The sequence below is a fragment of the Branchiostoma belcheri genome, unplaced genomic scaffold, assembly GCF_001625305.1.
Source record: "Branchiostoma belcheri isolate BF01 breed outbred unplaced genomic scaffold, Haploidv18h27 scaffold51, whole genome shotgun sequence".
In the NCBI taxonomy this organism is placed as follows: Eukaryota; Metazoa; Chordata; class Leptocardii; order Amphioxiformes; family Branchiostomatidae; genus Branchiostoma; species Branchiostoma belcheri.
In genome coordinates, this window is record NW_017804143.1 from 604,999 (window position 1) to 667,589 (window position 62,591).

Genomic DNA, 62,591 nt, shown 5'->3' on the forward strand with positions numbered 1-62,591 from the left:
CATGGGGTTCTCGAAGCCGATGTCCACCCCTACCAGATGGTAACACAGCGTGTTGGACTTGTGTGCCTCCAGGGGTGAGGAGATGGTGAGACGGGCTGCTGCATCTCTGTTCAGGATGTACACCAGCTTCTGCTTCTCTACAGCTCCTGTTACAGTAATAGGGACAAACCCATGGAAATTAGATTATGGGTACCACCAATGAGATGCATGTAGTCTGATGTATTTTCAACGGACATAGGGCAGCAACCAGTACAGGTTAGGTGCAGATAGACATCAGAAATACCTGCACAATTTTACCTGCACTAACCTGCATATACCCAGTACTAGTACTAGTTCATGTTAGGTACAGGTAGACATCAGGAATACCTGCACAGCCCCAATATGCACGTACTGTATATGCCCAGTACGTACACATTCAAACCAATAACAACCCACCAGAAAACAATAGTTCCATAACCTGAAGTAACAAAACATCACGGAGGGATGACTTACCGATCATAAGTGCTCTGCCCTTGGGGTCCACAGCTAGGTACTGTCCAGGTACAATTCTCCTGCAACCACTTTTCCCAAATGTCTCCTGGTGAACCTGTAAATATAAGCCCACAAGCAAAACTGTTACGCAACAAGTAAAGACTCTACCCTTGTTTATGTTTCAGTGTCTATCAGAAACAAGCGAACACTAAAAATACAAGTAAAGCTACAACAGATATCAGGGACACATTATACCTCCTTATAAACCGAACGTCGCTGGTATGTTTTTAAACACCCACCTCGTTTTATATAAGGGTCACATTATGGATTGTTAGGCTGAGTCAGAATCTGGTAAAGCAAGAAGTTTCTTCAAGTTTTACATCAGAAAATTGGTAAGACTTTTGATCATCATTCTCAGAATCCAAGTATGACCCGGTACATTCAAGATTCAAGATTCAAAGTCTAGTAAAATGGGGCTTTCTGAAAATCAAACCTTATCATTTTAGACCTGTCCAAACAGACAACTTTACCTCGCCCCAACCCTGTAGCCTTCTTGGGCAAGTTTGACTGTAACATGTTTAGCCACCTGCTGTATGTTCCAAATGTAGGCCTTGCTATCCAGCTTACTATTTATCTAAACTCTTAGTTAATACATCACCTTGTCAAACTTATTCTTGGCTGGCAGGTATTCCAGGATGACAATTCTTCCTGAGTCTGTGCCACACACAATGTAGTCTGGAAAACAACAAGGAAAAGTTACATCCAAAATATTCCACATCAATATCTGAAGTTATTGCAGAAAAATTGAGGTGCAAATCTGATATGGTCCTTACATGGTGGTAACTTGATAAGTACAGGGGTTTTTCTAGAAAAATTTAGCATGAGGGAGCAGATCTCAAGCATGTCAAGGAACAAAGCGACCTAGGGGGGATTTTTTCAAAAGTAGCCACTTAGGCTTCAACCTGAAAATTGGTATGAGGGGGCTGGCTGGTTATATGAGGGAGCAGCTCCCTTATTGTTATTCCCCTGTTTAGAAAAAACCCTGATTATCACATACACAATGTAAGCTGAGTCAGAATCTGGTAAAGCATGAAGAATTTCTTCAAGTTTTACATCAGAAAATTGGTAAGACTCATGATCATCATCCTCAGCATTTCACTGTGACCAGTGACCACGTGTTTTATCCCAATTCTAAGTTAGTAACAGTTCAAAGCAGGTGAGATGCCATTTTCTGTGAACTGTTAGGCCAGGTTGATTTAATAATCTGGATAAGGTAGGAACCCCAAAACTGATGCGAGTAAAAAAAGAGTTGCCATCAATATGAAATTGATGTGGTCGTATTAAGTAAGTGAACAAATAACTGAACACACGAAGTATGGTATAAGGAATAATACACTCTTCATTTTCATTTCTTCTTCACATTTCCTAAATGGAAACTAGACCCACCTTTGGTTCCTCCCGTTAGTCTGAACGACATCAGCGATCGTATGACGCCAAAAACCACGTTTTATCTTTTATTCTGAATCTAACTAATTCAATTCGGTAACAGTTTCAAACTCTATGACTTCTCTCTCCTTAATCAACTAGACTCACCTTTGGTCCCACCCGTTAGTCTGAACGACATCAGGGATCGTATGACGCCGAAAATCTCCACCGAGAGCAGCGTGTGGATCTTGCCGGTGTTGGGGTCTGGTCGCATCAGCTCCAGGATTTTACCCCGCGACGTCACGATCTCCTGCTGCCGCGTGCCGGAGAAGTTCCCGTGGATGGCGTGGGTCACGCCCGTGGCGCGCTGTAACGTCAGCGCGTACAGAAACATGGCGGTACTCTGGTGGACCTGGTGGAGACAGAACAATTCTGTAACTCAAAACAGTAATGTTATATGTACTACTGCCAGTTACAGCAATACTGGTCCATTTTAACAAACCGCATCACCATCTTGGATATAGGCAGGAATGTTCTGTACCGTCGTGACGGTCGTGGGGAAATATACACCTGATTCAAGAGTCGTCGTAGCTAGTAAGTCATATACGTCAAGGTAATGTTTACCCTAATATTATAAATAAATAAATCAGAGGTAAAGTCTACCTAAATTTAATTTTTTCTGATATCAATTTGAGGCCACCTGTGGCATTAAAAAACCTGACAGATCCAGACATAAACTATTGGACGCTTAAAATAAGATATAGTGTATCTCCCTAGATTGAAAATGTTTCATCACTTTATGTTTGCTGACCTCGAATTGACCTATAATTTAGCAGTTTCGCCTGTTTGAGCTCGGTCTGTATCCGATCTCAAAACTGCCCCCCTCCCCCTTTCGAAAAAAATATAATAATTTGAGCTCACACACTTGTAGTTTTATTCTACCGTACTCGATCGATTGTAAAATACAATATATAAACGTATAAACAATATATACCAAAGTATGTTGCAGTAAAGGCAAAGAAACTATCTGGTTGCAAACAAGAGCTGCTTTGGCTCCTTCGGTGACGTTCATACGACGTTCGCGTTACCCATAATCATTCAGATCGCACACGAGCATTTAAGTCTCAATTTTCGATGGATGCACTGAGTTTTCTTGACAAATAATACGATATGCATGTTCTATGCTTAGTTTGCTTCAACATAAAACATTGTTTTGTGATTAGAGATGAAGAAATAAGGACGATGGACACGGATTACAAACTAACCTTTCAGCGACGATATATCCCAAACAATAGCTCCCCTCCCCACGCGCGACACACAGACAGCGTAGGGGCGTGTATGGGGTAGAAGAGGCGCATCGTAAAAAAACATTTGGCCTTGAACTATCAAAAAGGACGGTAATAAGAGAATAAGATATGGCAAACATAGATATGCTCATAACCTTATCTTTCTTTGATAGTAAGATGGCATATTTTTCCCTCACAAGGGAAAATGGTTCACTTATTTTGGGGTAAAATAAAGATCTCTGTTAAACCACTGTTGATCCTCAAAACAACCCACAATTCCCCCGAGGTCCAAGATGGCGGCGGCCACGTCTACTGGATCGTTCACTCGCGAAGAAATCGAAAACCTGACGGAAATGGAGGACATTCAGAGGGCCTACGACCAACTATGCAACGACGAGGTACGCCGGTTTCTTTTTGGTGCATTTATTAAGGTTGTATCTGTGAAAGGAGGCGTACGTTTAGCTCGAAAGCTAGTGGGGAGGGGGGCGTTCCTAGACACAACATCAACATGAGTACCTGCAACTTATTTTGATGCCTCGATACTTCAAGGTACTAGTATTAAGGTATATTATCAGCTCTGAAAAGAAAAAGAAAAGAACTATAATAGAGTGGAACTCGCTTAGAGACTTAGATGCCTGCAGTTAGATGTGCAAAGGTTAGGTGTGTACCAGGTCATTAGTGTACTGTGATTGAAGCTGGTGTGTTCTGCCGTTTGGTGGTTATACTGGCTATACCAATACAGATAAAGATGTTATATAAATGCTTCGCATGTTACAAATTCTGATGCAACTGTATTTTGCTATTGCCTGTTCCACAGAAAGAGGTTACAGAACAACTGGATAGTTTACTGGACCAGCAGCCTACTCTGGAGGGGAAAATGTCAACCTTACATCGTATGGGGTAAGTTCTTGTATTGGGAACTCAGTCTTAAATTGAAAAAAAGAGTGGTCATGTTCTAGCCACATGTTTCTTGACATCACTCCTTATTCAGTATGTATGATAATATAAAACATCTGTCTTTCTTCTTGTAATAAAACAACTTCTATTAAAACAAAAACTGTCCCTTACAGGCCCAACCTTCAGCTGTTACAGCAGGACTCGGAGCAGCTGGCCAGCATGATCTCCTTCACCTGTCAGCTGGCCGAGAACGTCAGCAGCAAGGTCAGACAGCTGGACCTGGCCAAGGTCAGTGGGTCACTCCAAACTACCGTCTTCAACTCTTCATCTCCACGCAGATGTTAGATTATGGAAGAGTTTTCCTTTACACAATCAAGATTGTCTCACCTGAGTGCTTATGTTTTGGTGTCTATCAGACACCTTCCTCAGAGCTTCTGACTGGAGTTCTGCTTCTCGCCGTTATATGTAGCTGATGTAGGTGGCACTTTTGCGGTGAGAACACTTGAATCTCTTGATTACTTAGTGATAAGGGAGAATGCTTTGTCGTTACAGAGTCGTGTCCAAGCTGCTATTCAAAGGGCTGATGACATCCTGGATCTGAAGGTGAGGGATTTAACTACGTGTACATGCTGAAACTTGTCTATTGTTAATTTCCTTTTACATATAAGAAACAAGATTTTTTTAAACATAAAGATGATTTTGTATTACATCCAGTTACTAACTTTTAGTCTCCAGTTTTGTACAGATGGGGTCCAGACAGCTTTGCAGACTGGAAATTATGAACAGGTACATGAAAGTTTTTACATACCGGTACTTGAGTTCTTGAATTCTTGAAAAGAAGGTTGGCATACAAAATTGTGATGTTTCAAGGATACTACCTAGAACTTATTTTCATTCAGTATGTTAACTTTGGGCATTAAAAAACTCTATTCTTGTACATACGTATTGTAATTCTTATTTTCATTTATTATTATTCTGATATTTTGTCCAAGTTTATTATTTAAGGGTTAATGACCCGCCCCGAGGTGAATATGGTGTGATAAAGCCTTGTCAGTTGCTATAACCACCGAATAAAGCCACCAAGTGAGCGCAGCGAACGAGGTGGCTTTATGAGGTGGTTATAGCAACTGACAAGGCTTTATCACACCATATTCACCGAGAAAGGGCGGGCCATTAACGCTATTATCATATAGCTTACACGATAGCCTATCCAAACTGATGCAGTGAAGAGTGACACAATGTACAATTTACCCCTTGCACATGCTGAATAGAACATAGAATATTTGTTCCATCTGGAGTCACCTGAGGTCACTGGGGGGTTCACGTTCTATCTGGGTCACAGGCAGGGAACAGGTGTTCTTATGGGAGTCACCTGAGGTCATCGGAACACAACTCAAGTTATTTTTGGATTTTTTAGAAGTAGAGCCGTGTTCTATTGGGTCACCTGAGGTCATATGCGGGTGATTATTCATTTTGTTTAATGTATGGATTGGGATGAATAAGTACCCGATCTTGACTCTATTTGTGACATTACGGCGACATAAAGAATGTGGAATGGAGCCTTCTGATTGGTCAACGTCACCCGGCTATATGATAATTGCTGTTAATGGTGACATATAAATCAATACCTTGTATTCCAGGCTGCAGCACACATCCATCGGTACCTCAGTCTAGATGAGAAAGTACTCAAGCAGAGCATTCCAGATGCAAAGGAAGGTAAGTCTACTACTGTCTTCTACTCTTGGAAGCAGTGATAAGAGAGCTGCATTTTTCAAACGCCAAAATGTTTGTGTTATTGTATAAAATTTGCATTCATAAAATAGGAGCAGACTGCTGGTGCTAGACGGTCTGATATACATGGTATTCGTAAAGTCACATGTGAATAAGGTCATGTGTCTGTAACTGTAACTCTCGCGACTTCATGTCCAGAGGTAATTGGTCATTGATTATCCTGATGAAGGCAACAGTGGTCACTGAAAATTTTATCTCTCTGTCCTCATTGTGTTGGAATAAAGGTCAACATTGCACTTTGAATGATTGCTACCAACACAGATGAACTTTCATGATAATGTATGTGACTTATTTATATGTCTTGAAGATCTCATCAATTTTCTCTCTTCACCCAGGCAGTGGAATAGAACACTCCCTGGAGCTCTTACACAAGGCGGAGCAGGAACTCAAGGTCATTATCAACAAGGAGTTTGACGAGGCCGTGGACAACAAGGATGCGACCGCCGTCGACAGGTTCTTCAAGATCTTCCCTCTGATTGGTCTGAGAGACGAGGGACTGAAGAAATTCACCGCTTACCTCTGTACTCAAGTAAGTAGGGGGGAAGTAATGGTTCCATAGTCTATTTGAGGCCCAGATTTTTCAACCAAGGATTGAGGTGTTCAAAAATTAGATTGAACTATTGTAGAGTGGAACTCGCTGCCACCAAGTACAGTAGTGGCATTATTGTTAGATAGCTTTAAATGATGTTAAGATTTAGATGTATTGATAATAGTATGCCTGAATAATGTCTGTGTCTATGCCTATGTCTGACAAATATTTCATAATTTAAATAACTGTTATATTACAATTTATATACAATTGTAGTCTGATGATTAAGTTTCGAAATAATCTTTTCTCTTAATGTTTGTCTTCCTCAGATAGCGAACACTTCTGAGCAAAATCTCCAAATAGCAATAGGAACAACTTCTACAGGTATGTGTACTTTTCTCTGCATCTCCAAGCATCATAAGAAATTACTGTGTAATTGACTGGGACGGAACCAATGTGATAGACAGGACAGTAGATGCATATGATAGGTAAAGGAAGCTGTATGGATCAGGAAATCTACTCCTGTTATGACTTACAAACGTCGCAGACACATTTGGTACTGCATTCTTAAGAAAGTAGATTAATTGTTACTTTGTTTTTCACTTGACAACAATCTTTCTGACAGAGCGAAGAGCCAATGTGGTTTATGCAGATACCCTGACGCACCTTTTTGAAGGGATAGCCAGACTAGTGGAGACCCATCAACCCCTAGTGGAGACTTACTATGGTATGGCTTTAGTCAAGTTTGTTTTATATTCACCTCCATGAAGAATGGAGGACATTGTTTTTGGTATATCTGTGAGTGTGTGAGTGTCTCTCTGTGTGTGTGCCTGTGTTTCCATGTGGCAGTTAAGTCCGATTGTAATGGATATGGTTGGGTTCAGTCAGTCTCAGATGTCATGTCGGCATCTGGTAGCGCTAGCTGTTTACACGTGTGTTTTTTCATCACATGACCTCCTTGACAGCTGACAATTGGTTTCCCTTGCATGATAAAGACTTGTAGACACCATGGTGAATGAAAAGAGGACACAATCGCCATCACGCAAGACCTAGAAATATTTCCTGGAGGTCTGAGATCTCTGTATTCTTGTTTATTTTCCCTCCTTGCAGGTCCAGGTCGGATGTTGACCCTGATGACAGAGTTACAGAAGGAATGTGACAGACAGGCCAGGAGAGTGGTGGACGCTTTCATCAAGAACAGGGCTTACCAGAAAAAGGTGAGAAATATTAGCCTGGGTGCCAGCCCTGTGTGGTTTTAGTATGCTGTCTTTGTCACTTTTCCTCCCAGGGAGTCAGGGACCCATCTAATGTTAATGTCATCTACTCCATATTAGGCACAGCAAGTCCAGCAGTGCATGATGGGAAGGACAGCCACAGAGAAGTAAGTATAACATTTACAAGCATGTTGGCAGAACGTAACGCGCCTGCGCAAAACTGGGATTTCTCACGGGTTTCGTTGGATTGCACCAGAATTTTTCACATTGCGGATGATATCTTTTCTGACATGACATTTGAAAACTACAGATGGGGTGTACATAATACTTGGGTGTCCAAAAAAGAAAATCACCACAACAAAGCAAGCTGGTGTGTTACGCCAAAGGGCGTTATACCAGCTATATTGATACAAAAAAGGGAATCTGTGATTTTGTTTTGTTAAGTTGGCATAAAGCATTATCTGTGTGTCCTTCCAGACCTGATCCAAAAGAGCTGGACACCTTGTTAGCAGAAGTTACTCTGATCAATTCAAGAGCAGAACTTTACCTTAGATTTTTCAGGAGAAGAGTCACTGTAAGTATAGGTCTTCTACAATTCCATGCATCAAAATATCAAAATACCATTTTTTGTTTCATAACATAATTTTTGCATTCTTAGAGTACTCTTTAACAATTCTCTAACTTTTTTTTCATCTTCAATTTTACAGGCTGACTTTGAAGTCCAATATCAAGAAGAAGAACAAAGAAAAGGTAATCTTTGCCTTTAATGTTTGAAGTAAGACAAACCAACCTGCAGTACTTCATCATGGTGCTAGGTGTCTCTTGTGACTGTGTGCTAAGTTTGCCCATGTTCCCTCCCATGCAGACAAGCTGACAGAGTTGGACAGACTGGTGCGGACCTGTGGCCTGAGTCTGTGTGTACAGGAGCTGACTGGAGATTACATCCTTATGGAAGAATACTTCCTCAGGGAAATGATTATGAAGGTCAGCTCTAAATTTAGGAGAAGGGCAGGGCTCTAGGCTGCTCAAATTTGTTTTTTCCATCAGCATCAGTGTATTTTTACATGCAAATCTTGAAAACCACACTTCAGATTGCAAGTTGCATTGAGTATTTTAAACTCAGTAAAAGGGCTAACTACACAGTATCCTGTTACTGAGGTATGATGCAGTTTCTGTTGTCTGGGCAGTTTCTGTCTCTGTGCTGTAAGTGTAATGATTGTGTTTTGCGTGGTTTCTGTGCTAGGCTGTGAGTATGGACATCATGGAAGATGCCTCCTTGACATCAAGTATGGTGGATGATGTCTTCTTCATCCTCAAGAAATGTATCAAGTAAGTCAAATTATTTCCAAAATAGTTTCATCAGGTTGGTTAAGTATAGGATACAGGAGTTTTCTTTTACACAACCAAGATTTCTCACCTAAGTGCTTAGGTTTCAGTCAGAAGCTCTGAGGAGGGTGTCTGATAGACACTGAAACCTAAGCACTTAGGCACTTAGGTGAGAAATTTTGGTTGTGTAAAAGAAAACTCCTGTATCCGAGTCACGTGACTGCCCTTGTCAGTAGCTGAAGAAAGATATGGTGGATGCCATCTGCAGAGCTTCTACGCTTTACAGAACTTAAGTCGTGCGTAACAGTTTAATCCTTCCTTAGTTTGTACTCTGAAATCTCTGCTTTCTTTGTTTAACCGGGAGAGCGATGTCTAGTTCTAACGTTGACTTGTGGCTTGAGTCTGTGTGTACAGGAGCTGCAGTACTTTATCATGATGCTAGGTGTCTCTTGTGACTCTATGAATGTTGCTTGCTTGTTTTGCCAGGAGAGCGATGTCCAGTTCTAACGTAGACCTGGTGTGTGCGATGTTGAACCATGCCACGACCATCCTGGAGCAGGACTTCTGTGAGGTCCTGTACGGCCGGCTGAGGCAGGGCTTCCCCTCCGGATTCCTGGACTTCACCCAGGCCGTCAACCTCATGCAGTCCACCATCCAGCAGAGGAAGATCGCCTCTGAGAGCACAGAGGACACCAAAACAGCTTTCCTGGTAAGGCCAGCAGTTCATCATCATTTACAATTTCTGAATACTACTGGAAATCACTTTATGTTCGCAGTAGCATGGCCTGAGAAAAATGGACATGTTTGCGGAACTATATGTTTGTAGTGGCGGCAGGTGCAGCAACAAGAAAGTTGGCGAGTGCAAAAAAAATGTTTGGCCAATAAAAGTTGCCTTCATTATGAAAGCTAGATTTTGTATGTGGTCACGAAAGTTGCACAAATGGCTAAACACACAGAAATGGACAAAAGTCCATGCGTGCACGGATGTCATCCATATATTCAAATCAACATGGCCTTAGCTTCAACATCTGCCTTTCTTCATTGCTTATTTTTCAGACAACATTGAACAATGCAGAAGCCTGCAGTGAGAATATCTTGCTGTTAAAAGCAAGCTTAGAGGTAAGCAAGAAATCTTCATTGTAATCAATACTGTAACAGTTATATTTACTATATTGATATAGCATGATTACTAAAATCAATGTGTTATTGCCAAGATCTTCCCATGAAATGGACCAATGGGTCTGTCAGAAACAATGAAGCACTAGTAAAGTACAATGCCCTTCTCCATGCTTTCCCAACTCTTGGCTGAAAGTTTATGTTTGAATTTTGACCGAATTGTACATATTTTTGTTTTCTAACAGGACGAATGTGCCAGACATTTTCCACTAGCTGGAGAGCAGGGAAAGGCCAAGCTCGATGTATGTTACATAATTATCAATAATTCAAAGTTTTTGTATAAATACATTTGTACCTGTCATCACAGATCTCTTTTGTCTCTGACAAAAAGTAGTGGATGCTACTTGAAATATCTGACCGTTTATAAAAAATACTAGTATCTAGTTGCCTTAATTAACTGTTAGTAATACTCACTACCTGGATGTCATGTTTTGATTGCACAAAGAATGTGAGTTGAACAGATGTGTTTTTTCTGCAGAGCTGCCTGAGTGATCTGGCATCACTGTCTCACAGGTTCAAGAACATGCTACAGGTCAGTTGTTATGCACTTTGGGGTACAAAAGTATTGTTTTGGGTGGCTGACATTGTGTCCTTGGAAAAGGCACTTTACACAACTTTCCTCACTTCACTCCCTTGAAAATCAGTACCTAGCTTCGGTTAGAGACGTCCCTCGGTAGGACGTTCAATGGAAGCTCTGGTGTGCGATGGTGTAAATTCTACAGTCTGGAGTTGGTGATTCACTACAAATCACCCGGACAGAGGCCTAGCGAACCCCTGTGTTAGTCTCAAAGTTAGCCATTGATAACAGCCCTGTGCTAGTTGGGCAGCCTTGACCGTATCTTCAGCCTAACAAATAAATGTCTGTTGTTTCAGGAGGGTTTGGCAGAGCTGGATAGTTCAGCCATCAAGCCGCAGGTGAAGCCGTGGGTGGCCACCTTCCACTCCTTCAGTCACAACATCTCTGAGGTGAGAGCCAGGCCAGTATCTATTCTAATCAGTGCTCTATACAGTCAGCTCCAAATTTTTTCCACAAAACCCACACATCATGGAAAAAGGGGGACATTATGTCTTCTGAAGAGTACACAGAAGAATGTCTCTGTTACCTGCATTAAGCCCATGGGCATGAACCTGCAACAAACTTAATTTATTCAAACTCTTCAAAGCTCAAAATTTATTAGTGATTTGTCATTCTGAAGCAGGTTTGAACTGTAATTTCCATGCAGATCTTTTTGTGGCTAGAAGACAATACCCAATGCCAAGACAGGATCAGATTGGCAGGGCAGCATCCAAAAGGCCATAGGTGAAAAAAGACATTGTTACAAAAGCCAGATAAAAGCACTTATTATATAAATAAGAAGACGTTAAAGAGCCGAAGTCTAAAGTGCTTGTAGAGTACTGTTCATTTACTCCAGTCTTTATCATCATTGGTTTATTATTATTCACAATAAAAACGGCCTTGCAGTAGTAACTGAATTGCACCGTTCCATTACAAACATTTTAAAAGGAAATTCCGACAGATTAAAATATATACAGGTTAAAATAGACAATGAACTAGCAGTAAAGTGCAACATCGTTCGAGCTATTGTCGACGTCGACAGGAAGGGTTCGACAAGGATATAATCATAGTATTCCATTTACACACTAACAAGGAGTTTTGCCAGCGAGGGTTTTGCGCTAGTAACGTATCGCTTAGTTCCGCTGGCTTGATGGTAATGTGAAGAGTTCCGTAAGTGTCTACCGTGCTGCTGGCCTCGGGTCTGTGGTAGCCAGGAGCAGAACCGCGGCGACTGTCTGGCTTTGATGGCGAAGTTGTAGCACAAGTCACGTCTGCGAGTAGCAAGTGATTGTAGGTTAAGGTGCTGCAAAGCGTCCCGGTAAGATGTGTACCTACGGCCCAGGATGATCCTACACGCTCTGGTTTGTACTCTTTCCAGCTTAGTGATTTGTTTGTTGTTGAGGGCGGCATTCCAGGCAGGAGCTGCATATTCGAGAAGAGGTCTAATGTAGCCACAGTAGATGGTAGTTAGGTCGTTAGCTGGGAGGCCCGCACGGCGCAGTCTACACAGAAGGAATAGACGCTTGCTGCTCTTGGTGACCATACTGTCGACCTGTGCATCCCATCGGAGGTCGGAACGAATCTGCAAACCGAGTAGTTTGGCCTGGGTCACTACAGAAAGCAGTTGTCCCCCCAGTGTGAGGACAGGGAACGGTGGTGGTTGTTGCACAAAACAGATATGCATGACCTTACACTTTTTGGGATTCAATTGCATATAGTTCTTGTGAGACCATTCGTCCAGGCCATCCAAGTCTTGCTGTAGAGTAGAGGGTGCACTGACCTTTCGACTTTCTCCCAAGTTAAGGTCGTCAACATACTTCCAGTAAGCGTTGTGCGGTGTGCCGGCATCGTTGATCATAGCCGTGAAAATCAGGGGACCTACCAGGGTCCCCTGAGCCACTCCACAGGTAAGGTGTTCCCAGTGTGACAGGGCATGTTGGTAGCGGACCCGTTGTCTTCGGTGTGAAATAAAACTGCACACCCATGGAAGCAGTGAGGGCCGTGCTCCCATCTGCAGGAGTTTTGTGACAGCGGTTGTATGGCACACTCTATCGTACGCTTTACTGAAGTCTGTGAGCACAAGGCTACTGATGGATTGTCTCATCTCTGCTCCTTTGTAGAAGAAGTCGAGAATTTCTATCAAGCAGTGTGTAGTAGAAATTCCCCTGAGGTTTCCAAACTGGTTGGGATCAACCGCTGGTAGGATATCTTGGAGGAGCCATGACAGAACAAAACCCTCCACTACCTTAGCAAACTGTGATGTCAACGACACTGGTCTGATTTTATCTAGGTCCGCAGGTTGCTCCTTCGGGACTGGAATAACGGTCGCGTCCCTCCACTCGGGTGGTACTCGGCCCTGCCGCAAAGAAGTATTTGTGATGTCGGTGAGAGGTGTGGCAAGTTCGAAGGCAAACTCCTTGATGAGGGTTGGTGGGATGTCGTCAGGACCGGGTGCTTTAGATGCTTTAATCCTCTTAAGGCGATGATACATCTGCCACTCATCAATCTGAGGGGGCTTGGTGCCCGGCAAGGAAAGTTGGGAGGTTGTTGAGATCAAGTGGAGGCAGTGCCTGGCGGATGGACGCTAGGTGAGTATTGATGGCACCAGCAACGGCATTTTTATCTGTCTGGTCCACCCCTGGCACGTGGACAACAATGGGAGGTTTGGAGAGATTTGCTAGGCGTCTTACCTCTTTGTGCCATTCGGATGGATTAGATTTCTTCAGCCTCTCGACATGGTCTCTGTAGTACACTTTCTTGGAAAGTTTGCAGTCACGGACAATCTTGTTCCTTAGGAATCGGTAGAGCACCATGTGGCCTTTGTGGTAAGCTTGCTGCCTCTTGTTTATCAGGTTTTTGAGCGATGATGCCATCCACGGCTTGTCGTTGTGATGCAACTTACGTTTCTTTTGTGGAAAGTGCTTGTCAATGGCAGAGTTCAGTGAATGGTAGAATGCAGACGTCTTGTCTTCGACTGTGTCGCATTGCAGAACTTCTTGCCAAGAGTGTGAAGTAATCCACTGCCCGAACTCTCTGAGTCTGGAATCTGGCATCGGGCGTACTACCATGAGCTTGGTCGTGTTTGGTGTCTTAAGACGAGTTGCTGATTGCCACCATACCGCTCTGTGGTCACTAGTACCTATCGGGTTTGTGACCACTGGGGTTTTGTAGTATGACTTCAGGTTTGTAATTATGACATCCAGCGTCGCGTCCCCTCGTGTTGGGGAGTTGACCACCTGTTCAAGCCGATGTGACCTGACGAGGGGCGTGTGATCCAACCTGTTGTAGTCCCCAGCGAATATGAAACCAACGTCAGGCTGGAGCGTTTTCAACAGGTCAGCCGTGTTCACAAGATGGTCTATAAGGAGCTGTTGGTGGTTTGAGTTTGGTGGGTTGTAGGTGGCACACACTGCGATCGATGGTACCTGTCGCGGGAGTCGGTTGGGACGTACCCAAACCCAAACACACTCGAGCTCGGGGGGTACCGAGACTTGAGGAATAGCCCTTGCGTGTAGGTCCTCCCGGGTGTAGACAGCTACCAGTCTTTGTCCAAGGTTCACTCCTTGACAAAGACTGAAGTTGAACACTTCGGGTAAATCCAATTGTTGAGTTGGAAATTACAGTTCAAACCTGCACAGGACCATTGTATCCTAATTATCTCCTTTCATAACAAATTTGAATGGAAAGACTTAAAGGTTTATCTCGTTATCTGTACATAATAGCAGATGATGAAGTGTTGAAGTGGGCAGCACTTTTGGGAGCACAAAAGGTCATGTGCTTCTCAGGTTACACATAAGAAATGCTGAAAATAAAGTACTGATGTTGCTTTGAAAGAGGCACAACTTGACAGAGTTATCGATACAAGTTAGAGTTAAATTATTGTGGATAGAGTACAAAGGTTAGAGGATTTTGTAAATGCATGGTCTACAAGATGGAGCTGTATTATTCAGTTTACACAAAATGTTTCACACACATTATCACACTTCATAATGACAATGAAGATTATTGCATATTCATGCCCAATTGGGGCTAAATATACTAGTAGCTGAATTATCTACTGGTACAAATAAGTGTAAGTAATAGGGAAACTATATGTTGTATCCATAATACATGTACTATGTAGGAATACATGATTTACACGATTCCCTTCTAGAAACATTTGTAGACAAATGTATGGCTATGTTTTCTTCAGGAGGAGTTTACCAACTATGAGGCCAACGACCCCTTCATTGAAAACTTTGTAGTCAACCTGCAATCACTGTTGGACTCTTTCAAGGTAAGTGTCGGCAGTTTTGAACAAATTCTTGTCTTTGTCAATCCAGCACCCTTGTCATGTTGTGACATACATGTACATGTATTATGTTTTATGACCTATAATTGTCAACCAGTGCCTCCATCTTGCTATCCCAGGGTTCCTTGAGTCCCAGCATCTATGATCAGCTGATCAGCCATCTGACCAATCAGGTGACACATCAGTTGGAGAGGGCAGTGATGAAGACAGTATTCAACAGGGTGAGTTGTGTTTGGAACATAATGTTATCTCTAGACTTCTAGTTTGTATTCTTCTATTTCATGATAGTATCTCAATTTGTACTTTATTCACTGATAATATAATTCACTGATAATATTAAATGTAGTTTTAACATATTAGTTGTAAGTGTAATCATGATTAGAAAAACTCACTTGTTATAATTCTGAGCAAACGTCAATTTCATTTGAATCAAGTATTTGTTTAACCCCCCATTTGACCCTCTGCCAGGTGAACTGCTTTCCATGCCTTAGTTGTTCCAGAGTTTGTTATAAGCATAGTTCTGTCATCTAGATTGGCACACACCCACTGTATTTGACAATAATGTCAAGCCATGCAAACACTTGACTTAACGACACCTCCATACCTCTTTATGCCTGCCCTTTGGACCCATTTGTGGTTCATAACCGATTCAGAACTTCAGATGATTTACTGTATTGTGAGTTGTTAATGGGGTTGTATTTTAGAGACATTGGTGTCTGATGTTTGCTAGCTGAATGCTGAAGTGTTTGTAGAGGGTTGTGGTCGATGTGTTTTGGCCCTGCGTATCGGTTATTGGCTTGTTTGAGTGCAAACATTGTCACTCAATTACCTGTAATGGGGCAGTGGGATCGGGGAAGATTGACATGTATAATGACAGGTTAAAAGGGGAGACTCAGGGAATAGAGTGGACTTAAAGGCACCCAGTGCTGTTTTTAGGGCTTGGAAACCATACTGTTGAAACAACACTGTTCCAATGTATATCGACCCTCATGGAGCAAGATTTCCCAAAATTCTGATAGAAAATGGTTACTGGAAGGCCCCTGGGCTGATTTTTAGGGTACCACCCATAAAATAAAGGACTCATCTTGGAGCTTGTTTCTGCAGTCTTAGTTGCAATGGAGTAGTGTTGCTTCAACTTACTCAGAGATATGACCAGAAAATTGATATGTTGTATCATCCTAATGTTACACAATACATCTTTAACCCTAAACAGTACACCTGGGGTCCGCCCCCAGTATTATATATTCTGTAATATTTTTCTTTGTTTCTTAAGATTTTTTTCTGAAATTTCAGGTAATTGTAACCTACAAAGTTGTCCCTCAATACAGTACAAAAAAACTCAGTTTCTTCCATTTCTAAAAATTTTTATATCTGATTTTCTTTTGGGGTCCGCGCGGAACCCAGGTGTACAGATTAATCAGTCCGGGAAGGTGTACTGTTGAGGGTTAAGTCTTCCTTGTTCCTCCTGTACCTTACAGCTGGGAGGACTCCAGTTTGACAAAGAGCTGCGAGCCCTGGTGGGGTACCTGACCTCGGTCACACAGTGGACCATCAGGGACAAGTTTGCACGGCTTACCCAGATGGCAACTATTCTCAACATGGAGAGGGTGGGCGGATTTTACCTGCTTTCTAATCTGTCTTTCACCAGCCTCGTTTTGTAGTATTGTTGTATTACTGCCATACATTGTACCTTGTACAATTGTTGACCAATAAAGTTCATTGATTTATATGTAAATTTATGAAGGGTCAGATTCAATGTTATTTTTTTTCACAGTAAAGAGGTCCATACATAGCCTGGGTGCCATCTTATTTTTATGCTATACTCTGTGAGTATGGGAGCCCCGGCATACAAATAGGATGGCACCCAGGCGAGTCCATGCATTGAGTCCCAAAGACATGACCATAGTACAAATGTATGAGAAAAAGCAGTCATTATGGCGAGATAGCCGGCTAATAGACGTGATCACTTGGACAAGTTTGACTGTACATTGTGTAACTGTGAGACTCTCTTATATTCTAACCACACTCCTGCTGTACTTATCACAGTAGTACAAGCCAGCAGAAAGAGGGTTAACCGACAGCTGTGTATCCCTTATTTAGGTTGGTGAGATTCTGGACTACTGGGGTCCCAACTCGGGACCTTTGACCTGGAGATTGACCCCTGCGGAGGTCAGACAGGTGCTGGCCCTCAGGGTGGACTTCAGAAGTGAAGACATCACCAGACTCAAACTCTGATGTTTACACAAGAGGAGACTTAAGTCATTTTTAGAGATTGTTAGTCATTACAGAGATATTATCATACTGGAAAATTATTGATGCAATCAGGTGTTGCAGGGATTTCTTATGTATGCACGGACACTACATGTAATACAGATCTCCAATAACTTCCTATTATAGTAGTACAATGTATTGTAGATATCTGCTGAAGTACATTTTGTAGTCAAATGCTAGGACTATTATTTCTTGGACATATTTCAGTAGTAGTGCATATTTTGATAGTATTTGCTATCAAGTGACTATCCATGATGGATTGCCATTGTATGAAAATAACTCACATAACTAAGTTCCATGGTGACAGATGTACATTTGGTGTGGTGTACATGTAGCACCCATGAGGTGCTATGGGTTAATGCTGGGGTTGCCCTAGATTAGGTACATACATTGTATATGCAAAAATAGGACTATTATATAATAGAACATGTATCATGTTTATTAAATTGTAATGCATCAATGCATTGTAAAGACAAGTGTACAGAAAAGCACTTGTTACAAGTGATACAAGAGTTGAAGTACAGTCTTGTTGCACAAGTTCAAGGGGAACATGTACCTAAATTTAAGTGTATATTATGTATTATGTACTACCTTCAGAGATGTACATATGAATTGTAAAGAGGATATGTATAAAAAAAACAAAGTGTACTATGATTATTAACTGTCTCCTGATTTGCTTCCAATGTAGAACTTTTGAAGAATTTACAAACGTATAGTGATAATATCTTTTAACAAGACAGATATTTGATATTTTACAACAGCTTCACACCTTAAATAAACAACTAATAATAGATTGGTCAATAAGAGGATCCACAATTAAGGCTGCGCATGTGCACTACGGTGCATTGTGGGTGATATGTCAAAGTTGAAGCTTCCATAGATGTAAACAGAAGACGTTTGAACATGATTAAAGCGTCTGTCGTGTTTTCTTTACGTTTACGGGGCATGTGCAGTCGTACTTGTGCACCTCCTTACTAGTATTTGAATTATATATTTACACTATATATATCATTAATAAGTCATGACCATTTAAGTCCTTGCTGCCGCCATCAGAAAGCGGCGTCTTTCCATCTCAAGACGCTTCTTTTCCTCGTTCAGGTTTTCCTGAGCTTTTCTGACCAGCCACAGTTCGAAGGACCGCTGGCTCTTTCTCTTCCGCTCCTCGTCGTTCGCCCTCTCCTGACGCTCCTGCTGCGCCATGGCGACAAACTCCACAATCCTGTCCTGTTCTTTCTGTTCCTTCCAGTTCCTGAAGGTCACGCCACGTCTCATGTTTCTGAAGCGGCGCTCGCTTTCTTTACTTTGTGCCCTCCGACTTTCTGCCTCGAATTTCTCGTACTCCCGCTGGTTTTCCTCCGCCTTATGCTTCAGCCATTCTCGAAAGTTCTTGTCCACCACGCCTTTCCTTTGTTCGAACGCTTTTTTCTGAAGTTCGGCCTTGTTGGCCTCTAGCAGCCTTTTTGTTAACGTTTCCTCTTGGAGCTTTCTGGTCAGCCACTCGTCGTACGTGAGCCCGCCTGTGAAGGTTTTCTTCCGTGCGGTTTTCTCGTCTTCGGCGGTAGGACGCCGTGATTCGGCGGAGGGGAAGGCCCCCTGTTCGGCTTTCTGAAGCAGCCACTCGTCGTGAGACATTCCGTCGATAATTTTCGGGCGCGTCTCCTGTGCACCTCTATCGGCAGGCTGTTTAGAATCGCTATTTGACTTTGCGCTTGTTTCTCTTTTTTCTTTCTTAGCTTGCTGTCTTTTTGCCTTCAGCCATTGCTCAAACGCGTTTTGGTTCTCCTTCGCTTCAGCGCTAGAGGACTGGTCCGTGGCATCTTCGCGCGTCTCTTGGTCTTTAGTCCTCAGCCATCTCTGATACGCCTCTACGTTCCGCCGCCGTCTTTCCTCCATCTCCGGTCTCTCCCGCCGTCCCTGCTTCTGACGAGCCTTCATCAGAATCCACGACTCCAGCGTCTTGGCCCGCGGCAGGATCCCAGAAGCGGGTTTGCGCGGGAGGAACATCTTGTCGTCTGCCGACAGAGAGCGCTGGCGAACGGGGCGCTGTGGGGCATTCACTTGGCGGTCTTGGCTTTCCGTCTGCGTGCCGTTTTGATTTTTAAGCGTCACAGTCGGTTTCTCTAGATCCCACTTTACGCCGTTGATCTGCAATTTCGGAACGTCGTCTGTGGAGGTATCAGGACTCGGAACTGTCTGCAGTGCTGAGAAACCTTCATCCGAGCACTGCGTCCCCTTTGTGTTGGAACCGGGTCTGTCCTTGCTCGGAGAATCTTCAAATGTGTTATCAACGTCGATCTGATACTCCCTCTGTTTCACAAAGTTTGTCGTCGCCTCTTCGCTCGGTTTACTGACGTGTGTATCATCGTCGTCGCCGTCGACTGTTTCTGTCTTGTCCATGGTGTCCCTGCCGCTGTCTTCACTGTTGACGCTGTCGGGTTTGTGGTTGGTTTCCTCAGGAGGCTTCGCGAGGTCCGGGATGTCGTCGTCTCCGATAGCGGCGTCCACAGCTTCATCGTCGCTGCACAGAGACGGCGGCGGGACCGAGTGACACCTCGTGGTGGGACGCTGCTGGTAGTACTCCATCTCAGGCATCATGACGTGCAGCTGTTTCGCGCCCACGGAGAACGTTCCCGGGTACACGAAGTGTTTACTGGGGGTTCGCTGAGGGCTGGGTGGCTTCCTGGTGTCGTTGCGCAGTCTACACCTCGCACACCGCGAGTTCTCTCCCGTTCGCGGTCTTCTGAGCTGTTGCTGTCGTTTCTCTCTTGTCACAAGATCCGAGTCGTCTGCAGGTACAGGTGTGGAGGGTTGAGACAGAGACACGACGTGGATCAACCTCTCGATGTCCTCGTCATCCACGTTGAAGTCGTCCTGATGAGGGTCGCAGTTCTCGACAGGCGTGTACGAGGCGTGTGTCTGGCAGTGTCTGTGGTACAGCGAGGAGGTGGACCGGCTCGCGCTGCTTCTGGACTTCCTCTTACCGTCCTCGCTGCCGGCGCTCACCCGGGGGGAGGGGAGGGTAGACGCCCGGCAGACATCGGGAAACGACTTGTCCCCGAGGAGCGCCGTGCCGGGGCGAATACGCCCGTAGCGGACACCCTTGACTGGCGCGCTCATGCTCGGTAGCTGGACGCTCTTCTGCGGTGCTTGCGGCGTTGGGAGGCTGTTTGACCAGGTACTGGCGCTCCCGATATGTTGAGCACGCAGAGGAGACGGTTTCAAGACTCGGCGTACGGCGTGTCGGGGTTTCTCTCCTTGTACGTGGATGAATCCCAGCGTGCTGACTGATGCTGTACTCAGGCTGACGTCCTGTCCGTTCGACCCGTGCCCAGACGCGTGACTGGAAGTGTCTGTGTCCGCGGTGACCGCCTTAGCGGCCCGCAGGTTCCACTGGTGCAGCCACAGCCTCCGCTCGCACTCCCGCCGCCCGAACTGCCCGGACAGTTCCAGAGGGGTCTTGCCGTACATGTCCCGCGCGCCGGCGTCCACGCCCTGGTCGAGAAGAGCGTTCAGCACGTCCAGGTGTCCCTGTGCCGCGGCGGCGTGTAGAGGCGTCCGGCCGGAAGGCGTCCTACCCACCGGGTCAGCACCTGTAAGGGACCGACAAATAAAAAATCATGAATGATGGCCACTGACAGAAGAAAACAACAACAACAACGACAGAAAACTGAGAGGGATGGAGAAAACTGCTGGTCAGATAACATTTTGGTGCCCCAACGGCCAAATAATTAGACTAACGGACAAACGTGTCCAGCTTCGAAGGCGTTCTACCCACCGGGTACGCACCTGTACAGAACCGACAAATGAAACATTATGATGGCCCCTGACAGAAAACAACAACAACAGAAAACCAAGAAGAGTAGATAAAACTAGGACTAGTGGTCGGATCATCAGTGATTCCCCAATGGTCAAATATTGAAACCGAATTGAGATGAGGTCTCTGACAGATTGATACTGAACATCATTTGGTTCAAAAACACACAGGACACTAGGGAGATATATTGAGCCATGGGGAATACTAGTAGTTGCTTGATGTACCGTTGAACCAGCACGGTGTATCGAAAATTCGACTCAAAACAAAGCGTCAAAATGATGAAATACTTTGATGGGTTTTAGAAGCAATTTGTACCCATAATTAGACATACGGAGGCCTGCTACTGACGCATGCCGGTCTAGTTTCTGTAATCCGATTAAAGCGTAATGTCATGGCACCGAGTGTAGGTAAACATTCTCTCTTTGTCGCCGTTTCAAAGACGGAACAATCCGCTGTTGACTGTAAACAGTTCTTATCGAGAATGGGTAACCTCAGACAGATTGGGTAGTTGATGGAAGCCCACTTTAATTGTGACCTGATACGGACGATGGGGCCATCTCAATGTACAGGGGATTTTGATACAGCGCGATTTTGATGCCGCCGTGAGTGAGTGAGTGAGTGAGTGAGTGAGTGAGTGAGTGAGTGAGTGAGTGAATGAGTGAGCGAGTGAGTGAGTGAGTGAGTGAGCGAGTGAGCGAGTGAGTGAGTGAGTGAATGAGTGAGTGAGTGAGAGGGTGAATAAGTGAGGGTGAGTGAGAGTGAATGAGTGAGAGGGTGAGTGATTTAGTCTTAGTTTTTTTTAATACTAGTATGTTTATGTGGGTCATGTATGTATAGTACTTTTATCTTATACTGAAAGCCTTAAAAAAATTTCAAAAAGTGTGGCGTGCGGAAACCTATCTGATATTGAGGCCGACATTTACTGCCATTTCATATCACATTTTCGTCATATTTTTGGGTGCCGCCAAAAAATAGCAAGAACGAGTGGCCTATGATACAAAACAAGCAACCGTCAGTTGCATTTTTGCCACACAGGTATCCGTATACTATAGGATAATGTCGATTCAATTTTGTTTTACTGTACAGTGACTTGACATTGCATTGGATGCCCCCTTTTTAGTATAAACTACCAGTATATTGGCTATTGAGACTCTCACTTTTTCCGCTTGGCGTGAGAACTTTCTCCAAAGTTCAGGTGTTTCGCCGACCCAGTCTTCCGCTGAGTCACAACACAAAGTTACAAGCCTATTGATTGGTAGTGACCTGGAAAGTCGATAGTCGAGTGACTGAAAGATGAGCTACGAAACGAGCAGTATTAAAACGTTTCCAAAGCTTCAAACTTAAACAGTCTTTTCTTTAACGTGCAGTCGTCTGCATCCAGGTGAAAGTTAGCCTGGTATCCAGTCCTCAGTGATGGTGGTTTGGGCGGACTCCCTTCGGGCCTCAGACGATCCCCACCGACCACTTCAACTAGGCTCCTGGTAGAAGTTTTACTCCCGTAGTAGTTTTGCACGATAAGAGTTGAACTTCGAATCCGTCGTGCAAAACCTGCCGGGAGCCTTGTTAAACTGAGCGGTAGGAATCGTTCTACAGGCCGCCCAAACGACGGTAGGACCGGGCACCAGGCTAAGTCAAAAGTTGGCTGGTGCCAGCTAGCAACCGTCGCGAGGCAAAAATACACGTCATGGGAAATCGATTAATTGGAGTTACGACATACCGGGACTTACGGAACAACAAAGACCGGTGTTAGTTAGTATTAACAAGGTCGCGGAACTGGCGGCACAAAAGGAGCTCAAATAAACGACTACACTTCGCCTGACTACCGGGGTTCTAAATGCCACATTGATGGCGTTGTGCTGAATACAGGGTCGGGCGACTTTTGGTTCATTACGCTGGACCTTTTCTTCCGAACAATCGCTCTGTAGTGCGCGATACCGTACCCAGTTGCCTTGGTACTGAATGTTTATTATGCTGGCGACGTGCACCTGCATTGGTCAATGTCCTTGCATAAAAGAAACACGCTTAGTTTAAGGCCTTCGCCAGGCCATTCTGACAGAGTTAAGATAGTATAATTCGGCACAAGTTGGGTCTGACTGGCCAGGAGAGTGGGTCCACTGTTAAGGTTTCATTTACAAGTATCGCGCGAAATTCATCCATCTTGTCACCTGAAAAACGCAATCTTAGAGTCTTGTCGGCGGTCGGTTGTGTCACAGTCTGCCTGAAAATTCTACTACATCAAAATCTTACGACGTCCTACGGCGAATAGAAACCTCGCCGTTACCACAGACTTAGTAAAATGCCAGGGTGGATGTTTTCTGTAAACAAAGTAGTAGAAAGACATGGCGAACTTTATGAAAGCCGACCTACATATATCATGTTAAAGGCACATCCACTCACAAGTACATTATCCGTGACACACATTTCCAAAAACGTTCTTTCATTATCATGTGTACGTTTCGTGCAAGACCAAACGACACTTGGCCGATACTACATTCTACAACGGCAGATCCTCTCGGTCTAAAACCCAAAATCATTAACTTAAACACTACGGTTTGCCGGCTGCATTTGCCCAGTGTCATGATACTCTGGTATTTACAAAACAAGTCAAACACTGCACTGACACAGCCAGGAGTTGTGTGCGCTTCTAGGCTGGAGTAAATGTACCCCCGTCTCTTTGTGGCCAAGCCACGAGTAAAACAGGCCATGTTTCTTTTTTTTCCGCGGTATCTTCACCGGGTACTAGGTTTGCTTGTAGCAGGGATTTTTGTAGACATTTTGTACCTACATATTTCTAAATAAAGATCAACGGAAAACATAGCGACGAGTGGATTTTCTAACGTTTGGATATGAATCAAGGCATAACAGATGGACAACTGTGAATTCTACAAACGTAACCAAATCAAGTCTAAAGATTTAGAAGGAGGGTCAAAGTGTGTGACGGTAGAGTAGGTTTACAGTTGAGTAATCACAGAGATTTGCCATGTTTAAGGAACAGCGTACAACAACGGATTAAATATAAAAACATTGACACTCACCAATGGAGAGTAGAACTTTGCACAGCACGTAATGCCCTCTGTGACAGGCCAGGAAAAGGGATACGAAGGCTCTCTTGGCTACTATCCTGTGCATGGCGACCGCTTCCCCCTCGCTGAAGCCGGCCTCACTGATGAGTTGTACACCTCCGCTGTAGTACGTGTCGTCGATGTTTCCGTTCCAAGTGGAGTAGAAGAGTCCGTTCCAACTGGTGAAGAGCTGCATTCGCAGCGTGGCCCCGTTCATGATGGTCATGCCTATCCTGAGTTCGTTCTCGTCCTCCAGGTCCACGTCGTTGGTGTAGTGTAGGGTGTAGATCTGGCTGGGAATGCCCGTCACGATCTCGATCCTCGCCTTCAGGTCGTACACGGAGATGCCCGACGGAAGGTCGCGAAACCCCGCGACGTCGTCGTTGGGAAGCCGGACGAAGACCGTACAGAGCTCCGAGGACGTGTCCTGTGACGCCCCGGTCCTGGCACTGGGGGTACGCGACGGCTGCGGCTTGCCTTCCATCTTGTCCCTCTTGGTTTAAGGTCAAACTTTAGTTGTCCCAGAACTGGGCATCGTCGGTTCGATACTGTTTCCCTTCCGTATTCTCCCCCATGTCTGCGTAAACGGTTTATACTACAACCTCGCTGAACCGAAGCCGCACTTTAAATCAAATGTCAGCAGCAAGTCTTACGTTGGCTCCATAAGGTAGGTTGAAACTGTCGAGGGTATACAACACGGCGTGGCAGTGGAGCGGAGAGTTGGCGATTCTTTACGGTGAAACGTGACCGCGGTTGTAACTAACTCTCGTCGCGGGCTGCAGGGCGTGCAAGGCTGAGAAAACACTCTGGCGACGTGCGATCGCCAACCGGCAGACGTTACCACTGGGAACCCGGGGTCGGCTCGGGAACACGAGTGTTTGCACAGTCATTTATCAGGAGAAAGAGAGACCTTTCACCGCACTCTAACGCTTGCAGTTGCGCCCGGGTGCGTGCCACGGTGGTGAACGCAAAGCTCCCAAGTCTCATAGTCTCCCGACGTTGTCCCGATGTTGAATGACGTTCCCGTTTCGGACACCACACATCACACCAAAGCATTCTCCTCTCCCAATTGGGCGTATAAGACCTTGTATAAGACGAATATACGACTTTCGTAATGGAGCCCGCAGGTGTCAAAAGGAATGAACAGGGCGGGCTGAACTAACACCACGTCCGGTGTAAAGAATAGCAGCGGCCTTTGTGTCGGCCGTTGTTTGTGTATTTACGTGTGCCTTGTTAACGTCGCGTTCGGTGGACGGCTGGCCTTTATCCGTGGCTATTTATTTCCCCGAGCCGGGGATACGTGAGTGGACAGGCGGGGTTACAGGTGAGGAGTTGGCGTTCCTCCTGAGGTGAACTGGAACCGAGGCGGAATTACAGACGACACCTTACCCCGCACGGCTCAATCAAACCGGCACGACAGCTGAATCACACCGGCACGACATGTAACCTGGCTTCTTGTAAACAACCCTCGTGTCTCGACGGGCAAGGTCGCGTGTAAGAGGGAGCCCAAAAAACAACACCAGACACGGTTTAGTCCTTTGCCCTGTCAGGGCACGTCGGCAGAATGTACTGCACCTGAACGAAACCCGTAATGTATTGTGCATTTAAGGCAAGGTTTAAACGCAGGGAATATAGCCAAATGTAAGGCTTCTCTAAACAAGACGTCATAAATACGCTAGTGGATAATTGGTTATAACCATACAGGCAATGGGCTACTGAGGTCTAGCCAAGTTTTACCCAACTTGTAGCTAGTTTTATACTGTCTTATATGTCTAGCCGTTGAATGAAGGAAGACCTTTATTGTACATTTGTGCCCCACTGGGCTAAGCACAGGTCACAAGAGTACAATCATATACATACATATGTATAATATAGCTGAAGCTTTTGAATAAGAACTTTTACAAGCTTTTTTTTTAGAAATGAAAAGTGTGAATTGTTCCAATAAAGATGATACCGTAAGCTCTCTATCGTTGTACGCCAATCCCCGATGATCCTTAGGCCACAACCTGTTTTAACTCTGTATAAAATATTAAGCCAATATTAAATAGAAAACAGCAGCACACGATCTACAACCCCCAAAGATACAAATTTACAGAACTGTTGGAAGTTTTGGGGCGGAATTTTTTATTATTTTTGTTTAGCCACCCTCCTTTTGGATGACTTCTCTGATTGAAATAAAAGTCATTAGTCGGTCTCCATTGAAGTGGTGCCTCGAGCCGTATGTAGTTTTGAATAATGATTATTTTGGCGAAGGTAATCTGTCGCGACGTGCATAAACATAACACTAAGGGGTCATTTGGCCAGTAAATGCAGTGTACGCACAGACGGCGCCGCAGCCGGCGGCGCTAAGATTTTACTTAGTGACTTAATTTGGTAAAGCGTGTTAGTTCCTGGACATTGCGAAGGAGGAAGACGGTGCACGGGCTACCCGACAGCTTGTCCGTAATGCTGACAGATCTGCGGAGGAACTGTAGAAAAATGCAGGTAAGTAGCAAATAGTTTCTCCTAGAAAAGGCTAAGGTATGAGGGTGGACAGCGTAAGGTGGTGACATGTTTTTCTTGCTTCTCTTGGCAGCTGCCTGCGCCTGTGCAGCCACAAATGGCCAGGGTTTTGCCCAGTGTAAGACAGCTGAATGGCAGGTGTGTGTGCCTTTGACAGACAAGCGGGGCACATTTCTCACATCTGGTAGCAAAACATGTGTCATGTGTGAAGTACTGAATGGGGGTGTTGCCGCTGTACGTCCTTTCCCTTCTCTTGCGGATGTAAATGGTTTGGCAATAAGAGGGTACCCATTCCATGTCCTGTCGGCCGAGAAACTGGCACCTGTCGAGCAGGCGAAGGTCATCACTTTGGCTCTGATAGACGGGAAGATCCCTGATGTGAAGAATGACACATTCGCAGGGTTTTCCCGTCTGAGCAAGCTCTCCCTAGATTCTAACAGGTTGACGAATGTCAAGCAGAGCTGGTTCAGTGGGTTGAAGAATCTTCTGTCGCTTACTTTGTCCAACAACAACATCAAGCAGATAGAGCCAGGGAGCTTCGTGCACCTGACTCGCCTGCATCTGTTGGATCTAGAGAACAACCTGTTACAGGTTGTAGACCCTTCCTGGTTCTGTGGACCAAAAGGGGGATTCACCCTGATGCTGAGGTCAAATGCAATCAACAGCATCTCCCCGGGGTCATTCCAAAATGTTCGGCTGGTCACGTTAGACCTGAGGGATAACGATCTGTCATCTTTGGATGGAGAGGTGTTGTGGGGACAGCCTTGGCTGACACGGCTGGATATCAGCAGTGGTGTGTTGTCGTCTGTGTATGATGCAATCCCACACGAAATGATGTGGAACCTACGTCGGTCAGCCCAGTTCAAGAGAGAGTCAGTAACAGCGCTTGTTGAGGTGCCCAAGTTCCTCTTCTGTGCCAGACACGATGCTCGTGAACTCTCGTTTGGGTGGGTGTTTGTTTCATCGGGCATCGTGGCTGGTAACACCGACTTTGGATCGGTCAACCCTGGCAGATCATGTGGTGATGTGAATAGTTCTCTGAGCACTATCTCCATCCAGTCCCCCGTAGTTGTCCTGGCCACCGACGGCTCTCTGGCAGACAAACTGGACACCAAGACGCTTGAACAGTGCAGGCAGGTTTGGGAATACGATGGGGGCATTACAGTGCCCCCTGGTGGGAAACTCGTTCTTCCGACTGGTTTCCATGGCCAAAAAGAGTGCTAACTCTGAAGATGTTGCCATGTCATTTTTCCAGACACAAGACACAAGCACACACACCACCACAGAGTCTGGCAGCATCACAAGGCACACCACAAACACTAACATCCCACATGGCAACACAGAGAACATCAGCTGCATTCTTGTCACCAGAGATGAACACACAAAGTTGTTCTTCACTGTTCCCTCGCTCCATCATCAGACACACACAACACAAACCACTTACCGAACGGGTACTGACCATTCCAGCAGCCCGACACACCACTGTGGAACTACAGAGAAAGACACATCTTTGGGACCTGTAGACCAGTCCACACCTCAGGTGAGTACCACACCTGTGCCAGATCTAGAGGTGGTTCAGTCACCAGGTCATGTTCTCATCCCAGTTGTGGTCTCGGCAGTGGTCCTTCTGGTTGGGTTGTCCCTTGCAGTGATATGGAAGATTTGCGCAGAAAGGTTAAAGGGGGAGAATGAAAGGGCCAGCGCTAGCGATGATGCACACATTTGGACCATCCCGCCTGGCGTTACCTTCCCCGGCTTGCTGAGGTCTGCCTCCCTCCCTGCACGTTCAGGCAAGATGGCGTCGGATGACGCAGTCTCACGTAGGTCATTGCCGGCTGTCCTGTGTTCCATCGAACCTACTTACAGTGAGATCCCAGATGACGCCACCTACAGCCAGATCCCAGATCACATGGCCGCTGCCCAGCGTCCCCTGCCTGCCCTCCCGCTCACATGCTGGGAGACCCCAGACCACATGACCGCTGCACAGCACCCCTTGCCTGTCCTACCACATACCTACAGTGTGATCCCAGATGATGGGGACAGTGGACCAATGCCTTTCTATGCCGATCCTGGAGAGATTTCGCTTCATGTCGTCACAAACAGGCGACAGAACCGACGGTCTGAACGATCCATGGCCACATATGGATCAACTGGACAGACCGGCGGCCAGGGGAAGCGAAATCTCTTCTACAGAAGGGCCTCCGAGGTCGAGTGTATAAGAGCCCGTCGACAGTTGAGGACAGCCCCGGTATCCCAGTCTGCTGACCAAGCTGTGAGGACGTACGTTAATGTCACAGATGCCATCCTGTCCGGAGGACATGATGTCAATAGGGCTCATATCACCTTCCTCACACAGCCTCACACATACCGGTCATGGGAGATCCCAGGGGAGGGAAACTGTATCGTACCACGGCGTGTGTCCCTCCCCACCGTCACACTACCTAACACCTACTGGCCATGGGAGATCCCAGGGGAGGGAACAAGTAACACACCACGGCGTGTGTCCCTCCCCACCGTCACACTACCTAACACCTACTGGCCATGGGAGATCCCAGGGGAGGGAACCCCTAACACACCACGGCGTGTGTCCCTCTCCACCGTCACACTACCTAACACCTACTGGCCATGGGAGATCCCAGGGGAGGGAACCCGTAACACACCACGGCGTGCGTCCCTCCCCACCGTCACACTACCTAACACCTACTGGCCATGGGAGATCCCAGGGGAGGGAACCCGTAACACACCACGGCGTGCGTCCCTCCCCACCGTCACACTACCTAACACCTACTGGCCATGGGAGATCCCAGGGGAGGGAACCCGTAACACACCACGGCGTGCGTCCCTCCCCACCGTCACACTACCTAACACCTACTGGCCATGGGAGATCCCAGGGGAGGGAACCCGTAACACACCACGGCGTGCGTCCCTCCCCACCGTCACACTACCTAACACCTACTGGCCATGGGAGATCCCAGGGGAGGGAACCCGTAACACACCACGGCGTGCGTCCCTCCCCACCGTCACACTACCTAACACCTACTGGCCATGGGAGATCCCAGGGGAGGGAACCCGTAACACACCACGGCGTGCGTCCCTCCCCACCGTCACACTACCTAACACCTACTGGCCATGGGAGATCCCAGGGGAGGGAACCCGTAACACACCACGGCGTGCGTCCCTCCCCACCGTCACACTACCTAACACCTACTGGCCATGGGAGATCCCAGGGGAGGGAACCCGTAACACACCACGGCGTGCGTCCCTCCCCACCGTCACACTACCTAACACCTACTGGCCATGGGAGATCCCAGGGGAGGGAACCCGTAACACACCACGGCGTGCGTCCCTCCCCACCGTCACACTACCTAACACCTACTGGCCATGGGAGATCCCAGGGGAGGGGACCCGTAACACACCACGGCGTGCGCCCCTCCCCACCGTCACACTACCTAACACCTACTGGCCATGGGAGATCCCAGGGGAGGGAACCCATAACACACCACGGCGTGTGTCCCTCCCCACCGTCACACTACCTAACTCCTACTGGCCATGGGAGATCCCAGGGGAGGGAAACTGTATCGTACCACGGCGTGTGTCCCTCCCCACCGTCACACTACCTAACACCTACTGGCCATGGGAGATCCCAGGGGAGGGAACAAGTAACACACCACGGCGTGTGTCCCTCCCCACCGTCACACTACCTAACACCTACTGGCCATGGGAGATCCCAGGGGAGGGAACCCAAAACATACAACAGCGTGCGTCCCTCTCCCTCACACCTAACACCTACTGGCCATGGGAGATCCCAGGGGAAGGACTCAGTAATACAGCATAGGAAACTATACTTTTCACAAAACCTATCCCTTTATGACCTCTATAATATACTTAACCATTTTAGTTTGCAGCAACAACACTTTTTTTTTCTCAAATCAGTACATTTACATCTCATATGATACAACCTAGAGGCACAGACGTTTTGTGGACATTTATAATTTCCTCACATATTTATGCTTGGCAGGCAAGTCTTAACCATGTCAATTAAAACTCCTAAAACCTCGAAGATTCATCGTCACATTAAAATGTAATTTAGTGGAACAATCTTATCATCCTTTAGCCTATCTGGGCTGCGCTGTTTACAAAGCTGACTTTCTCTTTTGAATATCCTAATATTATTTCAATATCTATATCAAATAATCACAGAAATCTTAATCTCACTGAATCACTCGCGGGTCAGATCTTCCAATGGCGACAAGCCACAGGATTATCTGACTGTGGATCGGACTGAGGGATCTGGAGCAACTTTCCTGAACAAGTCCCCAAATCTAAAAATCTTTGCTACATTTGTTTTCCTTTTCTTTACACATCTGTACCGAGCAATTAGAGCTTTAACCAAATCTCCAAATCCTAATCATTTTTAGGGAAATTAAGCATGTCAACAACTCATATACGTTGGAAATTTCCTCGATAACTAATACTTTCACAAAAAGGAGCTGTTTTGAAATATCACGACAAACAAATACGAAAACACAAAAACATAGAAAAAGGTAGAATTGTTAATATTCCTCTGTTACATATTTCAGTGTGAAATGAAAGATTAGTCGGCAGGCACCCTTTCCTGAGGGGGGGGGGGTATGTTAACATGAAAGGAGTGAGTATCGTAATGAAACATTCCACAAGTGTAGGATTATCAGGACTAGCCGTTACATTAACAACACGGGTACATGTTCCTGCCCACTCGCGGGTCAGATCTTCCAATGGTCACAGGATTATCTGACTGTCCTGAGGGCTGGAGCAACTTTCCTGAAAAACTCTAAAAACCTTTCAGCATCTGTTTTCCTGTTTTTGAAATACAAAGACAAATAAGAAAAATACAACTACGACAACAACTCCTGAGGGCTGGAAAACATTTCTGGAAAACTCCAAAAATCTTTGCAGCATCTGTTTTCCTTTTCTTGGGAGATTCAGATGATAATCACAAATCTCTACCGTGGAATTAGAGATTTTTAACAGAATCTCCAAATCCTAATCATTTTAGGAGAATTAAGCATGTCAACAACTCATATACTTTGGAAATTTCCTCGATAACTAATCATCATCATCATCATCATGTCGGGAGTACATGTAGTTCCCGGTCCCAAACTTCCACAAAAAGACGATGGGCTGTTTTTAAATATAAACCGAATAAGAAAAACACACACAGAAAGAGGTAGAATTGTTAATATTCCTCTGTTACATATTTCAGTGTGAGATGAAAGATTATTCGGCAGGCACCCTTTCCTGTGTGTGTGTGGGGGGGGGGTATGTTAACATGAAAGGAGTGAGTATCCTAATGAAACATTCCAAAAGTGTAGGATTATCAGGACCAGCCGTTACATTAACAACACGGGTACATGTTCCTGTCCACTCGCGGGTCAGATCTTCCAATGGTCACAGGATTATCTGACTGTCCTGAGGGCTGGAGCAACTTTCCTGAAAAACTCTAAAAACCTTTCAGCATCTGTTTTCCTGTTTTTGAAATACAAAGGCAAATAAGAAAAATACAACAACAACAACTCCTGAGGGCTGGAAAACATTTCTGGAAAGATCCAAAAATCTTTACAGCATCTGTTTTCCTTTTGTTGAGAGATTCAGATGATAATCACAAATCTCTACCGTGGAATTGGAGATTTTTTAGAGAATCGCCGCAATTAACGCACGTCATTTAGTAGTTGTTTATTGTAAGTAATCAGATTAAATTTGTAATTATTGTCTTCAACATTAATGTAATGTAAAGGAAACTAGCATCCTAAGAGTCATTTCATGTTCGTAACAAATTTAGCAAGATGATGTTATAACTATAGATGTGTGATTATGTGTTGGTGTTAATCTTGTTTGTAGTTCTGATGTGTAAAATAGACAAGGGAAAAACGACTCAAGCGGACTCAGCTCTGCTGTGTGTGTGTGTGTGTGTGTGTGTGTGTGTGTGTGTGTGTGTAGGGGAGGGTACGAGTGGTGTTTTGGATCGTTTTATGGCATATTATAGCCTTCGTAGCAAGAGTCGTGGCTTATTGAATTACTATGTGAAGTTTTGAGATTGCATATCTGTATCGGATAGTTGACAGGTTCTAACGGTCGCCTGCTAAAAGCCTGATATGGAGGCTGGGAATATAATAGACCAACGGGGCTTGTTCACAAACTAGGGATTCTTTTTTTAAAACGAAGATTGTAGCAAAACTATGAACTGAATATTAGTAATGGGTTTTATTGTCTAGCGTTAAGATTGTTTGTGTCGGTATAGTATTACTTGATTCGCCCAGAGAATGTATGGCAAAATGAAATGACTGTGCCTTGCAATGGTTTAAGCAGATACACATGTATGAAAGTATTAAAATGGTACGTACATGACAGGGGCAGCCAGTCCAATGGAGGATAGCTAAAGTGATCCTAAAGCCATTGCGATTTTGTGAGGAAATTGTCTACAAAGTTTAAAGATTCTGTAACAGTTAACCAATGAGCTGTGACTGTCAGGAAAAGATAAAGAAAATCATTTGTGTGTACATGTGGAGAGGGGTTGGGTGGGTGTAATACAGGAAGTTGTGGTGAAATCATCTCATCAACTCTACAACCCTAGAAGTAACCAACAGTGAATGGACTGAGAGTTAATGAGTGGCTTGTAGTAATCTAGTTTCTGAATCACTGATCCAGTCTGCAACTCAAATTCCGGTCTGCCATCCGGAACCCCTATAGCGGAGGACAGTTACACCTTGAAGACACTTAAATCTTGAAACTTTGGTTCGTCGCAATAACGTCGTCTGCGCGATGCCCCGACTAGGGACGATTGAACTTGAACACCAAGGAATGGAACCACAAAGTTCTGCATATCTACCTTGTCTGGCTACAAGGCCCGGGCCCGTGTAATGTACTGTCACATTTCTGCTACAATACTGTTGTGAGAGGCTATTATGGATCAACGACGTCTACATGCATGGATACTTAAAATGTCTTCACCAATTTAAACTCTGATCTGATACGATCGCGCCATCTGTCGGGTTTATCTCACAGGGCCCCTTCGTCGAACTTGTAAGGATGTTTTTTAATCTTTCAACTGGCGTTCACATATTTTGGACTGGAAGACGGAAAACACGAACGTTCATCTATATCTACCAGACTTGCTGCTTTACTTAAGAGTACAATTTGTAACAAGATTTATACTTGTTATACCGAGATTCTGACATGTCACAGCTCATGGCCCTTTCTCCACAACTTTTGTATATTATTTATTTATAACTTGTTTACCTTAGGCTCAAGCCAATACTAAAAAGAAAACAACGCACTGCCTGCTATCAGACAAAAAGTACCTGTTTACAGAATTGTTGGACGTACGGGGGTGGAAAAACGTTTGTAACCAATCTTCTTTCTATTCAGATGAGTTCCCTGATTGGAATAACTCTGCTTGAGCCGGCCTCCATTGAACTTTGCCTTTGGTATGTAGTTTTGAATAATGAATGTTTTGCGGCGCACTTTGGAATGCAGTTTTATAGTTTGTCTTCTTTCCCTCTCATGAAAAATTGTAAATGTATTGACTTCTTGGCCAATAGCGCTTTTTGCTGTGCTCATATGATTTTAGAGGCCTTTTATTATACTTTTATCTGTTAGCTGAAGACAAAAAATTTACAAAAAAAAAGGATATCAAGAATCCAGTAAATGTATGCTTTAAATGTGTTTAACTGTCTCTATGGTAATTACGCTACAATCAGATGCTTTAATATCAATTCTTATTTGTATGACATATGTGCACATAGCCGATCCTTCTTATTTAGTTTAAAGTGATTCATAGCAACGTTTTGTTAAGAATCAATTGTACCATAAAATGATGTAGTGTTTGCAACTTTATTAACGATGTTTGGAGGGAAAGTCAGCATGATGTGAAGTAATATTAACCATGCCTCTAGTGAAATATACAGGATTCATATTCTGCTCGTTGATGTAAAGAGTGTCATTGAATATTTACTGCTCATCTCTACTGTATGTTGTATACTAGCAATAAATATGTCAGTGACATGAAAATGATATGTCGAGTACCTGAATTTGTGGTCTTCTCAGCTAATTAAGTCGAGAATTCTCACTTGCACAACGGTGTGGCCCAAGGACATAGAACCAGAGATAGGCACCGCCTTATAACCCAAAAGGTGTGGTAAAGACTAAGATATGCAATACTAAGTTCACGTTGAGGACGTTGTCTAGAAGACACTACTGTACATCAGCTCACTATTTATATACATCGAGTAAAACAGCTCACGACTAAAAAAAACCACCAGTCACGATCACGACACGTAAGAGACACATTGTTGTTTCAAAGGTTCTTAGGTGGCGTATTTGAAAATGCTGGCCAATTGATACTGCCTTGCCGATTTGATACTGGCTTCCTTTATTTCTTTATTCCAGGCATGACTCGCTCATATAAAACATACAGATACAAAATACACGTAACAATAGTAAAATATGTCTGGTAGAGATACAGACGGGCACAGATATCGCGGAAGAGTGTTGCCACCCAAAGATCGAGTCGAAAATTAACTCAATCTCTCCGGAACGTTGTCAGAACAACTTGCACGGCCATAGAAATAGACACGACCAGTCCGGCAGTGTAGGAGAGACTCCTAGTGGGAGCCTTGAGAGCTGCAAGGTAGGCCACGGTGTGCATGAGACGGGCGGCGGTGAAGAGGCGGAAGTGCCAGGCGGCTACCGTCTGACTCGGGGCGCTCAGCACGTAGAACAACCCGATCAGGACGAACGGGAGGATGTTCTCCAGGTCGTTACGATGAGTCCTGCGGAGAGAGAGAGAGAGAGAGAGAGAGAGAGGAAAATTTAGAATGATTAGAGACGTCTAGTTCAGGTCATTGTCCTTATTGGTTTGGAGAAGAAGAAGAAGAGGAAACAGAGCAAAAACGATATGTTTTATTTAAATTCCTTCGGCAATTATAATAACTCACACCTAGATAGAGATAAAAAGGTACATGTAAAACTTAAACGTATGTTCAAAGATGCACACGATGACGTCATCCACCCACCTGACAGCCCGCTCTACATCCGGGTGACTCCTGACGAACTCCGGTCCGCCATGACGGTCTGCGTCCTCTGGGTTTAGGAACGACTGGTAAACAAACAAATAAACAAATGAATAAATAAACAAACAAATAAACAAGCCCTTTATAACTATATTGACCACATACATAAGAAAAAATACAAATGATTAGCTTCACTCGATTATAACACTAACATTATATCAAAGACTTATGCTGGCCCTTGTTGCTTTAGTAATCAGGATGTTAAGTTTATTCTTTAGTCTTTTTCTGTACAATGTTCAATAGTTTTTACCATACATTGTACCATGTACAATTGTCGTGTTATATATGTTCTTTGTAAAGCTTCACAGGAGCTACAATACATTAGCGCCTCCTAGCTTTCTGTGGCAGAACTGATATTAACCCGTCCGATGAACAAGTTGATACACTCTAGAGGAAAAATAGCATATCCTAACTATTGCAACACTTATGAAATTATCTCATCATAGTAATGTTAATCGTTTGGACGAAAAAAGTTTAAAATGTGCTACGTGAAACAGAAATAACAGTTAAAACGATTGCTTAATGTATAATTCAACACATACGCATTGACGTAACAAGTTGTTCTTTAAACATCACGGCTTTTAGTTAAACAAATTGTCGGTGTTGAGCACAAAAGCATTGGAGTAATATAATATTACAGCTTGGGTCACTTAACTGTGCAAATTTGTCCTCTGAGTAATAAATGACCGTTCTGTCGACCGCGACCGGCCTGACTTTTTCAACTAGGATAAATTAAAATTATCCGGATTGAGCCTGATAGAATGAGACCGGCTTCGATCCAATCTACTTTACCCCAGTGGGAACGCTCATCCCGATCCAGCTTGAAGTTGGTACGGCACAGCGAGGTGAGTCTTAACCAGAAAATTTATGTTTTCTATAAGATACACATGATGAAAATCACAAGAACATCTGTTGAGTTGGAGGTGCGCCAGACTGTGACCCAACGCGCCCTGCCTTTCTGCCAAATGTGTTCTTTATGTACGTGACAAAAGTCAACACAGTCAATGGCAATGTCAAACACTAGACGGAGCGTTCAGCCTCAAACGGAAGAAAAGCGGCACGCTTCACGCCAGTGTGTCAGGCGGAATGGTGCGTAAAAATATGACCAATCACAGCTGCCATACTGAAGCCTAACCCAGCTGGGCTGACTTTCACGGAACGTTACTTAACTGGGTTGGGCGTATTTTGTGACGTCAGTAATATTGCTTGGATTAAAGTGGATATAAACGCACCAGGACAGTTTGCGTCACTGTTGACGTCATTTGAGTCTTTGGGAAGAATTTCTTGTGTTTTTTTTGGTCACGCGTATAAGTAACTTTATAAAACACCCTCGCCGATCTAACTCTTACCTTTGTTACTAACAAGGAGAACAGTGCCTTGGTATGTTTTTATCTAAGCTTAAGGCCTAAGAAAAAAAGTATCCGAATGTGCTAATCGAGGCACTAGTACTTTAACGACGGAGATTGTGTTGCACACGCAACCTTTACGTAGTCTGGATGCCACACTATCGTTGGGCCTGATACAAGCTAGCCCATTAGTTGGACCTCTCAGGATTAAGGGTATCTATGGTAAAATTCCAGTTAGCCCCGCAGCCATGGAGCTAGCCTGTATTCCGGCCCTAGCAACAAGCCTGGCACCCAGGCTAATCTTTACCAGGACATGGTTTGCCAACATGTAGCCCTCTAGCCTATGACCTGCTAAATTCCTCTGGCATGTTATTCTTCCAGTTCACCTCAAACGTTTACGATTTCTTTCACCAACCTACGGAATTGTGGCCTTGAAAACTCATCTGGTGATCACTTGAGGGCTAAAACATTACTTGTTTTCGTGGGACATTCTTCAACCCGTCTGTTCTGAATTTCTGCCTAGTCAGTGTTTCAGTTCACACATGGAACTGAGAGTTAAGTCTGAAGATAAGTCTACTGGTTCCAGACCTTGGGTTCTACTAAGGCGAGTGGTACCTACACAGGCTAGTTCCCAGGGCCAACATACCCCCAAAGAATAGAAATTATACCAGAGCCCCCCTCAGTTAGACCCTAGCTGGCTAGCTCTGTAACTAGCGTGTTTTGGGTCTGGCATCCAGGCTAGATGATTGAGGGTTATCGTAGCCCAGACAACAGGACTAATCCCTGGGACTAAATCTGTCCTCTTGTGCGTCTCCTGAGAGTTTTGGAGAGATAATATCTCACAAGAAGAACCAGTAAAGAACAAAAGAACTTACTCGACAACCTCTCCACCTTCAGTACGCTATAATCTCTAGTCCCTGTTTTGCACGGCGTCTGCCAAAATATAAGAACTAACATTCCGCGGATTTTTAAAGAGCGACCCTGGTTCGAGTATGAACTCGATCTGTGAAAAACGAATTTTCCCCTTGCCTCAGCCTCAGAGCAGCTATACGTATTAAATCGCCCATGAATCTAAAAAGAAAAACATGCTAGACTTTTAAAAAGATGACCCACCTTAGTACTGAGTCTCAACTGTCCCGTGATGATAGAAACGGTGAACATCTTCAGTATCAGGACCATACAGTAGAAGGCAAACGATCTGAAAGTCGGGTTCCTGAAATCCAAAAACGCAGACATGTTGGGGTTGTCTTTCTCGTCCGCTGGCCTCGCAGTCTGAGATTTAGAAGTGTCGCCTTTGTAACTCGAGCCGGCCTTAGCTCTGAGAACGATAATACGTGGGCCTCCTGGGGTGGATGGAACCGTCCTTGTTACACGAATGGCTTCACCGGTTTTCTTGTCGATTTTACGGCGAATCAATCACGGTCAAGTTGTGAAAGGGCGGCAGAAATTCGGGCGTCGGGGTATGACTGTTCCCGAGACAACAAGAGATCATGGGCAGAAAGAAAGTCAGTTGTTGTGACGCTTCCAGCACAGTCGAGATCTTTTTCCAGCGGTGTAACGTGCGGGTACAACAGGTGAGCACCCCGGCAGACTCAGACACGCATCCCGGGTACGTCGGCTTTTGAACTGAAGCACCCACGTCGCCTTAAGACATATTTATACTCACTGGATTACCTGTTCCGGTTTAAGGTGTTTCCTGACCGGAAATGACGCAACAGAAATACCAGAGATAAGAGAAAATAGCCGGGTGGGTTGTCCGTAGATGAGTCAGCGGCTTGCCCTATTTAGCAGAAGACCACGCCCACAGGTGATCATTCCTGTCGCCTGGTGCCGCAACACAAAGACCAGGTAGGAAGGATCGGGACGGACCATTTCTCTCCAAGAGGGGTCCTAAAATTTTTACCACAATTCTATGAAATTGAAACGAATCATTCTTAATCGCGCATTAATTTCTGTTGACGATAAGAAATGTTAAGCTAGCCTGGGTACCATCCTACTTGTATGCCGGGGCTCCCACAGTCGCTTCTTAGGGAAGCGACTGTGGGAGCCCCGGCATACAAGTAGGATGGTACCCAGGCTAATGTTAAGCGACAAAGGCAGTATTTAGATAGTTCCTATCAATATACATTATCTTTTCAGTGCGATGTCCAGTGTTTTTGAAGTGTTGTGCCAACCAAGAAATTTGTCATGCTAATCTTTCCAACCAGCCTTTCTAAAACTTACGTCTTTCTTCCCGTTTATTGAAATTGCAACAAGACAATACAGTGCAAAGCTGGTGTGTTACGCCGAAGGGTGGTTATACCGACCATACAGATACAGATACAGAAACCAACATATGGCCTATAAAATTAAAGACGTTAGCCTCCTGTGCAGGCCCCGCGGCGGTGGAGAAGAGTTTTTAACGCGTTATTCTAATATAGCCGGCCACCCTACATAGCCCCGTGGGCGGAAAGCAACCTTCTCTCGGCGGCTATGTAGGATGGCCGGCTATATTAATATATATATATATTTTAGCCTGCACAGGAGGCTAAAAGACGTAGCCTATGATGATCCCGCGGCCAGAACATCCGCTAATCTGCAGAAGACCAAGGAAGTTACTAACACATCTAACAAACACCGTGATGGGCTGTGCAAACAAGACGATGAGGTGATCTCCCCCGGGTCAACAGATCGTCATGTCAATCGTTATCAGATTCACCAGGTGTTTTATTTCATGATTCATACGATATACTGACGTGAGGCCGTGGCAGCAGGGGGGCTTCAGATTTTTGGGACCTCTTTTGTAGTATTCGCTGTGGAAAACAGGCTTGCATCAAGGACGTTCTCTTATCTATCAGAACGTCCTTGCTTGCAGGAAACTGTTACCTGATGCCCGAAAGAAACGAACTTAAAAAGTACTCAGTGGTTATAGCCAGCTCATGAAAAAAAAAAAAAACGAAATTTTAAAACAAACTGGTTGTTTCATCACGTCATTTATTATTACTATCATTATCATTATTTATTATTTTTTGGGGATCGATGTATAACGTTATACCCCAATTTCTTTCTAAAGATCTGGCGTTTACAACGTTATATCGCGCATAACTTCAATGTTATATTTTGTTGTGTTTATAATTAATGTCACTAGCAAAACTTTTTATTTTTATTTTATAACGTTCAGCGGCCGGAAAAGTAGTGCCAAAATCACAGAAGACATAAACGTGCGAAAAAAAATAATAAATTTCACCACCACCCCTTTTAGCAAGAATGGTATAGCTTCACAACACCCTGCTCTACGGAGTGGACTCGTCCATAGCGGTGCACCACGGGAAATCCATCATGGCGGACGATCAGGTAAATATTTTATTTTCACACGTGTTTGGACATAATTTATCGATATTCTGTCGCCTCTGACGGCTTCTTGTCTTGTTTTTGTCTTCCAATGGAGGAAGAACGAATGACTCACTCGTAGTTATAGTTGCACTTCACATTCCCTCTCTCAGTTTTCGGAAATTTTGGTCATTCGCAATCCAGATATGCTGCATGCACAGACGTGTCTAATAATTTACGAAAAAGACATGTAAAAGTATGAAATTGAAATTCTATGAATACTAATATAAACGTTAAATGTTAGCTTGTAGATGATTATATACAACATGTAACGTTGTACAATTATACGACTTCCTTTGTCGTCATTTCTTGTTCATTTCTTAATGAAACAGGAGTCCTACGATAATATTTTGGTGCCTTCGAAGCTTCTCACTGAAATTATTTTACAGTGAAAGTTTGTATATTGAAATATAATTATCACGTATCATGTTATGAATTTATGACATTAATGTTGTTGTACATAAAGGTTATAGCTCAGGATCTTCCCAAGGCCATGGACACCCTGAGGGACATTAAAACACAGGTAGGTCCATGTATCTGCTTGGTTTCATAAGTAAATTGTTAATTTGTGTAGTATTAACACAATTAATTTGTGTAGTATTGCTAGACGTAGTTCCTACATTAGGTGCTTGGTTTCATTTGGTTGAGTTGTTCCACAATGTACTCTCATAGTTTGTAACGCCTGATTCAGTGATTGGAGTTGAACTCCTCTTGGTCTAGAGGCAGGATCGCTAACCACTGTTCTACAGTCGCTACTAATCTAGTTCTGAAATTTAATGACTGTGAATGGAACAATTGTAAGAAACAGGAGGAGCCAGTAAAAAGCCTTCTGGTCCCGGGCCGGGGTTCGAACCCACGACCTCCCGGGCACCAGAGCTTCATAACTAGATGCTCTAACCGCTCGGCCGAAAAGGTCTAGACCCATTGGCTGGGTCAGTTGGTAGCGCCTACTGTTACACCCACTGTTACACAATAATTAAGTTCAACATATTCTCTCCCCACAGGTGGACTCTGTGACAGGAGACATGAAGGGTTTACTGAAGAAAGTAAAAGATGGAGAGATATCTACTGCAAAGGTAGGAAATTACATCTCCATCTTTTTTTTATGAGTGTGCAATTAGCCACACGGGCCACTTGAACTTATTCAAGTCCTAGGCACTGAACTAACGCTCACTGTAGCAGGATCTCTTCTCCCTAAGGCAGGTTTGACTAACTGACTTAATACGTGAAGCTCACACGAGTGACAACAGCCGAGCCTGAAACTCGATTGAGATCACTTTCAGTTTTTTTCTAGCCTTAAATTGTTTCCTCCCCTCCAGGGCATCAGTTTTCTGGAGTCAAAGTACCAGCTTCTCCTGAGTTACCTCATCAACCTAACTTACGTCATGCTGAGGAAGGTGGAGGGAGGCTCTATCAGGGGGGACCCTGCTGTCAGCAGGATTGTGGAGATCAGGACGGTGAGTATTTTATGTACTGTGTATTTGTTGTGTGTACTTTTTGTGTATATCCAGGATAACTTGAAAAGCAGGCCAAAATGGCCTGAGTTGTAATTACTGGTAAAGTGAAGTGAAGTATGTAGAAAGGAGGGTGTGTGAGGGGGACCCTGCTGCCAACAGGATTGTGGAAATCAGGACTGTGAGTATGTAGAAAGAAGGGTGTGTGAGGGGGGACCCTGCTGTCAGCAGGATTGTGGAAATCAGGACTGTGAGTATGTAGAAAGAAGGGTGTGTGAGGGGGGACCCTGCCATCACCAGAATTGTGGAAATCAGGACTGTGAGTATGTAAAAAGGAGGGTGTGTGAGGGAAAACCTAGAACTGTAAGATTTAAAGAGCCCGACTCAACATGTCAGATTTTATACTGGACGATTGCAGAAGCATTTACATGTAGTTTGTAGGTTTCCAACTGTGGGATATTTTGAAAGACACATCAGTCCCTACCATGTAATGATGCCCCCTAACTGTTTGTATGTGTATTGCAGTACCTGGAGAAGATGAGACCCATCGACCACAAGTTGAAGTACCAGGTGGACAAACTGGTCAAGATGGCTGCCATGGGTGACCTTTGTAAGTCACTTGTTCCTTAAGTGCTAGGCAGTTTCTCAGTCACCTTCTTCTTCTTTTAAGTAGTCCTTTGAAGTCAAAGATGACGGTCAGTGTCCTCCTTCAGGGGAGTGTGACTGGTATTTTCATTCATCCAAAATTTTAGCAACATTCTGCTGTAATTCTAGCATTCTAGTGGCGTCAATTGCAATGCTAAGAAAATGATTTTTTTACTCATGCATTTCTATATTTTGTTTATGTAACCCTTGAGTACTTAAGCCTGTGAATTATACTTTTTTTCAGCTGAAAATGATCCACTGCGGTTCAAACCTAACCCTGACAACCTCACAAGTAAGGTAAGCAGGTTTATGTTTATTATGGTGGCTGCAACAAAATTCAGGGATGATCCTTCCAATCCACTATCATGAAAGTTCATCTGTATTGGTAGTTACATGTTTTATACTGGCTGCTGCTCTTGACATTGGCTGTATGTATGATTGATATTTGCTTTTTAGCTGGATGAATCAGAGGCGGAGTCAGAAGACAGTGACGAGGAAAAAGACTCTGGGAAGCCCAAGGTGTACGTCCCACCCAAACTGGCACCCATGCACTATGGTAAGAACTGTCTCCAGTAGACCAATCCTGATTGTACATCACAATTAGCCGTTCAGCCAATGACAGCATGGCAATTAGTGGTTCGGCCAATGAGAGAAATGTCCATTAGATGTTTGACTGTTGTATTTATTTTGCATATCTAGCTATCTATGTCTTGGATGGAGGTGGGATGGCTATATTTCCTCAGTCTGTGCATTTTTGCACTTTCATTATAAAGTGGCTATTTTCCTATAATACTACCAGGATGTAAACAAACATGGCTGACATCCGTGTTTCAAGCTTTTGAAGGCATGATTTTTTTTGCACCAAAACTTCCTGAATATCACTTGCAATAGAGTAGGTTGATTCAACTCGTGTAAAGCGATGACCAGAAAATTTACTTGCCATATAGTGCTAATGCTACATAATTAAATTTTTTTCCATTAGATGAAGACACGCCCGTCCAGAGACAACAGAAGAAGGATGAGCAGGCCAGGAAGAGAGCTCTGCGCAGTTCTCTCATCAGGGAACTTAAAGGTAAAATGTGCAAAATTAAACTTGAAGGTCATAAAAAACCCAAAGAATTCTCAGAAGTTCTCTGAATTTTTATTATAGATAAACATGTAATGGTTACATGTACTAGTACATAATGTAGTGTATGTACCTTGATGATGGTGTATTTTTACATACTCAGGTTATGTGTTTTCAGTAGTGTAAGCTCTACCTTTGTGTCACATATGGTCAAATGAATTCTAAATAATTTTATGACTTGTATTAAATTTTATGTCATTTTACAGAGGCTCATTCAGATGCACCGCAGGAGATAAGAGTAAGTTCTGTTCACTAGCTGTCTGTGACTTTTACTTGGACTTGGACACAAAAATGTCATTCTTTATCCAAAATACAGTCAAACTGCCATACATGCCCATTAGCGGGCCCCAAATTTTCTATAGACCTTTTTATGGATCTGTCATACTTTGGAAGTTGATAAGGTTTGCTGTTTGTATGTTGAAAAGTACCAGTGTTTTTATAATTGTTTTATAAACATTTCCCAGGACTCTGTGGGCTTCCGTAGAAGTGTGGAGACTCAGGACGACAGACATCAAAGAGAGTAAGTCATGTTTCCTTCCTGTGCAAAGTTGAATTCAGAGTTGACTATTCAGTCTTTGATGATTTTCTCTCTAGCATTACGCTTAGCAGAATTATCATGAAGTGAGTTTTTTTTCTGCCAAGAATGATGATAGTTTAGTAAATATATACATACAGTATTTGATATATTGAAATCAATTTTCTATTCTAATTTTTTTCTGCAGGTATGAAGAAGACTACTTTGTGCGCCTGGCTGTTTCTAAGAAGCAGAAAGTAAGTGAATCAGTAAGGTAGTCTTGTCACAGTCCTTTTAAAGGCTTTTTAGTGTCTCCAGAGTTATGAATAATATATATATATATATATAGAGAGAGAGAGAGATATATTATTAGAGAGATTGAATGTTGTTATTTTGGCCTAGATAGAAGAGATTGGTAATATGCACTGCATCACACGCATTGAAGGCAGAATATTCCATAGCCAATTATTACTTTATTGCCTACAATACTAACATGGTCACAGCTTGACATGGCTTCTCTGACATGAGCTCACAAGTCAACAGTTATGAATCTAGATTTTTAAGTAAGGTATTAAAATGATTTTCAAGATGGTAAAAATTTGCATGTCACCCATCCTGTGCCCTTGGGAAAGGCACTTTACATGACTTTCCTCAGCTCATTTACTATAGGTGAAAATAAGTATTCCAGAATGATCATTATCAGGATTTTGGGCATTAAAGAAAGAAGCAGAAGAAGAAGAAACCCAGAAGACTTCCTGCAAGTCTATTGTCTGATTTCTTGTTATCATGAAATGTTTTGTTTTCTACAGCGTAAGCAGAGTCAGGGGATGGTGTCCACTCTGAACCAGATCACCAAGTTTGGTGACACCAGTGCTCTGTTCGGGGGAGAGGGAGGGGCAAGCTCCTCCAAGAAAAGGTTTGTTTGTTTTACATAATACCCAGTAAACTGCCTCTAGGTGTAACACAGGTCTGGTTTTGTACTGTAAGGCCACACCAATTTATTCGATAATTTGTTCTCTTGCTTGTTGATAACTCCTTGAATACTTGTTTTCTTGCAGGAAAAGGTCATCAAAGAAGGGAAAGAAAGGTGCAAAGAAAGGTAAGTACACACTTGAAGGACAGATAATTTCAAGTTGATCAAAGACGTTCTGTTTTTCTTATATTTGTTCATAAAGCTCTCATTATTGTTTATGTCTGTGTTTGCATGATTATTGCAGACCTGTGTTACACCTACACCATAATTTTTGTACATAATCAATTCTCTGTATAACTTTTACCGAATTGTATATTTCATGTCTACTGATTTTTGATGTCTTATGTCTAATGTTTATTGTTTGACTTGGTTCCGTATTGTTTTGTATTATCATTTCAGGTTTGGGAGGACAACTTGTAAAGGCGTTGATACACCTGTTTTGTCCTCCCTTCCACTTGTTTTTTGCATGTGGTGAATTCAAATAAAGAAATAAAGAAATAAAGAAATTATGTTTCTACTTGTATCACAAAGCCCTTTATAAGCTGGGCCCTCCCTGGTGAGCAAAAGAGCTGTTTTTTTTCTCATTTCGTTCTTTTTTTTCTGGCTTGCATGTAGCTGCGATCTGGCTTGCATGTAGCTGCGATCTGGCTTTTCTGGCTTGCATGTAGCTGCGATCTGGCTTGCATGTAGCTGCGATGCATGCAGCAAATGCCGTAGAAAACCTGCACAGATAAGCATACAGCGTGACACATGCATCGGCTGTTTGTCAGCAACTGGGCAGTCTTGTCCACCTACCGTGTGATGTTATGCAGTGCATACCGTGTCCACATTGAGTGGAAACATTTTGCTCTCACTAAAACTAACCCTGTCCCCTCCTCTGGTCTTCCCCTGTAGACTGACCCAGTGAGACTTGTCACGTGGCTTCTCTGAAGTGTGATGTCAACACTGGGTGTGCTGGAACATACATGTAACTACCAACACAGATGGACTTTCATGACAACTGATGTTTTTCTTTTCTTTTAGGGTTCAAGAAGAGGAGGAAGTGATCTCCTCATGGTGAATGATAAAGACATGTCCAGGGATGAAATCTACATTCAATGCCTTCTAGTAAAGTTTTCCATTTTTCCCATTTATTCCATGGATTACCACAATATGATGATGATGATATGAATTAAAACCAAGCAGATGTCAGGAAGGAAAGACTTGCCAAATAAAACAAGAAGTGATACATTTTGCAGAATATTTTAAATCTTGTGTTCAATTCTTTACGTTAACACTAAAAAAACTTCATTATAAAATGTTTTGTCTCCAATGGAAAGAGCCATGTTACATTACAATTGTGCACGTTAGTCCAGTATTATTGGCATAAGCCCTGTCCACTTCAAGGCGTAAAACCTATAGCCCTGACCACTTTAAGACGTAGAACCTATAGCCCCAGCCACTTCAAGACGTAGAACTTATAGCCCTGTTAACTTCAAGAGGTAGAACTTATAGCCCTGTCCACTTTAAGACGTAGAACTCATAGAGCCCTGTCCACTTCAAGACGTAGAACTTATAGCCCTGTCCACTTCAAGACGTAGAACTTATAGCCCTGTCCACTTCAAGGCGTAGAACCTATAGCCCTGACCACTTTAAGACGTAGAACTGTCCACTTCAAGACATAGAACTTATAGCCCTGTCCACTTCAAGACGTAGAACCTATAACCCTGACCACTTTAAGACGTAGAACTTATAGCCCCGGCCACTTCAAAACGCAAAAAAAAAAAAGAATATGCAACTGCTTGACGGACATGCATTCATTCTCATTGGTATAACCAATAATTACCTTCCTCCCATTGGTTGAACTGTTAGTTGTAATGGACAGTCAGGATCAGTCTATTGGGTCTAAGAATTTGTGGGAAGGCTAGTATCAAGTGCTGGTCATTTCTCACACTTTGATTCAATTCAATGGAAAGGTTGGTAATAGGTATTAAATCTGGTCAGATTGCCCCTAACCTACCGCTTGGTTGGTGGTCGGGGGAAGGTTCTGAATGTGTGACATTGGATTAACTTCAGACGGGGTTGTCCATAGTATCTATTGATTGGGGTCCAATTTGCAACACCATATAGAGCCAACTGATTCATCTCCATCAGTGCCAGTGCCGTTACGACAGTAAATAGATTGGACAGTGCCACGCAAATTGCCTCGTAAGTCGACCTTTGTCAATTGTAGGGTGGAAGATAGATTATTATCAATCATTGCCAAATTGGAGGCAATATCTGGGGAGGGTGGTAAGCTCTTCTCTCCAGAAAGGGGATTTACAGGTTGCTGTATTAAAGCTAGGAGATGGTGAAAGAAAATGACAGGAAATGTCAGAGAGAGAGACCCACGCACACAAGATTTTATGTTACGATGATGTTTATTGTGTAGTTTGGATGGGTAGTCACAGCATAATATGCAGTGTTTGTCACCTTTTAGCATTTTACAAGTTCGCCAGGGGGCGATAGCCGACAGGTCATCAACACTTAATGCAAGTTCAAGTAGAAAAGTTGTTAAAATAATGTTTCAGTAGAGACCTTTCTATCAATGGCTACATGTAGTTCATTGCAGTAAATGTGTGGGGCCTTTTCAGAACAGGCCATCGCTGCAAATTATCCAACACTTCTACAAAACAGTGATAACATTGACTTTTACTCTCAAGCTTTTTAAGCTGGCTTGATCGTGTCATTTAGCAGACAAACAAATACAGGATACTGTGGTGCATTTTATGAACCCAAATTAAGTCATTATCTATCTGGTGACTATATAGCTACATCCATAATGACTTCTATATACTCAACATTGATAACTACATGCAAAACTACATACACTTCATAATTTATACGGTATTGATACTATACAACAGCAATGAGGCTTCAATACACACAAAATCAACACATACTATTAGAGCAATATTTATGAATCATAATTTTTTTGAAAATGACATGCCTCAGCAGAGTTCATTATTTGATGCCCATTTACTGAAAAATAGTACAGTACATGTATGTTGAAAAGTTAATCACCCTATAAATGCGTGTCTTCCATCATTCCCAATATATACACAATCATCTGTAGTGCAGCTTGTTTTTTCCCTGGCACTGGAAGAAATGCAAAGCAGTGTGGGTAAGGGATTGAAGTCTGCCATCTCTGCTTACGTTGTTCACCATCAGGAACTACTGGACAGGTATATTCATCTAATTCTGAGTCTTATTCTTTGGATGGATCACGTTTTGGAATACAGATGCATCCCACTTCGTAGTATTGTAAATAATGCTTTGTAGATATAACACGGTTTGAAATGCAGCAGGTGTTCTGTTTATGTCTCGGGTGTTAACCACAGTGCATTACACCTAGACATGCGCAGTTTAAACCATGAAACAGCTTATTGCTTTTTCTTTAAAAAACAGTTAAAAAGGTACAGTAGTTATCTTTTTGATTCTGCACTCCACAGTTGTCATTTCTTTTAATGTAGACTATGTATTCACTTGTCAACAAATACTGACAGGGATGTCGTGTTTTGAGATGAGTTCTTACTTCTTGACTTGCCGTTCTTGTGAATTGTTAGCACTGCTCTAGTAGTATTGATAAAGGTATCATTACGTTGTTTTTAGAAATTTACGTTTGCATGATATATTATTGTGAAGCAGCAAGATACAGGTATATGTATGTAGAGTTTTTTATGTTGCCTGCATGGGAAAGAGCATCTTTCATTTTGTGGCACTGCACTGACACACACCTCAGAGCACATTGAACTTCAATGTAAAGTCGCAGCAAGTAAACGTTAAGGATGACATTTTCTGACTCCAACTAGGAAAAAAAACTACTTACATCGCCACAGGTGTGAGACGATGGCACATCATGACATTTTAAACACTCCTGCATGGCAATTAGGAACCTGACACGAGCACCTAGGACTGTTTACCAGACGTCAGTCACCTGCCCAATTCGGTACCGCATCAGAAGCATCGTTTCTGCCGAGTTGCATTCATCTTAAGGCCATGTTCATTTGATTATATGGATGACATCCGCGGGAATCAGCAGGAATTATGCATTTTTGCCCGTTTCCAAAAATAAAAAAGTTTTCGACCACGTAAATTTCATAATGGGTGCAACTTTTTTTGCCAATTTTTTATTCGCACACTCGCTTCAGTTCTGGGCTTCCCAAAGGATGTCATTCTTATAATCAAATCAACATGGCCTTAGCTTGAAGTGTTTTTGTGATACCTATAAGAGAATGTCCTGTACGGGAATGTCTGGCTCCAGTTGCAGAATGGTGAGCTTACAGAGTCCTCTGACGCGCGTTTGCTGTGGGTACAGCCCCCGTATGAAACTGTTAAGATGTACAAGCTGTGTAAGACTCCAGTCCGCTGGCTTCTATTGTTCCTGTAGGGATAAAACAAGAGGCAAACTTGCATGATATTTTCCCTGGCAACAGTTTTAATCAAGTTGGTATTAAAATACCAGTTGGTATTAAAAACCAACTTGATTAGAAAATAATAAATCTTCACCATTGGGGGTGATAACCGACAGTTCATTAACTTTATGTATTGAAGTTCAAATACAAAAATCGTTAAAACAACTTTTCAGTAGAGACCCTTCCATGAACAGTTAGCTCTCTATCATTAAAGCAATTGCCTACTGCGTTTCCAGCACAGGCCATCGCCGCAGCAAATCAAATCCAACACTTCTACAAATCAGTGATAACATCGACTTTTACTCTGAGGCTTTTTCCAGCTGTCCTGATCGTGTCATTTTGATTTATAGCCACCACCAAAGCTCGTATACTGATGATGACTTATTGAAGGGTTTTAGAAATACTATTGATTTCACAATGTGCGTAAACGTCGTCCGTAAGATAGCCGTGAACGTTAAAGCCGTTACAGTTTAGAGAGGCAAAACTGGATTTTTAAAGTCAATTTTACGGTCATTCTTTGAATTGAGTAAGATGAAGCAATCTTACTGAAGAAGCATACTGATATCTTTGAGGCAAAATTCCGATGCCGCTGGTGGAAAATGGTTGCTTGTTTTGAACCATTGACTGCTTCTAGCTACAGTATGTATGGGAAGTGCCAAAAATATAAAGAGACCCCTCATGTGACTTGTTTTGGGGTTGTTTCAAACACTTCAAGTATGGAATGATGGCGAAACTATGCCAAGAAATGGCAGTAAATGTCGATATTAGGCAGATTTCTGCAACGAGCATAGTTTTAATTTTGCCGCACTGAAATTGTATTGAATGCCTTTAAGGTTTGTTGAAGGACTGCTTGTAGCGTAATGTAGTCACTTTACTTTACTTTACTTTATTCATCAAAAACAACATTGCAGGCTGAAACAGTCTGAATTTTGTTGTAAATTACATGTACATCCACATTTACAATTGTAACATTTTAGCGTTAAAAGATTAAGTGTTAAAAGAAGTATATCCGATAATGACGTAAGTATAAAATATCGATAACACATTAAAATATAGACAAAAATTGAGTGAAACAACTTTAAGATACAAATACAAGGCGGCAATAAGATTTTAGTTAGGCACTGTCTGGGTGACAAAACTCCTAAAAGTCCCCCAGCACCGCTTCCATATGCAGAGGCTTTATAGCTCAAGTCCCTCTATTGATGGAAGATCATAGGGTCAACGGCCTGAGTATTTCGGCAAACAATTTGTGGACTATTTGACAGTGGGGGTCACCTTGTCATCGTTATGAAAATCGATCAGTCGTGTTAGCGATCCCACAAGGAATAATCTCATTAAATCTTTCATTTCTGTGTTTTATCTATAATGATGAAAAACGGCCGTATCTAGCTAGCGCTGCCGTAAAGAGTGTTCGGCAAAGTCAAGGTTAGGTCCTGGTAACGTCAAGATATTCAGGCAGAAATGAAGATTGAACATCGTCACTGTTTTCATTTACTGTATTTATCTTATCATCTAACCTTTCGCAACAACCCTATCACACTTGTGAGAGAGAGGATCAGTTCTCTTTCAGGCATTGTAGGTCAGAATATCTTTTAGGAAGTCGTCAGCATCTAAAGTGGAAAGGGTCTATGAGGCAATTGTAAGTTCCAAGTGAACCCAACTAGCGTCTCAGACGGTCTGTTATGTTCCACTTGCGATCAAAGGATTAAAAGTTTCAACCTCTCTTGTCGAGTAACTTTGGTACAGCAAAGATGAACAGGTTGTGTATATATACCTGCTTTCCCCTCTGGTCTCTCAGTCACTGACGAAAGCTAGTGGATACTAGCTGAAACGTCTGACGTTTTCAAAATCATATCCAGTTGCTTGAGTAACTTTTTTTGGGATAAACCATTTAGTTGAAGGTGTTGAACTCCCCTACAGACCACACGCCCACGCAGCATCTTGGCCTTGAACCTCCTGACGTTGCCGTCACTCAAGTTCGGCCTTGATGGATCCAAACTGGATAAGGGTGCGTGGTCGCCATAAGCTTTTCTCGTTTTGGTCATGTCAAATTTTGTTTGGTAATGTCCTGAACGAGCCTCTGACCACACCCTTTTTCCAGAGTTGGCCGCTGTGGAGTTTGCCGTTGTTTGCCGAACTCTGTGCTCCTTTAGCAGACAAACTCCCCTAGCAGGTTATCCGTCTATTTGGCCAATATCTTCTCTTTTTAGCCACTTTTGAAGCCTGGTTTACGTAAGTTGAGGCAGGAATGGCCAAATAAAAAAAGGTACCATAGCAGAGGCCTAGGAGGTGGTGAGGTATCGTCCAGCGGATGTTCACGGCCGACTGCCCATACATCAGTGTAACCACCCGTGCAGCGTGGTCATCTGTTATGGTCATTGCCGCAAGTCAAGGACTTGACCCCCATTGCGCGGCCACTGGGCGTACGTTTACCCTTTTATGTTAGCGTTTTAACATTCAAATCCAATAACGTATAATGGCAGGACATATGTCTTACCGTCCGGAGTTTGCAAACTCAGCAGAATGCCGTGCGCCAAATCGTACACAGACATCGGTCAATGTTGGAAGGGTACAGCAACTTTTACTATCTCGTTCCACCGCCATTATGATTTGCATGATGGTTTGTACATATGTGCACTGTTTTGTACATATATTATCAAAGAGGCATTTAGTTTCTGAGTGGTTCATGCACAATCTTACGTACGTAAGCTCGCTATCTTGAAACAGTAACACCTAGTTTCTACCACCACTAACCACATACCAAAAATCATGTTGATTTGATTACATGGATGACATCCTCCGGGAACCCCAACGTCTCAAGTTATGCTGCTGACATACATACAGACTCACACCATGGCTTAAACCGAAAACATAACCTTCTTGTCGAGGGAACAACAACTCATTGTGAATAAAGAACGTTGCTTTTCAATAAAAGATATGGTATTAGAATGGGCGTTTGTTTCAATTTTCTTGGGCGGAAATATGCAAACGCCAACTTTGATTGAAAGCACCTCCACCACCTATGCGCCCTGCAATTGTTCCATCTCAGTGAGCATATCCAATCTATCTCGTGTCCTTGGCATTACAGAAGGTTACTGAAGCCGCAAGGGCGCACAGCAAACTCATAAGCCTGCTACCTTTATAGCTTAGCGGTCCTTAAGGACAGTTCAGCCCTGATTACTGTTACATAATGTCATTTGCCGTCTGGAAATGAAAAGGATGCAGCCCCCGGGTTTGGGCAGATCAGAACTGTTATCGCGTTTGGCAATTAGGCCGTGTTGATTTGATTGTATGGATGACATCCTGTAGGAACTGCAAATCTAATGCGGGCGTGCGAATAAGAAAAAGTTTGGCAAAAAAGCTGCCTTTATTAGGAAATTTGCGTGGTCATGAAGGTTGAACAAATGACTAGACACACGAGTATTCTTTTCCTTAGCTTTGGAACTGATTTTTGCGTTCTACGACATGAGTATCGCTTTTTTTTTTTTTTTTGTCGATTTCGCATGAGAGGGAAAGCGTCGGCGGGGAGTTCCCGGAATGAATTTGTGCTTTGTACATGTGCTCCCCTCGGTCTCTTCAGACTGCAACCTTTGTGTCTCCTTTTCTCTCCTCTCCCATGGAGTACGGACTTTCAACTCTCCCCGCGTCGCGCCGGTTTTACGGCTCCACTTTGAGACTTGATTATCTGACTGAATTGAAAACGTGTTTTCCATTATGTAGTAATGGACTAGAAAACATGAAGGAGTGCCAATACTAATGGAAAGTGCTGGCTTGTCGTTGGAAAGCTATTTCTAGCAGGCTGATGGAGTAGGTTTTGCTTTGGTCACACAATACAATCTGTGATCCCTTTGTTACATTCATTTGTCTGTAGAGTATAGCAAGCTCAGGATTAGTTGTCCCAAATGGAGTATGGAAACCGGGAGATTCTAGGAAATTTGACTGTTGACTAGAGTGTTTGTGCTTTTGGTCCAGAACTAATGGAATACTAATAGTGATATTGAAAGTTTATTTGTGTTGTACCTTGTGCAATTGCTGTGCTATAAAGTTTATTGTAAGAAGGGACATTTTTTTTTACAACGTCGTTAAATGAGAATAACCAGATGATACAATGATGATCCCTGGGCGTGACATACCAAGGTCAGAATACAGAGGAATTGTGCCCACTTTCCAATGGATGGAAATCGCTGAGCGAGCAAATATTGGGTATTTATGACTACTTTATAAATTGAATGTAATCCAGAGAAGGGAGAAGGTTAGAATGTTCTGTCCGTACCCGTGCGTGTTGTCTGTGCTGCCCTGTGGTCTGCCGAGCTGCCCGCTACACCACGCTCTCGATCTCCTTTACTTCGACCGTCACACAGTGGGTGTTCTGGAGGGTCTTCATGGACACACGGGTTAGTCCTGTGTCTCGTCTCCTGCGCACACAAAACGAAAGCGTGGAGACTACTGTTAGAGTTATCGATTTTTTTAGGTATCGCATTTTCTTTACCAGCTGGAAACGTTTGACATCATATCCATTATTCTGGAAGACAAAAGAGAAATAATGAATACCTATGACAAAAAACTACCATGATTAAAAACAACATTAAGAACTCGTACAAGAAATTCGGAAAAGAGGTACAAAAGTGATCTTGTTACAATAAATTGTAATATACACGTGTTTTGTGTGTGTATATTACAATTTACAATTTTACAATTACAATGTACAATTCTTTGTGCCTGTCTTTGCTAAACGTGTAGACATTAGATACACGACAAATGCAGCCCCGTGCAACTCACGTCACTGGGAGCACCTCAATTTCATGGTTAATTAGACTTGTCAGTGATTCTACTTTGTTCCCGCTCTCGTCCATGGTGCCAGGATGTCTGGCTCTTTATATAGAAATGTAGATTGTCTCATGTTGACGGCCTGTCTTGTCTGGTTTTTATTTCATACTTCTTGGCTGGAATTATTTCTTGTTTCTAGACCCATACTTACTAATCTTATTATCTGCCATATATTGTACCTGCTACAATTGCTGTGCAACAAACATTGACTTGACCTGTTGTCTTCAAAACGAACAAGCTCGTTTCCCAACATATTGGCAAAAATTGTGACGAAGAGTACTTCGCCACAATCACGAGTAATAACCAATAATAGCTCGCGAAGATCTCTTCTATTACGTTCCATTATCTTTTTCAGACCAATAATGTCGCGAAGACGCTCATGAAACTCGGGATACCAAACACGGGATACTAAATACAATTATAACCTCTTGTGGTAGTCTTCACTTTTAGCTAGATGTATTACTGGTTTTCCCGACGTCTGTAATTACGTTTAATACAAAAGTAGGTCGACAGTGAAGGAAAAAACATCCCAGACGTTGTGATGACAATTTCAAGACTCTGTAGAACACAAACCTCCGTGAAGCCACTAAATGGTGTTGACTATGAAATACGGTGTAAAGAAAATCAAGTTGCATCGTCTCACGCATACGAGCAGACGACAAGCCAAACTACGTACCAATGCATCAAACGGATCGTGAGTTACAACTGCGAAGGTGTACAACTGATTACAAAACTCCGTCGAAGGTCACTGACCTCCTTTATGGAGTAAAACACAAGACCCTTTGGGAAATAAGACGAGTTTACTTTAGCCTTGAAAAATACCAACGGTTTAGCCAAATACAGTTTCAGTTTATTTATTTAACCAGAAGATACACTCAGGTCATTCAGTTTATTTATTTAACCAGAAGATACACTCAGGTCATTTGACCTGCTTTTCAGGTAGATCTGGGTACAAAAAAAAAAGAAACAATACAAAGATAACAACACAGTACATAGCACATAATAGCCATACAGCAGTACAAATACAATATAACTACAATGAGTTTTTGAAGGCCGTTACAGTTCGGAGCTTTCTCTGTTCTATCGTGAGCTGGTTCCACAGCACTGGACCCTGGTACTGCAGGCTCCCTTTGTATGCGTTAATGTTTGCCGGTGGAACAACCAGCATGTGAGGGTCCCAATTTGCTAACCATAGAAAGACGTCAATGAAGGTTTGACATCCAGGGAGAACACGCGTCAGACGTTTCAGAAAGCAGTCGCTATCTGTTGTTACCGACGTCTACCGAATTACGTTTGGTACAAAAGTAGGTCGACAGTGAAGTAAAAGTCATCCAGGCTTTGTGATGCCAAATTCGAAACGAACGTCAGCTAGACCCTTTGAGAAATAAGCTGAAATTAGGTTGGCCTTGGAAAAATACCAACGGTGTTGCCAAATACCATAGAAAAACGTCAGTAAAGTTTAACGTCCAGGCAGACCATTATATAACACAAAACAAACCAAGAAAATGGATACATAGCTGTTTTAGAAAGCAGTCGCTATCTGACTGAAAATGAGTATTCTGATGCGGAGACTGAATTTGTAAATATTTCAGTGCAAAAGCTGTGGAAGACGAAAAGACTTTATCTCAAACTGTTCAAATTCGCTTGGCGACAACAGCTGAAATGTGAATCTAAGTTGTGGTTCCTAAGTCAAAGTCTATGGGTTTGTTGCTATTCATGTCACGTTGTGCGATATGAGTGTTCACGTCTTCCGCCACTTAACCGTGATTGGTACGTCATTATGAATGGGAAGATGACAGATCAATACTGTACAATATGTATCCGTGGAGGACGAGGTTTGGACACTGTAACCTCTGGTACAGTCAACTGATGCGTATGAAATCGTTAGTAAAGGGCTTTGGAGATGTGCAGGGCCTGAAACTAGGGCCAATCTTTCAAATTACCGGGGCCTAGCTATGGCTAACCTTTAAATTACCGTACTATCCATCGGGATATAGTATCTCATTACTGAGTGACGTATAGCCTTGATGATGATACGCGGCAATGGCTTGCTGATTAATCGAAGTCCACTGCGGCCGTACCGTGTATGTAGAGTTGATCCTGATGAGACCTGGCATTTAGCGTTAAGATGTAAGGATTTAAGTAATGGGAAAGGTAAAATAATCTATTTCCCATTTTTAATTTCCCCTTGGCCTTGCAGTGTAATATATCCGCAATGTGAAAGACCTCAAGGTTGTTTGGTAACAGCCTTTTTTGCCGTGGTTTCATGTCAGATATATCGTAAAAAAAACGTTGAAAAAATATTGTAGCTGTAAACAACACTACTGACAACCACTTGAATGTAAAGCTACAGGATTCAGGAAGAAAAGTCCTATCAAAATCATTCAGTCTATCCGTAAGCCTTGTATGTGTGCAAGGTAGTGAAGTTCTAATAGTTAAATTTAGCTATCCTGCCATCCATTCATTTAGCTATGTATTTATTTTTGAAGATTTACCACATTTGTAGAAGTATTGAGAAAACAGGTAACTACCACATCTTCAAAGATGCCAACCCTGAGACCAGACTGTAAGGTTTGAACCACTCACACCGGGAAGAACCCTTGCTCTTTTCGATAAGTCTTGTGGGATCTTTGACGTGCTCAAGGGATGCTTCTCTTCCGAATTACGGCCTATCCAAAGCTGGGTACTCATTTGCACCTGAGTTAAGTGAGGAAATAGGCCTTAAGTGCCTTTCCCAAGAACACAACTGTGGAACGTGCCAGGGGTTCGAACCCAGAATCTTCGGATTCTGAGTTAACAACCCTAACCACAAGACCAACATGCCACATGCCAAACGAGGCTTTACTCATATAAAGAAACATAATTGTGATTAACGTTAAGGATCTGTGAATAACAAAGGCTCTCTGCAACCAATTATACGTTATAGTCACCGGTGCCTTGATTTAATTGAGCATAGTAGTGACTCTGCTAAAGTAGCTTATTTTGCAAGCACCCTATTCCACCCACGGCCTTTCAGCATCCCTATCCGTTAAAGTGAGTTTTATAAGCTGTGTTATTGATTCATACAGTTGGAGCTACTCCGGGGCCACAGTGGTGGGTTAACATTCACAGAACTGACTTGGGAAAATTAGCTTCCACAGGCAGGGAGTATGAGGAAAATATGATGTGACATTTTAATGTTGTACGCAATTGATATTTTCTATACATGGGAGTACTGTCTATAGCTACCACATTACGATTTCAGTGCACAGTAATTGTATAATTTTCACCGCATGCCAGCTTTTAGCAGCTTCTGTTACTTTTATTACAAGATTGCTTCGGTACAATTTTAAACACGTAGGCATATGGATGTTATTAATTGTACAATCCTCTCCACAGTTCCAATACATTCACGAAACGCCAGAACACTTCCCGGCAATCTGTCAACACATAAAATGCACGAAAACCTCCAGGAATATACTTCGAGGAAGCCTAGAATCTCAGATTTTCTGTTGGCTCTGCATATATATATATTTTTTTCTAACATTCAATTACAATCCCATGGCACACTCAAGATTTTACCTTATTTTATGCCACCACCAGCGTAGAGTACAAGAGACAATACTCTTATTCACCTGAGGTTTGTGAGGAAAGTTGTGTAAAGTGCCTTTCCCAAGGGCACAAGGTCGTTGGCATGACAGGATTCGAACCCGGGACCTCTTGGTTCAGAGCCAAGCATTCTGCCGTTACGCAACACGACCCTACATAGATATTTGGCTATGATGTATACATCACCGTGTGCCTTGAGCACCTTGACACAACTGTTGATTTGATATGTTGTAATTTGTAAACAGATGCCAAGTCTACATCAAGCCAATTAAGTATCATTATGTAAGAGAAATACTAAGCCGTAGATTACTTTCTGTTACCCCATCAATGTCTTCATCTAATCCTCCCATGCCCCGTGTTCATTTCTTTCCTAAGTACCCGATGTTCACTCGCTGAAATAGGTTCATCAATTTCCAAAAATCCCATTTGCAAGGCTAGAAAGTACTTGGCACATGGTAAAGACTGTGAGTCTTTACCATGTGCCAAGTACTTTCTAGCCTGGGTGCCATCCTATTTGTATGCCATCTACTCGGTCCTTCCACGAATACCCAAATCCTTCCCGGAAGTCGGAAATCTCTTTCTTGTTTACTGAGGCTAGGATAAGAGTTGGCCTAGCCACAACACATCTACACGTAAGGCTGTGAATCCATCTTCCAACTTTATAGAGGAGAAACCTCCACACAAGGATGCACGTATCTATATCGTAAGTGACCTTTGAAGATTCGTCAAAAGTTTATATAGAAGTTGAAAGTGGCACTAAGCGAACTTTAGGGCCCCGCGTTAAGATTGTCTTGTGCAGGAGACGGATTAGGTCTTTTATTGCGTTAGTGTCTGGCTAACGTCGGAACGGACATTCTCTTTTGATAGGTATTGTCTTTTTACTGCGCCGTGGTACGTGTCCAGAACTACAATGTTCTTCAGTTCTACCGCGTGCTTTGACCGGTACTGTAATGGAAAATTTATTGCAAATTCATGCCCGAGGGCTAATTGCAACAACATTAGAAATGATAAGAAAGTAAAAATGACATATAATAATAGTACAAATGTTACTTCTAATATAGGTATTCTTGTGTTTGATTTCTTTTAGTCTAGTGCCGTGTGTGGGTAGAGTGCTCTCTTTACATTCGGATTGTTGCATGATCGTGTTTAATGTATACTATGTATTTCAAGTACAGTGATCTGTGTAATTACCTTGTGTAACTGTGTGATAGCTGTTATATATTGATGTATTACATGTTATGGACCACAGGAAGAATAGGTGAGATGTCAGGCTAAATTGTGGATCCTAATAAAATCAATGGTCCTAGTTTCAACAACCCTACGACCACGCGACCACCGTGCCACTCAAATGTGGCCGAATGTGGCAGGCTCTTCTCCAGTGTAGTTAGCTTGAGAAATGTTGCACGTTTAACAACTTTCAAGCATGGAGGTAAATGGTGTCGTGCCAATAGCTGTTCATGATGGCCAACAAAGATACCGTACGATTGCCTTCGGAACGCGCCTGGCATTCAGAGATAAGCCACATGGCTTCATTTCAAGTAGCGAAGAGCAGCATCTCATTTACGCCGCTATCCCACATTGACAAATATGGCCTCCCCGAACACTAGCGGTCTCCCCTTCATCATGATTGAAAGAAGAGCAAGGTCCACTGCACGAAAAAAGATATTTAAGCATCCTTAATGGTGTTCGTAAATAAGGCTTAAATATTTCAAAATAATTAAGCATTATTTAAGTCACACTTAAGCCATCGTAAATGCCACAATCGGCAGGCAATCTTTACACTCTCTTAAAGAACAACGTAAAGTCTACTTAAACATAAACGTATCCTTACTTGATCTTTAAGGTCGCTTAATGTTGCAGTAAAGATAAAGCACTGATTTGCAGCAGTGTACTCCACATGTGTTCTTGACTACGTTTGAAACATAAAGACTTAGATAAGTATGACTTTGGCAGTTACCTTAAATTGTTTTAAATAAGATGCATTTAAGTGTGCGTAACGTTAGCTTAAAAATGAATATTTAAGCTTATATTAAGCTACGTAAATGGCCGACGTGCCGACGGCATGACCTCCCGTGACTGCACGGTAAATGGATTTAGACGGCCCAACGTGCACGGGCCAGCCTGGGCGTGGCTACGGCGACACCTCTTGTAACGGTACCGCGGAAAAGGTATCGACAAAGCCCCACGCGCCTGCTTGGGCGTGCCGACGGTATGACCTCCCGTGACGACACGGTAAATGGATCTAGACGGCCCTGCGCGCTTGCCCAGGTGCCGTCTGCAAATACCTGACCTGTACTGTACTAAAACAATAATCTCATCCGCTCCATACATCTCCCAAACAATATTTTGAAATAGCGAATTCCTCAGTATTATATCGTTCGATTGCAGGTTATTGCAGACTTTTAGGGCGAATTCTCTGTTACTAAGAAGTTCGCAAGGATTTCTTGCCCAGCCTAGCCTCGGCCAGTTTTAGCAAATACCGGTCCTGTACTAAAACAATAATCTTATCCGTTCCATACATCTCCCAAACAAGATTTTAAAATAGCAAATTCCTCAGTATTATGTCATTCTATTGCAGTTTATTGCAGACTTTTAGGCCGAATTCTCTGTTACTTAGAAGTTCGCAGGGGTTTCTTGCCAAGCCTAGCCTCGGACACAAATGCTGAAAACCCGGCCAGTTTTAACAAATACCCGACCGGTAATGTATTAAAACAATAATTTCATCCGCTCCATACATCTCCCAAACAAGATTTTGAAATAGCGAATTCCTCAATATTATGTCGTTCTATTGCAGGTTATTGCAGACTTTTAGGGCGGATTGTCTGTTACTTAGAAGTTCGCAAGGATTTCTTGCCTACCCTAGCCTCGGACAAAAATGCTGGAAACCCGGCCAGTTTTAGCAAATACCGGTTCTGTACTAAAACAATAATTTCATCCGCTCCATACATCTCCCAAATAAGATTTTGAAATAGCGAATTCCTCAATATTATGTCGTCCCATTACAGGTTATTGCAGACTTTTAGGTCGGATTCTCTGTTACTTAGAAGTTCGCAAGGATTTCTTGCCTAGCCTCGGACACAAATACCGGACGTGTCACAAGTTCACCTACAGCACGTTACTTCATTTCAGAATTCGTCCCTTTTTTCCTCGCACTGTAAGCTTGGCAACATTTTATTAGCCGAAGACATCACTACAATTTATGAAAGTATGGTATATTCCTTAGTAACAATATATTTGAAATCCCTCAAAACTTTTATGGTCTCATTATACAATTTTGTGCTGTATCTATTTAGAGTAAACAGAAGAGACGCACGGAACCAAAGTTGGACAAACGAAACCTTCCCAAAAACAGCATAGATGTAGACTGTATACAATACTATATATTATAGATTTTTTGATTACGGCGATCAGGCGGTATTTTAGTGTAATGAATACATGTACATTGAAAGACCGATTGAACGGTAACTAGCCCTTTTTTAACCTCCTTGTATATATATCGCCTAATTTTGCTCGATTTTTTTAATTACGACGATCAGGCGGTGTTTTAATGTAATGAATACCTTGAAAGACTGACTGAAGTAACTAGCTGGGAAGCATTTTGTATGGAATTTATGTAGCCATTGCAGCAAGATTCTTCTGTTCATGTTTTTTTAATGTCTATTGTTTTATTGTGAAATGCCAGGATGGTCCCAAGCTACCTAACAATGGCTGTCTTGGCACCCCCGCCAATTTGCATTAGGCAGACAATTAGCATTTAATTGGAGCCGCCACCGGCTATGTAAATTCTGACCTAAAATACTAGTAAGCCAATCGTCTCATACCCCGCATGAAACGACAGCCAATCAGTGCTTATGATACAAATTTCAAATCTGTCAGTTGGAGTGGACGTCACTCTATGTTTGAGCATTGCAGAGTGTGGACTGAGCAATCTAATCTTCTATAAAATGTCTACGGTTTCTGGAACCATGAAAAAGGAGACGATGAGAACTTAGCCATCATCCTCAGGGAAAAGTACGGCTGGAAGAATTACCTCCCAAGCAGACTCCAAGAGCAAGACTACCGCTAGGCTGAGCAGAAACATGCACGGGGAACCCTGCCAGATAGCCCGACGCCACCCGGCGTCTCTCGCCAAGGACGGAAGATTTTTCATGTAAGCGGTTCATATTTGTTCCATCTGGTTTTTGAATATTGACATGTTGTACATTGAATTTGTTTGCCACTTCCTTTGCCTTGTTTTCGTCGGAAAATATGTAACGAACGATTATGTACCATTTCAGCAAATGGAGAGGGGACATAGAAAGCAAGACAGCCGGACCGGACAACATACACACAAGAGACAAATCCCCGAGCCCACTGAAAGCGTCGAGGAGAGAGCTATATCCGCCCGCGCGGATGTCCCACTAAAAGGAAACAGCCGCTCTAGCCACTGGTAGAAACAAACGCCGGCCAGCTAAAAGTCTACACGGAGGATATCCCTGGACGCTGTTTGTGAGGTCCGATCCGGGCACTAGCCTCTACCAGGCTTTGGGAGGCGGCCGGAAACAGTAGAAATCGGCCAAATAGAGAGATAAGCATGCCAAGGGAGTTTGTCTCAACGG

The 62,591-nt window shown here is 43.3% G+C and overlaps 6 protein-coding genes across 6 annotated transcripts in view; 3 read left to right on the forward strand and 3 right to left on the reverse strand.

The window, feature by feature from the left end:
* LOC109480529 (splicing factor 3B subunit 3) overlaps positions 1-3,263 on the reverse strand; it is a 49,209-nt gene extending 45,946 nt beyond the window's left edge. The window contains exons 1-5 of the mRNA XM_019782739.1: positions 3,162-3,263; positions 2,065-2,308; positions 1,130-1,206; positions 493-586; positions 1-146 (exon numbers count right to left, since the gene is read on the reverse strand). The exon at positions 1-146 is cut by the window's left edge and continues 27 nt beyond it. Coding sequence (XP_019638298.1) covers positions 1-146; positions 493-586; positions 1,130-1,206; positions 2,065-2,290 — 543 coding nt within the window. The 5' untranslated portion in view covers positions 2,291-2,308; positions 3,162-3,263. The remainder of the gene's footprint in view (positions 147-492; positions 587-1,129; positions 1,207-2,064; positions 2,309-3,161) is intronic.
* A 200-nt stretch (positions 3,264-3,463) lies between these two features.
* On the forward strand, positions 3,464-17,236 carry LOC109480579 (conserved oligomeric Golgi complex subunit 4-like). Its single transcript, XM_019782811.1, has 24 exons — positions 3,464-3,580; positions 4,000-4,082; positions 4,253-4,367; positions 4,632-4,682; positions 4,815-4,865; positions 5,720-5,795; positions 6,206-6,399; positions 6,729-6,783; positions 7,025-7,126; positions 7,510-7,616; positions 7,734-7,780; positions 8,091-8,187; positions 8,321-8,363; positions 8,479-8,597; positions 8,857-8,942; positions 9,426-9,648; positions 9,996-10,058; positions 10,301-10,357; positions 10,594-10,647; positions 10,989-11,081; positions 14,864-14,947; positions 15,082-15,183; positions 16,441-16,569; positions 17,063-17,236. Exons 1-24 carry the CDS (start codon positions 3,476-3,478, stop codon positions 17,195-17,197), a joined length of 2,271 nt encoding a protein of 756 aa, XP_019638370.1. The 5' UTR covers positions 3,464-3,475; the 3' UTR covers positions 17,198-17,236.
* A 1,026-nt stretch (positions 17,237-18,262) lies between these two features.
* LOC109480432 lies at positions 18,263-25,609 on the reverse strand. Its single transcript, XM_019782622.1, has 2 exons — positions 24,083-25,609; positions 18,263-20,823 (listed from the first exon to the last, which is right to left on the reverse strand). The coding sequence occupies exons 1-2, from the start codon at positions 24,591-24,593 to the stop codon at positions 18,263-18,265; spliced, it is 3,072 nt and encodes a 1,023-aa protein (XP_019638181.1). The 5' UTR covers positions 24,594-25,609.
* A 1,203-nt stretch (positions 25,610-26,812) lies between these two features.
* On the forward strand, positions 26,813-30,446 carry LOC109480433. The gene is given in 2 exon segments (XM_019782623.1): positions 26,813-27,786; positions 27,788-30,446. Coding segments are annotated over 2 exon segments (3,633 nt in total).
* A 4,020-nt stretch (positions 30,447-34,466) lies between these two features.
* On the reverse strand, positions 34,467-38,647 carry LOC109480571 (prostaglandin E synthase-like). The gene is made up of 3 exons (XM_019782802.1): positions 38,178-38,647; positions 35,662-35,744; positions 34,467-35,418 (listed from the first exon to the last, which is right to left on the reverse strand). The coding sequence occupies exons 1-3, from the start codon at positions 38,298-38,300 to the stop codon at positions 35,169-35,171; spliced, it is 456 nt and encodes a 151-aa protein (XP_019638361.1). The 5' UTR covers positions 38,301-38,647; the 3' UTR covers positions 34,467-35,168.
* A 1,683-nt stretch (positions 38,648-40,330) lies between these two features.
* Positions 40,331-46,391, forward strand: LOC109480570 (neuroguidin-like). The gene is made up of 14 exons (XM_019782801.1): positions 40,331-40,397; positions 40,900-40,956; positions 41,438-41,509; positions 41,753-41,890; positions 42,413-42,497; positions 42,777-42,829; positions 42,989-43,088; positions 43,515-43,604; positions 43,865-43,896; positions 44,123-44,178; positions 44,381-44,429; positions 44,982-45,088; positions 45,231-45,271; positions 46,169-46,391. Exons 1-14 carry the CDS (start codon positions 40,383-40,385, stop codon positions 46,189-46,191), a joined length of 918 nt encoding a protein of 305 aa, XP_019638360.1. The 5' UTR covers positions 40,331-40,382; the 3' UTR covers positions 46,192-46,391.
* Positions 46,392-62,591: the final 16,200 nt, after the last annotated feature.

Coding starts and splice junctions, on each gene's coding strand:
- LOC109480579 (XM_019782811.1), top strand. CDS start 3,476: ATGGCGGCGGCCACGTCTACTGGATCGTTCACTCGCGAAGAAATCGAA. Junction 9,649..9,995: donor ACACCAAAACAGCTTTCCTG/GTAAGGCCAGCA, acceptor CTTATTTTTCAG/ACAACATTGAACAATGCAGA. Junction 14,948..15,081: donor CACTGTTGGACTCTTTCAAG/GTAAGTGTCGGC, acceptor TTGCTATCCCAG/GGTTCCTTGAGTCCCAGCAT.
- LOC109480432 (XM_019782622.1), bottom strand. CDS start 24,593: ATGGAAGGCAAGCCGCAGCCGTCGCGTACCCCCAGTGCCAGGACCGGG. Junction 20,824..24,082: donor CAAAGTTCTACTCTCCATTG/GTGAGTGTCAAT, acceptor GGTCCCTTACAG/GTGCTGACCCGGTGGGTAGG.
- LOC109480571 (XM_019782802.1), bottom strand. CDS start 38,300: ATGTCTGCGTTTTTGGATTTCAGGAACCCGACTTTCAGATCGTTTGCC. Junction 35,745..38,177: donor AGTTGAGACTCAGTACTAAG/GTGGGTCATCTT, acceptor TTTGTTTACCAG/TCGTTCCTAAACCCAGAGGA. Junction 35,419..35,661: donor GATGTAGAGCGGGCTGTCAG/GTGGGTGGATGA, acceptor CTCTCTCCGCAG/GACTCATCGTAACGACCTGG.
- LOC109480570 (XM_019782801.1), top strand. Junction 40,957..41,437: donor TGAGGGACATTAAAACACAG/GTAGGTCCATGT, acceptor CTCTCCCCACAG/GTGGACTCTGTGACAGGAGA. Junction 43,605..43,864: donor TCTCATCAGGGAACTTAAAG/GTAAAATGTGCA, acceptor GTCATTTTACAG/AGGCTCATTCAGATGCACCG.